Consider the following 70935-nt stretch of genomic DNA (forward strand, 5'->3'; position numbering starts at 1 on the left):
ACATTGTTGATCTCTGTCGGGATGTAAAGAGATTTTCTACAAATACAAAAAAAAAAGGCTTCTAGAAAAAGTTACCCGACCTAGCTGTAAAGTGACGTAAGCTGCTGTGACATGTTATTTGACACAAAGCACCAACGTAACGTAATAATACTGTACATTCAGTCAGACTCAATGTGTGTGGTTGTCAGTTCTCTGTGTTTCTAACGTAAAGACACCATGTGTCAAGCTTTGAGATTAGATTTGTTTTTTTGAATGAAACTGTAAAGTTTATGTCTCTTTCTCTCTGACTGTACAAATGGTACGGTCCACCCATGTTAGTGTTGGAACTAGTTATGTTGTGCTCAGTGTGAGGAAAGGTCCTGCATCTGGTCAGGTTTGGACTCAGCTTCAAGCCCATGCCAAGGTCTAATTGGCGAGTACAATCAAGTGACCAGATGTCGCTGTTTTCGGTGGCCTTTTCCAGCTGGAGCTGTCCCTGGAAGTAACCCTGTCCCTGTAACTATGTATTAAATACAGACCGCAAAGTGAAATAATATTTTATGTTGTAATAAATCAGCAGAGCAGGATTTTTGATTTGTTCGGCTGCTCCCTACAGCCGTTTCGTATCACTCTTCTTCTACTAACTCCCGCTAATTTTAGAGCTAACTTCCGCGGACAACCGGACCAGAAGCTAGCAGGAGTTACTTGAGTCACATCTTTTCAAGCCAGGTTAAGGAGATAGATGGGGAAAGGTAAAGAGATGATTACTGAGTCTTTCCATTTTTTTATTCCAAATGAGTTGAGCTTAAAAAATAATGAATCAATGGCAATGGCTGTTAACCAAAGTACTTTCCTTACAGTGTACAATATACTGTATGTTTAAAGATACGGGAGAAGGGAAAAATCACACAGTACTTTGTGCTATCTGTACAATTTCAGACATACAGTGATTTTCTACCACAGTGTGCCTGTATGTTAACTCTGGAATCTTTCTAACTACATTTAGTCAAGTGCTGCACTTTTTTTTACAAATTCAAGGTACGTTTACTTTACACAAGAATCTCCATTTAATACAACTTTATACTTCTGTTCTACTACGTGTATCTGACAGTTGTAGTTTTTAGCCAAGCCGCACTGATTTGCTTTTCCATCACCAGTTTCATCGGGCAGGCTGAGCCGCGCCTCGCCTCCAAGCAGGCTGAGGGGACGTCACGCGACTGCCGCCAACCCGTGACAAGCAGCTGTTTTGATACTGAACTCATGACTGTGAAGGAGACCTGAGAGAAAGACGTTTTTAAAAGTCGGTGTGTTCAGCTCTCAGTACTTTAGTAGCTTCTCACTGAGTCTCTTCAGTTTCTCTCATCCTTTTTGTTCTGTCACACATCTGCTGTGTTTACCGTTTCATCGTGTTCACTTTCAGCTGTTTCCGAAGACATGTTTAGTTACTGCGGCTGAAAACACTACTTTTTCTGTAATGCTGCTACATAATAAAAGCTTTTAAGCGACTAAGTAACGGGGGGCTTTTATCGCAAAGGAATTGTGGGAAATTTACACTTGTTTGTTACTGATTACGCAGAGCCACTTTGTTAACGGTGATTCATCAATACAACTGCGGGACAAGTGCATCATTGGTTTAATACACACCTTGAAGCAGGTAGTCCAGCTGTGATGGAAATGCAAAACCCTGGATGTGCCCAGTCAGGCCGAGTAGAGCCAGGCTGGCAGATGTGATGGAAAAACAGCATAAGAGTACAAGTCACTGGTGCTGATGCAGAAACTTTCTCTCTTCAAATCACTTCACAAGTCTGGCGATGGCCGAGCGACAGCAGCATATTTGGCTTAAAGATTTGCAGCTGAGTGTTTTTCACTCACATCCACAATGTGCTCTGTGTTCAACACTGTGCCTGGGAGAAAAGTTGATCTCTCATGCTGAACTGACCAGGTGAGCGGCCTCACGGTGAGCTCTCCGTCTCACCAAAAATATCACAATCGTGGCTGTTTCTTTTTGAATGTATTTAACCAATCACACTCGCTGCTGCTCTTGCTCATTACAGTATGTGTGCGGTTGATCTGTGTTGTCCATGATAATGCACAATGGGAGTGTTTGGTATTTGGGTCACTGCTATAGGCTCATTTACATAGATGTGGACGAGGCCATCTGTCCGTTCATTTTGTCCGTATTTCTGCATGTTTTCTGAAAGCTGACGGAAGATCAGTACCTCAGGTAGGTGTGTGGGGCTGTGTAGCACTGTAGATGATAGGGAAAGAGAGACACAACTACAACATGAGCGGGAAAAGTTTTCAAAATGGCAGAACTTTGTGAGGAGAGGTTTTACTAGTTGGTTAGAAGTTTTAAACATCTGTATGATGTCACAAGGTCCAAGCATGGAGACAAACAGTGACTACAGAACAGCTGGGATGAGACTGGACGGGAATAAATTGTGAGTTAGACAATGGGGAAGGAAAAGTGGAGGTTCGTGCAACATGGATTTGACTCTTAGCGGTGTCCACTAGTGGTTGAAGTACTTTGAAGTGCGTGGGCAGTGACGGTTAGCTCATTTAAAACAGAGGTACTTTTCAGTTAGGTAAAGGGAGCGTAAATGAGCCTCAAGGGAAAATAAAGTCAAAATATCACATGATATTATGAAAAGTATCAATTTTACAAGAAAAGTCCCAGAACTTGCAAAATTACAAAAGGTTTATTTAAGTACTCTGCGGCAATGAGCAGTCTTTAACTCCCTCATAATCACTTTATTCTTATAAAAACTATGACTTTGATCTAAAGAAAAGGATTGTTACTTGTAAAATTTGATTTTCTTTTGCTTGTATGAACCTGACATGCCAGACAGTGTGACACACACAACCATCTGGGAAGATGCCTTTAACACTGTATGTAAAAGAGCAGGTACTTTCTAGAAATACTTGGCAGGAGATTGGACGAACCCTCTTCAACCGATCAGATCAACAAACCATATGACTTACTTATTGAGAGAGGCCATCGCCAGTGGAGCAAGTTTGTAAATCTCTTGATGAATTGATGGATGAGAAGAGAAAAGCTTTCGGAGACATTATTTGTTCTCCTTTCAGTGAGGATATCTATGCTCACCTTCACATGTACCACGCCTGTAGCTGCAAGCAGTTCCTCATCAGATGGTCCAAACCACTGTGGTTTGGCCACAGGTGCGTACCAGTGTTCACATCTAAAACAACTTGTATGTATATGATTACATTTCATGTTAAGGTAACCTATGAGCACGGCCACACCTTCAGGTAATGAAAGACGGGGAGAAGAAGTGAAGCTAAAGGATGAGCAGGGCTCAGGGTCAGGACTGTTGCTTGTGAGTGATGGACACACCTTTACTTATTAACCACATTCATATACACTTCTAAAGCAGAAGCAGCACAATGTCTCTCTCTCTAGTAGTGAAATAATACAGGTAGATTTCAGTCTGTGGACTTCACACAGTCGTGACAAAGGCAGTTTGACATGCTCAGTGCTGATAGGAAATCAATTATTTACTGCATGTCTGTGATCATGACAAGCATAAGACAAATTCATTAACGCATGCAAATGACTTTAATTGCAATTATCTCCATATCTTGATAAGCAAAGAGGGGGGTCTCCCAATCTCCCTCCATGGTGTGAGTTCCATGCCACACTCAAAACCAATCAAGCCTCATCTGCATATCATTAATTAGCCTGACGAATTCAAGAACCAATTAGCAAGACTGCAAAGACACAAGATGAGGAGAATAAGTTTTCAGAGGGTATGACTTACAATTGGCCTCATATGTACATACATACACAACCCCATGATGTTTATGACAATATCTGTGAGCAAACTGTTTAAGTTTAATTTTGCAGGTCTAATTAACTACTAACTAAATAATTATCTATCTCTGTTATCTCAGTCTTACACGACAATTTCAGTTTTCCACAGTGTCATTTCATCATTTGATGGCTACAAATGAAGGAATGCTTTGTTTGAAAAGAGAAACCCTTAGGTATCAGGACATTAATCCAGACATGCACTTATTCTAAGAGCTGTATCATAGGCAACTGGACGTGTTTCAGTCTCTTGAAGACGTCTCACCTCTCATCCAAGAGGCTTCTTCAGTTCTAACTAACTGGAGGGGAGTTGCAGACTTTTAAACTCTGTGTGGGAGTGTCCTTACAGAGTCGTTAAGGACACGTGTGAGCTCTGAGTTTCAGAGTCTTTAGGGCCACTTGTGGGTCGTTGACCCAACCGGCCAACCTTACAATGACCTGGATGAATGAGAACCTTCATCAACAAGACATACACTAGTTTTGATAACTGTTTCATTTGAATGCTGAATAATATACAGTATATTGTACAGAAACAATGTTTTGAATCATAAAGTTCATAAAGGCTTTCTTTATTTCCCTTTTTCTGCAACTGCTCGATGATCTGAACTTTGTTGACAAATCTTGTTCTTCTTTGCTCGACAAGTTGTTGAACAGATGAAAATATAATAAGAATGAATGTGTAAAGCTGCAGTAATCAATATGTTTTCATGAACACTGGGTCCAATGACTATCTGTCATGTTAAAGGTGTCGCTCGTACTGTCAGACCCAGAGAGTGTCAGTACCTCGCTGCTCGAGTCAATTTTGTTTTCAGCTCTGACTACCAATAAACAGTAGAAAGACAAAGTTTTTCTCATGCCTCTTTTGACCTGCTACAACAGTAAAGTTGTAGCAGGTCATGTCTTCAGCATCTCATATGAACAGAAAAATACTGCATCCATATGTGTCTACCCTGTCCAATATTCATCACATTTCTTTCCAAAAAACAGTGTCCGTCCCTGGCAGCAGAGCCAGGTGGCTCCCCCTGTTAAATGGCGGTGATTGGTTGACGTGATTCAGAGCAAAGAAACTTTAATTCACCATGTCTTTGTCAGCTTCCACTACTGTGTTGTTGTAGTTACTGTCTCTGGAAACTTCTATTGAAAAAAAATTGCAATCGCAATGGGTGAGCCCTCCCTTCCGGGACTTCAGTGAACTTTCCCTCAGCATCCCTTCCAGCGAGCGAGAGTCAGACATGGTCCTCTATTTACTGATGATGATCATGTAATTATGTAATTTAGAGTGAAAAGAAAGTTAGTTTGTGATTTTCCAGGATGCATGGTGGGTCAGGATCTCAATCACAATAGCGTTTATATATTATTTATAACAAGAAGTGTAGTCGTTCAGTGCATCATCCTCTGAACACCAAGACGTAGTATTAATAAAAAGGGGGTAACCCGAGTGTCCACTGGCTGAACTGTCCATAATAAGTAATGGATTACTCATAAAAAGGTGAGTGAGTTAATAGGTGTGATTTATAAGCTGGTAAACTGACTGATCCTGTGTTCACTGCATCAAGAGATCCTCCAAAATGGATCATATACACGAAATTGAAAATATACACAAATGGTCTCAATATTTTTTTCTTTTACACATAACAGTGGTAAAGGCGGGATAATGCCCTTCAAGGTATCCATAGTGAGGAATTAATGGACTCTGCTGCACATTGGACGGTTCAGGCCTCCACATCCTCCATTAGTTCCTGATAACGGACGCCACGCTGGCTATTATCCCTCATATAGAATTGTTGGGATGGACAGACCCGGGAAACATTTGTGCCTGTTGTGTTGTTGCACTGATGTGAGCACACAGTTGAGAGTCATCATAGTTTCAGCTGATTTGGTGCAGCTGCACACACTTGTAATATTCATGGAAGAGGGGGAAATGACTCGAATACACAGGATAACCGAGTTGGGTTCAGGTTCTTCAGGCAAACATGATGCTCTTGAATTTGTTCAAGTGCCCTGATGGGATGACCTAACAGCGTAACGTTTTTTCTTGGCTGGTAAGGAAACAGCGTTTAATTCAAATAATTGGCTGTTTAGCTTGTAAAGGTAGCCTGTAGTTAATTGTATAACATTATTGACAGAGATAAAGAGTTAGATTATAATTCCAACAGTTTGCCAATTCTTACAGATGGCACATTTCGATGCCACGAGCCCTTTTCACACAGAGACTCTGCCCTATTGCTGTGACGAGGGCTCGCCATTTCTTTTGCAACACCGACATAGAGCCACTCCAGTGTGTCATTTCAAAAGAGGTGTGACGGTACACATCATGACGTTGAGATCTGTAATCTCAACATCCTTCATCTTCAAATCTAAACATGTAACGAGTGACTGTTCACATTCATATTCTGATTTGTCTTTTTATTCTGTGTATTCGAAGCGTTGTGTTGTATGCAGCCAGCTGAGGCAGATGCCGCTCAGTTTAGAAACAGGATATAGGGCATTCATTTAGAAAAGTAAACAGGCACTTTCACTGGAATGATTCTTTAAATTTGATTGATAAGATGTGTTGGAACATGTAATAAACACATCTAACAGCCATACAGGCTCTAATGAACGACACCTGGACGGAGCAAACATGGCGACCCCTTCCCTCAGATGTACTGAGGAGCACACAGGAGCTCTGAGCTGTATGCTAACATGCTAACTTTCACACTATGAGAATGCTGATTAGTTGATGTTTGCCAGTTGCCTATCATGGCCTTCAGCTTTGTTTAGTGTGTTAGCATGCCGACATTTGGTAACATGCAATGAAGTCTGTGTGAGGCTGACGAGGATGCCGTCACATGAAAAAACACTGCCCACTAGTGAAATGACTTTAAAACGGTGCCACCTTTTTATATTGTTTAACCGATGGAGTTATACTAAATGTAGGCTGTGTAGAGAACACACTGATGACTACTATTAAACTATACTGGATAACTGAAAGGTAAATAACTTCGGGGGTTGAACGAGCATGTGAACAGATGCCGCGGCTGAGTACCGACATCGTGGCTGCGCCGTCACGCAGCATTCAACTGTGAGTTGACGAATGGAACAAAATGCAGTCTGGTTATAAATGTACATGTGCTGTTTAGAGTGGTACAAGTAAAGAAAAGACACATCTTCTGTCTCCGCTTTTGCAAAGTGACCGCTGAAGGTCAGCCTCCAGCAACACACTCCAGAGACTGTCCACACACACTCTGACAGACTGCTGATTGTGGAGGTGCAGGTTGGTACAGTGGACCAAACCACTCTGAGGCACACGGAGGAGTGACCCAGTCTTCAATGCATATTATCATATCATTGAAAAATATATGTTCGCGATGATACAGACGATTGAGGGGGACAACTCTGTTCTTCTCAGGAAGGGGCATTTGAAGATACTGAACATAGAGAGAAACCTGCATCACTTGCAGTTTATATCCTCAGGGCACACATGTATGCACTTATGCAGGCTTTTTACCTGCCTTTATGAATCTTTAATTAAAATGATCGCAAAACATGGAATGTCATGAGTTTGGCAGCTGTTTGGTCATACAGTCACTAAAGTAGTGCACGGACAGAGTTACTGAGCAGGATGCTGGCACTCCCTGAGAAGTGAGGGGATTACCAAACCAGGACTATCTGCACAAGATTGCATGACAATTCATTTGTCGTGCAAAGTGGGGTAAAGACTGACATTTCCATTAGTAGAGCTGAATAATGCAACTTTTCCTCAGCCGAATAGCAGGCCCTGGTTTAATACAAAGTAAGAATGCTCCTGTTTGAAAGCAACTATTTCGTCACTAGAAATGTGCTACAATGGGAGCCTCTCACAGCACTTTCAACGTTTTAGAGGTCAGTGAGTTGATTTAATTGACCCTTTAATTGTGTTTAACACGAAGCTATCTGTGTTGGTAGGAGCTTTTTTCCTTTATCTCATCAATTATTTACTGCACAAGCTCTTCATCGGGATTTGAAGCCACCGTGGGGACAGACGAACACAAGCGCTGCAGTCGATTCAGAGGGAACTCGGTGTGACTCACACTTGGAGTCATGATTGAAAAACCAGAGGAATGTGTTCGCCCTCTGTCATTATGAGAGAGCACTTTGAAACACTAGCATTAAAAGCCCCATTGTTACCGTGAATGTGAAGCTAATTGGACTAACCCTGTGAGAGGAGCTGCTGAGTTATGTGGGCCCGTTAATTTGAAGAGTCACAGCTGGCTACTCATGTGTGCCTGCACCAGTCCTGCGTGCTTCACTTCAGCCTTTAATTCTGCGCTGCAGAAAGCCACACAAACAATATGGAAAAGGAACAGTCCTAAAATTAGTGTGGACAAGATGATCTTGTAGTTTCCATGCCAAATGTACATATAAAGAGACTCATTTAAACGTGTCTGACGTGCCAAAAAGCAATCATGACAAACCAGAGGAGAAACCCTGGAAAGATCAGAGACCAGCCAACATGTTAAAAATGTCAATTTAAAGGTTTTAATTTGAACAGACAGAGAATGAAGCAATATGAAACTTTCTAAGGTTTAAAACAATGTATATTCTGACTCTTCAGACGGTTAAAGAGAGCACAAACTGCTGGCTGCCTGGTGCCCACAGGAAAAAGCTCCCTCCCTTTTAATTAGACCAGCTCACCAGATTAGGCCTCATTAGGCTGCAACACTGGAGCGCAGCTAAAGCCCATGCAGGCCTCCAGCGCATCCCACTTTAATTGCTTCTGTAATGGCCTCAGCTCGGGCCTTTGAAATCCCATTCCTGGGGGTAATCAGCCATGTTTGTCTGAGAACCGCCAGCGTTTCTTACTTCTTCGTCAGTCTGAAGCAGCTAACTGTAACTTGCTGCTACACACTTATTGCAGCTGTAGCTGCTCAGAGGCTACAATATTATTAGTTCTTCTGAGAGGACTTAATTTCTTTTCATACACAGTTAAGAGCAACAAAACCCGAAGACCTGACTGAAAAAAAAAAACACAAAGTGCAACACAGAAAACATGACTCATACACTGTAGTACACATCACAACAGGATATTAGTGCACTTCCTAATCCTCCGACACTTGTTCATAAACTATAAACAGGTGAGCTCACACTGTAAAAACTTGACCATTACTGCAATAAACATTTAGAATGCACAGTATATGTCACTGCTGCTAAATGGCTTGTAGAATATTCTTTCCAACACAATTACAAACACTGTATGGACTCTAAAAGTGTCCATGATGTCTGATGACCATTAACGGCTGAAGAAGAGAAGGTACATCATGAGAAAGCGTAAAGAAAGGCCATTTATATGGAGGGTGCGCTGTGATCTGTAGTACTGTTGTTGCATTCCTACCAAAGTCAGGAATCATTGTATAAATCTCCTTAATGCTGTACGCAGAACAGCTTACTTACTGGAATCAGGTTTAGGCCTTTGGGGAATATAGGTGAAATACAGAGAAGAAGCCCCACTGTTCTACAAACAAACTTCTACAACCTTCTCTTTCTTCATATACATATGTAACAATTTAACAACAAAGGCTGAATCTATGGCGATGTTGCTTTTAAGGACTGCACAGGTTGTATTTGGATGGCTTGATGTTACGTATCATGTCACGTTATGTCATCATCACTGAAAGAATCAATGGCCAAAGCTACAGAAATAAGATCCATCTGTAATACACCATAGTTTTCTTTAACATGAAGACGTTAAAGGGGACATGTCACTAAAAACTCCCTTTTTTTCAGTCCTTGTGCCGATAAGTTTCAGCATCTGGAGTGCCTGATTACCTACAAACTGTGAAGTAAGAGAGAAAAATAAGATATACCCGTCAGTTTTTTTGTGGGCTGCCTCGGTCAGAAATAAAGTCATTTAAATATTCCCGTCCCAATCTGAGTAACCCCAGCATGACTTGAGAACTACCTCTGCAAAGGTCTGCTAACATTGTTCTTCTGGTAAGTGTCAGACTGCCGGATTAGCATTATGTTGAATGAAAGAGTTTAGCACAGCTGCTCTGTTGTCAGCTGCACAGACCAGTACATTTTAGACCAAGTGGGTGATAGGGGTCACATAAGTGAATGGCTTGTTTGTCAAATCACATAGCTGTAAATCACAGCGGTGGGGGCACGACCTCTGAGGCTTTGACAACATGCGAAAACATATCTGTGCTTGTTTGACACCTCCGCTGCCACAACTCAACCCAAGGTGAAACACTGTGTGTGTGTGTGTGTGTGTGTTGCTGCTGCTGTGAAACAAAAAAAAAAACAAAAAAACGATATGGCGCCATTTAAGATAAAACAAATGTTCAAACTGCAGGAATTCATTTGCTTGGCAACCGTGTGTAACTTTGATTAGCATCCAGCAGTTAGCTTGCTAACATCATACAAAGACCATTACAAAGCTGTAACATTAGTGGCCTGCTGGGTAGTGAGAATTAAGCTAATGAGGATCATAATCCGTCTATGACATGTGTAGTGGTGAAGTTTTTGTTTATTCAGGAAGCTATAAACACCAGTGGAGCTGACCCGAGACAAAACTTTTGGAAAGCATGAATCATTTACACACCAAAACATGGAAATCTGTGGCCCAGCTTGAACTGGATAACAGGGTTAATTAGAAATAAGGGCCTGACAAGTCTCTCTCTCTAAAAGGTAAATAAAGGCGCTTTATACACAATTTGTAGTTAATGGGCTAAAACATGACAAAACCTGGTTTGGTCCTGTATAAGTGCATTTTAGCTACCAGAAGATACCAGTTTTGTACAAAAGTTGGAGAACTCAAGCTCTTCTGTCTTTGGTAGGAATGCCATCACTTCCCCCGACACACTGTGTAAAAAAAAAACAAAAGAAAAACCCAGACACTAACATGTTTGTTGAATATTTCATAGGGCATCACACAGAGAACAAGTCTAAGTATCAATATAGGTGTTTTGTTGTTCAGCTGTCTCTTGAAGTGTGGAAGGAAACGTCCTGCAGCTGACATCACGACTCAGGAGATCCATACATGTTTCCTCAAACCAACATATGTTCACACTACAGGTGTGCTCTCACTGATTGTTTTGGAAATATACTTCATCTTCAGCAGGAATCACATTGCTGTCAGTGTTGCTTGTTTATTCAACACCAACACTGACTGGCTCGCTGGGTAAAGGTTACAGATGATTCCGCTGAAATCACACAAACGTGATACTTCCATTACAGTCTTCCATGTCAGTTCTTATCAGTAATATGGCCATAGTTCACAGCAGACAAGATTCTACTGTATCAACACTTTCCAACCATCCTCAGCATTCTTGAGCCTCCAACAAAACACTGGAGCTGTAGCAGTATGACCACACCCAGACTGTGGAGTGACAGTCCATCAGAATGAAGTCAGCCAATGGCGGGATTTACAGGAAGAGGAGGAGGGTAAAAGAGAAACAGAGGAGAGAAGTGGGGGAGAAGGCACACATCTGGTTTTCCATCTTCTTCCTCCTCAGCAGACCTGTAACAGCAGATACAAGAGGTAGTAAATGGCACTAGTAACACCTGTGCTTTCACACCATAAATGCATTTTCATCCAACAGTTCAGCAATTCCACAACAGAAAAGTGTCTGCATGCGGAGGAGGTCAGGGACAGATGGATGGGTCAAACAGTCATGTCATGTATATTTATGCACCTAAACTCGAGCAAGTAATGTAGGTACATTTTCTAACTTATGAAACATAGGTAAATGCGTTATTTTAAGCTGAACCATAATGTTTTCCTAAACCTAATGAAACTGAGAGTGTACAGCAAGGGTCTGGTATGCCTGTCACTGGTACACTGCAACAGTCATGTTGTCATGTCTCTATCACATTTTCTAGACAGATTTCCATCATTTGACAATAAACTGGTGCTTCTTTAATTATAATTTTTAAAATGAGCAAACCAAAAATGTTAATTTAAGAAGGGTAGGCAAAATAAGCTGATGCTTCAGCCTACACCTTTTCGGTCAAAGTGTATTGTATTGCTTGTTGTGTTTTTTTTTGTTTTGATTTGTTTTTGTTATTGATTTATTTTGTTTTTGTTTTGTTATGTTTTTGTTTTGTTTTGTATTTATACTTTTATATTTGTCTATTGTATTTGTCTTTTTTTCTTACAAGACCGAAATAAACACACTAAACTAAAACTAAACTAAACGTCATCTCTTTGTGCCATATCCCAAGCGGATTATTAGTGTCACCATCATTTAATCTCAATGTGTCCCATCTGCAATATTCACACAACAATAGTGGATAGAAATGCACATTCATTCAGGAAATTCGGTTACATTTTGGGCCTCATTTGGAGGGAAACTAAATATAGACTGCCCATTGTGTTCTCTTGATCTCTTTTCATACTGCGACTTTAACCCAGATTTATGTATGTATGAACAGTTTTCTGAATTCTGACTGACTGCCAAAGACAGTGTATAATACATAACATATACAGTGGTTGAGACAGACTCTCTACTTGGGTAAGAGCTTAAGCTTTTATTGTCTTCATTGTGTAGTGTCTATGTGTTGTAAAAAGGTTTATAAAAGAGTGCACATTTGAAAAATGTCAAATTAAAGGCGTTTCTTAAAGATGATGATAAGTGTCAATGTTTTGTTACTTGGTATCAGATATTGAATAGTTTATTCTGAAGTCTATAATGATCCGACTCACCTTCTGGTCAGACATCATGCTGCTGGTCTGCAGTGAGGTTGGGTGTCCACTGAGCAGACCTGCTCCCGGCCGGTCATGTTCACAGAAGATAGTCCCGTTGATGTAGTGAAAGCGGTCACCGGGGACCAGGCGGTTCCTGCAGGTTGCACAGGTAAAACACTGCGAAGAAATATGAAAGAAGAGATGCCGCTGTGACTCTCTTGTACCATCTCATAACCACAATGACCACACTGATAACAGCGTGACGATGTGCTAATGTAAATGTTTGAGTAATTACATAATGCCACTCACCTTGAGGTGGTAAACGTTGCCTTGTGCTCTCATCACCATCTCACTAGCTGGTATAGACTGTCCACACGCACTGCAGGCTCCACTGTGTCCAAACAGCCTGCAGATGAAACCATCTGTCACTATTAACAGCTACTGGACATGATGCACAACTCACACAGTATGTTTCCAAAAGCACAACTTTGGTGCCCAAAGTTGTTTTTTTTAAAGCTTTTCACTTTATCTTCACTCTGTCCATCCTTACTACCACCATCTTGGCCGTTTTCAAATTGACACACTTAGCACCTAAACCTGAAAGTCCTCCAAGTTCCTTTCATTTCAGTTATCTAAGGCTGAAATTAAGAAGACATTTTTGCCATAAAATATTTCCCAATAATTATAGCAGTGTAGTTCACTTCAGATGCAGGGTTATTATTGTTACCCTCAGCAGTCCTCTGCTATTTGACACTTTCAAACGAATTTTTGCTGAACACAGTTCAGACTCCAGTCGTTATATGTTTAGTTCACAAATGAGAGCGAAGTGTCCTGACTGAGTGTTGAGCAGATGTTCATCTGTTCATGTGAGCTGAGCTCTTCCTGTCATGTTTCAGAGATGAGGTCTGTCCAGCAGGTAGCTTTGTCACAACCCACTGTTCACTGAGCCCCACCCTCATGAAGTTCTTATCTTGTTTTGTCAAATTCTCCCTTTTCAACACAACACATACTGCATGCAGTTTGCGATGATGATTGGTGGCAGATCTACCACTCACAGCTCATAGTAATTTTTTAAACTTCCAGGCTCTGAAGTCACTTAATTAATTGTGCAGTCTTCATCCTGCAGAAGCAGACATGCTCCTGCAGCCGTGAGGCTGATGTCATCATACCTTTACAGAGGTCTGTCGTGTTGAATGGATGGATCCATGACTCAAACAAGCTTTTCTGGATCTGTCATTGTCTCACCTACACCTCAAACAGTGCACCAATGCGGACCTGTGTGCTGCTTTTGAATGAAACACAGAGCTTGTTTTGACATTCCCAGGCTTGTGATTACATTGGTGCAGTAATATAAATCCATCTCATGACTCAGCCTGCAGCACAAACTTACTGCTTCCTTGTTTGGTCGAGTGTGGCGAGGCTGCTTGGTTGTATTGAGTGTTGGAAAAGATCCTCATAGTCTGTGAGATTTGTCTCATACCTGCGCTGCTGTATGCTATGTTCATGTGTTGCCATAGCAACAACAGCCATGTGAATTTGCTGTTGTGTGGCACCTCCAGGTCATGTGCATTATTTACAAGCCATCTATATTTCATTTGCATCCGACAGAAACACCTCAACCATGCTGGCCTCTGGTGAGAATAATCTCAACTCACTCTGACTTGAGGAGTTTTTCTGTGAAGAACATCAAGATCTGCAGCATCAGCACATTTGGGAAAGGCACAACTTTTCAAGTCATTTTCCATTCACCCCAAAGCTGATGGAAAGTTGTGGACTTGTTTTAATATGTATATGTATGGCTCCATACAAGCCCCTTTTTTAAACACAAATGTTCACTATTATGCTAAGCTAAAGCATTAGCGTACGCAAGCTCCAACGCATGTTTAGAGTGTAAATAACATCTTCTTTAATCAGTTTGGGATCTTGGAGCATTTCAAAACAAGTTTCCAGCTACTTCAGCTGTTTAGGAGACACTGCAACACTGTTTTGCTGTGAAGATCTAGAAATGTTTTGTGGGCTACGAAAATTCACCTGACTTCCCATCTGCATGGAGGGGTTTAGGAGTAATGACACGGGTGAGTAATGCCTGAAGTTTATGTTGTTGGTGAACTTTTCCTTTAAGCAACATCCCTGGCAAAAAGAGCACATTCAACAAATGCTCACAGACATAAAGCAGTGAAGAAGAAGAGAAGAAGTCAGCTCTGTGCTCTCTGACTGTGGCAGCACTCAGCAACAGTCAGTCTTGCTGCGTCTACCAGAGGCTGGAGGCATGTCGGCTCCTGAGCTGCAGCAGGTTCAGGTCTCTGCCATCATTACAAGCTCTTGTGAGAGCGATGCCTTGTGACACCTACTTGACCACTTTGGGCTCACTCTCTCTCTCTCTCCCTCTCCCTCTCTCTCTCCCCGTCTCTCTCTCTCTCTCTCTCTCCTTCAGCGACTGCACAGAGTAATGAATTTTTTATCTTAATCCAAACAGTCATTTAATGAGAACGCCTGTGAGGATTCCTGTTCTTCTTAATTAAGCCACCCGCCCACCCACACACACACACACACACACACGCTTCTCCAAGCTCAGTTACAGCTCATCCTGCTTTACTGACATGAAGGGTGAAGATCTGAGGACCCGACCTGAACCAGGCCTCAGGTCAGCACTTTCTAGTGCACCTCAGCTCTCCAACTTAGCTATTGGTCTCGAGCCAGAGAGCCAGAGAGCAGTCTGCTAACATGACCAACAAAACTGAATAAATAACAGTCAAGTTTAAGCCAGACAATATTAAGTCCTAGCACAGCTGACAAATAGTACACAAGGATAAATGGCCACAACAAAAAATCATTCTACAGGTCAACACAGGACAGAAATTCACATGATGGACCCTGACATGCACCTTGATGAGTGGGACTTGAGTCGACCATGAACCAGTTCGGAGCACCAATTTTACACGTAGGTGTAACATGTTGATAGGTGTTTGGGAGTACTACTGTATGTGTAATAAAGTAGTATGAAGCCTTTTGTGACTCCAGAGGAACCTGCATGCAGTCTAACAGAATTCCTCCGATTGTTCCTTAGTGGCTACGTTGCATTGTGGGTAATATAGGCACCAGGTTTTAAAAATCAGTCCACTGGTCTAACATTACACTCCTCTAACACTTTTGGATTCATTATATACAGCAAATGATCAGAATCAATACAGAAGATAAGAGATGTCACCTGTTTTTCTCTGAAGCCACAAAACACTGTACACTACTTTGCTCACATATGCAGCAGTATTGGTGGTGTTACCTTTTAAGTCAGGGTTTGTCTCCCTGGTTTGGGGCTATTTAAGGAACAAAGAAAGCCTGCATGTGGGCTTCAGGTGAGTTGGAAGCATGCTATTTTTGTTTAACAAGCATATTGAAAACACATCTGCTGCTCCTTTGTGATCGATGTGGTAACAGATACTATGTGGCTGTACTTTTCTCAATGTTTTAATCGATATTTCCTAAACAGTGTAAACTTAGGATGTGATGGTATCACATTTTTACGATGCAATTATTATGGCCACAAAACAAACAAAACATACTATTAACGTAATGTTCATCAAACTTCCCTGAAATACAGTGAAACCACACCACTATGTTGTCTATGTCTTAGGATCGACCAAACTAACTGTAACCTAACAAACTTTAATCAAACTGCCAACGGTGAAACACCATAAAGAGAGGCAGACTGAGGCACCACGGCAGCTCAGCTGATGGAACATGCGCTGCATGTACAGAGGCTGTGTCCTGCAGTGACCGTGGGTTTGAATCTGACCTGTCACTCCCCTCTCTCACATCCCGTTTACTCTCAACTCTCCAAGCTTATATTAGACAGGAGTCTGATAAAGAAAGGTAGGCTGTCAAGAACTAGAATAACTAGAATTAAGTCTGAATGCAGCTCAGTGTCTGTGTTCCTTCAATTCATAATGGATGCTATCTATGTAAACATTTTTGAAAAGATTTAACAGAGGGGTCATGAACAAGGGCAGAGTTGTATTGAACTATTGGACCTGTGATGGCCACTAGCATCCAACAACACAATTATTTACAATGATTTATGTGTACTTATTTTCTCCAGCAGAAGAACAACATACTGTCCATCCTAATCACAGCTTCTTCCGTACCTGACTGGATCTTCTGCTCGGTACAAAGCAATGCACAGCGGTCACAGCAATACGCCTACACAGGCGGGTTCACACCGTTCATACACTCTGATTTTATGATTACAGAGTCTGCTTTCACCCCAACCCTAATCCTTTCAGTAAACATTTCCATGAACACAGTCATGTCAAGGTAACAAATGTGGTGGCACATTTGATCAGCAAAACTAAAAGCTGTAGTTGTAAAAAGCTGTGAAAAAAACAAAATAAACGTACATGCACTTGTATGTTAGTAACCCTTAGCGCCTAAATCATAGCACTTACGCACTTAAGGTATCCTTGATAAATAGCAGCTACGACGCTCAGATGAGGGCTTGAAAAGTGTTTCTATTTTTTCTTTTTTACTTTATCGACAGTGATATGTTGTGGTTTCTTTCTTGTAACACATGTACTTATTGTAAGTCGCTTTGGACAAAAGTGTCTGCTAAATGCCCTGAATAATGTAAATGGAGTTAAAGTCTCCAAAGGTATGAGTCAGGAGTTTTAATCAGTCAAAGAAGTCAATCAGCTGTTCATTGTGCACAAATGCGCATTAATGTAGAGATACACATGTGTTTTCTGCTGCTGGAGGATCGCTGCAGGTAATGTCATTTATATTTTCTTCAATAAAGATGTATTACTCCCCTCTAATCCCACCAGTTATTAATCAGGATGATACTTTCTATGATCGATCGCACCTGATCCATGGACTGAGGATCGTGCACACATGATTGGACAGATGATTGTGAAATGGCAGGACAGAGGGTCCAGCAGCCAAGGATCACATCTTTTCCCTCAGCAGTGACAAGCGCTCCTGGTAATTATGTGCCAGGCCATGGTGCACCTGGCTCTTAAAGGGAGTGCGAGACGACACTCAGATTGGTTTAATTTATGTTCCGCCAAAAACACACCCATGACTAAATACAACCTCTTTGCTCTGTACGCTACACTTTGCACCCAGATTATCAGCTGTTGATGTAGCAAAACTGACTTGGACACTGCCTAAATGCACTCACCTTTTATTGCCCACAATCAGTAACTCTGCAACCTAATAATAGGAACATATGTGTCTTTATTCTACTAACAATCTGACAGTGAACTAGGCAGGGACGTGCAGTATTAGACATAGCTGTTTACATGAAAACAATACAACAGGGCCATTACAGTCAGTATATGATGTTGACACATACAACTGATGAACCTGTAATTATTAGTGCTGACACAGAAACCATAGAAGCACAAATTCAACACATTCATACAACCTATATGCTAGAGTGCATGTAGGCTTTTCAAACACACAGGCTCACCCAGCCAATGTTCTGATCTCTCTAGTAACTTTACTCTATAGTAGTGATTATAACATCAAATAAGAAGATTTTCAAAACGCATGTCCAATAGTCGGCCCCTATACAAGGTGAGGACTTCCAAGACTAAAAAGTCTCTCCACAGGCACACTGGATGGAAGCAATTTTTTTCCAGTAGTGGATTATCTTTATGAAAAAGGAACTAAAGAACAGATTACTTTAATTGCTAATGTGTTAAATTACTCATTCCAATCCAAAACAAATCTGAGTTCTCTAACTAATTACTTTGTAACAACACTGCTAGTAGCAATACAATACAAAAAGGTGTTTGCTTTTGGCCATGGCTCACCATTAAGTTTTGGTTTTTGGTCCTCCAAGAGAAACGTTTGGCCACCCCATCTAGTTTCTATTAGCTACAGGAAAATCTTAGCGTTCATCTGCTTCACTGAGAAGTCACATAAAATACAGGAATAAATAGTTTTCTGTATGTATGTGATACTAAGTTAGTGTGAGTTCAGAGATGAAATGTGGTATTGGCTATCATTATCATGTAAATCTAAAGAAACACTGAACTGAGTCCAGCCCAAGTTTATAACCACATTGATTAAAACTGAGCCGGTCGAGTTAGCTTGACCTCAGTCTGGTCACAGCTACAACAAGAACCTCTCTACATCCAACTTCAGATATGGAAGAATACCACTGTCACAGCACATGAATATCAATCAGCTGTTTGATATGTACCTGAATAAACATGTGTATATCTGACATGTCTCAAATGTGGACTAAATGTGGATCTTCTTCAGGACACAGAGACCTCTCATGACTATGCAGTGTATCTTCTTGCACATGGTGGTGTAATTTGAGTGTACAGTATGAGCTCTATTTATTTCAGGAGAGGTCCTGAAAAGCCAATGTATTATTACTGGCCTGACATACAAAGTGTGCTGTGTCTCAGCTCCACCTCAGCAGGCCTTGAGCTGCGGCTTTCCACATCCAGCCTGTGTTTGCCCCGGAGACGTGGCCACCAACAGAATCCCCGTCTGTGTTACATCAGGCTGCCTCGCAGACACTAAATGGCTCACTGTCTACAGAGAACACAACACAGACACAAGCTGGCTCTCTCCTGTTTTACTATCACCAGTTTAACATGTACTTTGTGTGCTGTCCATCCTGCTCAAGCAGTAGCGCCTTCTTCCCTTAGGTCTGCCCTTTCACCTGCCTTCTTCTCTGTATCTGCATTAGCTTCTCTCTCAAGCAGCAGGCTGACGTTCTGATTGAAGTCAACATGTCAAACGACTGGTGTAGACTCCATGTGCTGAAACTAGGCATCAGTGAAGTGTATTTTATGCATATGCATCCTCCATTCACTATTCAGTGCATATAATCCTGGTAGATGATGAGTGAGGGTGGTTGATCATCAGACCTGTCAACCTCAAGACATCACAGCCTGAACCAGAACACAAACTTAATCAGGGTGTCTGGGGATGTGATGCATTTTTCTTAATAACCACTTATGGTAAATCGCAAGAAAGTTTCAGAGATGAACAGTGTCCCTGTATCCATAGTAACGCACTGTCTCTCCTGCCTGCCTACAGTGTAGAGCAGATGAGACGGAGAGAAGCTGCTGACTCTTCTGCCGTCAGCAGTTACATCAGTTATACGGCTTGGCGTGGGAGCATGTGAGAAGTGTTCACTGGGTGAGTCTCACAGTCAGTGCGTGACAGCTGGCAGCCCTGATCAAAGTATAATCCTGATAACAATCCACATTGTAAGAAAATGTATTGGTAATCTGATGACATCTTTTGTACTTTCTTCTGTTACTGACATACAATACAGTTTTGTTACAGTTTTTGTATCCTAATTAAATGACACTGCTCCACTTATTCTGTTTCTCCACATGCCTGCCTTTTTACAGTGTGTAATTTAGTGATAGTGAAATGTGTGCTTTTAGAGCCTTCTGGGCAATGAGCGTTTACAAAGAATAGGCTGTAGGAGGAACGGGCTTTTGTTCCAATGGGACGTTTTTCAAAACTAATGGGGTAATCGACCTGCTGAAAATTGGAATTGCAACAATGAAGCTGCAGCTCATTATTTGACAAAGCCAAAGTACACTGAATTGCAGGCAACACGCGTAACTGGCTAAGCATGCTAACGTTGAACAGACAATATGGATCATTACATGGTGTTCTTTTGGCTCACATTTTATTTTTTTTAATTATTTTTTTGTCCTTTGTATGGCTTTATTGATAGGACAGCTTTAGAGATGACATGGAGCAAAGGGCCTCAGGCCAGGACTCAAACCTGGGGCCGCTGCAGCGAGGACAAGGCCTCTATACATGTGACGCCTGCTCTACCAACTGAGCTAACTTTCTGTTTGACATCAAAACTACAAAGTTTTAGCAGGTCTCAACGTGTCATAATTTTTTTGACTAACTGGTTTGCAAAATTGGTTTCATATGACTTTTCCACCTCTGCCAAATGTTAAAGCCTTTTGATAAAATGTGAAGTATCATGTAGATGAAGCATGTTTGTCTATGCATTTTAAATCCAAATGAGTTGTCTTCGAGCCTTTAGTACATCGGTTAACATAACAAGTTTAATTACCTGCAACCACGTAATTTGAGAAATGATCATTTATGTAATTTTTTTTTCAAAACAAGAGGAGCTAAAATAACCAGGTTACAGCGGCTCAACTGTAAAGACCTGCTGCCTGTCTTTGCCGTATGTGACAGTCACGTCATGTCTCACCTGATGTAGTCGTTCTTGCAGAGGATCATGCCTCCTTTACTGTAGCAGGTGCTGCTGTACTCGCCCAGCTGGGCGTGGCAGCACGAGCACTTGAGGCATCGCGTGTGCCAATACCGCTCCATAGAGAAGAGCAGGAAGCGGTCTGCAATACGACCTCCACATCCTGCACACGACCTTCCCGGTGCACCCCCGCCACCGCCCATCACTGCCACCGTGGGTGTCTCCACCCTGCTGTTCACCATAGCAACCTGAAGACAGGACAGGGGACAAACAATTGAAGCAGTGGAAATGTAAAGAAACATTTTGTGGTAATAGCGCAGGTTTTTCAAAAGTACTGATACTTAAAGGGTAACTCCACCAGTTTGACACACTAAACTGTGTGAACAAGTGTCGGGAAGTACTACTTTCTATGTAAAAAGGTAGTATAAAGTCACTGGAGGCAGTCTAAGTTGCACTGTGGGTAATGTAGGCACCAGGTTTAGAACAGGAAGAAGACCGCATGGAATAAAAGGTGATGTCTCTGTTCTGCTCTATTAGTTTTCATCATTTGTTTTAAAACTCTCCACATGCCTACTCTCCAAAGTAGGCTATTGCGGAAGTAACCAGGGGGGTGCTAAATTCAGGCATAGCTAAAAAAAAAAAATGTCATGCTCTCTATGAATTAATTGAATTGAAATCCAGACGGGACAACACACACAGCAACAAGTGTTCAAAGTTGAAACAAAGCACACACACTCTGATCTGGACCTCAATCAGTATAAGTCTTGTTCTAACTTGATAACACGTCCCGTAAGGACGCTCTCTGAAGCAGAGCAGCGTTTCCTCCTCTAACAGATGTTGTGGCCCGCACTTTCTGGAAATGTAGTTTCATTTGATTCAGCTGCTCAGTTCTTCATCATCGCTTTCAGCAAAAGCCAAACTTATTATAGAACTGTTTCATAATTGAAAAGCGAGCTCTAGCTGCTGATGGACAGTGTTAGACATATGCCATCAGGCAGCATTTACTGTATTTCTGCTTTCTTCATTTTTCCATTACAAACTGATTTCATGCACAGCTGGGAATAATATTGCTTTTGAACCACACCGAGTACAGCCATAGCAGTGTGCTACCCAGCAATGAGTCAGCAACACTGCCTCTTCAGCCGCTTCCATGATTTATAATTAGCGCCAACAACAACATAAAATAATTGCAGGGCTAGATTTCATTTTCCAAATGAGCAACAGCAGCACAATTTGTCCTCTGAGCATCTAATTTCAGCAAGGGCATGTTTAGCTTTACGACTAGCCTTCCCACAAGATTATTTGAGATTGCAGCAGCTGGTCCTGTGCAGTGAAGCAGGCTGCCCTCAATACCCTCATTTCCTAGAGTAGACACCTGGCTCTAATCAGCCACAGGAACATCATGTTAAGAAGCCCAAGGCTGCATTCAAACCACAAACAGCCTCATGCACCCAGACCAAACCTTCCCATTAGTGGAGGCTTGTTCATTAATGTGCTCATCTTTTGAAATCTGTCAATTTAATTCCCAAATTCAACTTTAAAATGAACCCACTTGAATCTTGATGTCACCATTCTTAGCATTACATTCTGGCTTCGAGTATAGACAGGACATGATGTTTACTTAGAACATCATATATCTGGTTATTCATATTTATAGGATGGTATCCAGGACTGCATCACTGTATAAACTGAGAAGAGTTACCTCAGCCTTTCAGGATCAACCCAGCTTTGTTCATTTACTAAAGAATTTCCTGTTGAACTTGATTAGCCTTGGTTATGTGCTCAGCAGTAATGGGAGACCTGTACGATATGGGAGACCAGCTCTACTGCTGTCCACTTTCATAATAGTTTTGTTGTCCTGATTAACCACTGACATGCCATAGTATCTGGTTTTTACTCTACAGATTACAGTATTTGGCTTTTAACATGGGGATAATCCTAAATTTTGTGACACATTCAAGAAAAAATACTAATTGCATCGACAAACTCAAGGCTAACATCAGTCAAAAAACAGGATGCAAGGAGTGCTGCTTTGTTGTGGAAAATGGTGTCCCTCTGGTTCTCATCAGTGTAGGGATCTCGTTCTTTCAGAATTGCAAAAAAAAGTCTGAGGCACTGAAGAGGGTGATGAGTTCAAAAGCCTTTAATAAGTCATGGCTGTTGAATCAAAACAACAGTAAAAAAAAAAATGCCAATGCGTTTCATCAGGGCAGTACAAAATAACTACCTTTGGGCTCTTACATTTATAGGTTAGCAGACACATGATCAAGGTCAGGTCAGCAGTTACATGACTGGTGTAGATAACCACATGACAGACAATGCAGGTAGTTGTCACATGATCAGTTTGAGCAGGTTGGTAGTCAGATAATTAGCAAGTTAAAGTCAAAAGTTAAGTTAAGTTAAAATCACAAAATGTGGTCAAGATTATAGGAAAATAAACATACACAAAAAAAAAAAAACCTCTCAGATGCCTTCATAGGAAAAAGTCAAGTTCCCTGTTCAAACCTGGACATTGCGTAGCTTACAGTGTATAGATGTTGTAAGAGCCTTTTTAATCTGTCTCCTCTCCTTACTGAGTTATCTGTATATTCTATCCCTGATATCTTGAGTGCGATGCCGCGGTTAGCCTCTTTTACACCTTTTCCACTGGTCAAAAGTCCCACTTACACCCACTAAGATGGGACTTTTGCGTGCAATGGGAATGTGTATACTCTGCATTTACACCCAAATCAATTGACTCTACAGTAGACCTCACCTCAGCCCGGCTGGGCTTTGATCTAAATGAAAGACCCGGGTGAACACGCTAAATTCTCCCGATTGAGGTGATGACACGTTGTAATATCCAGTGCTGGCGCGTGAATAAGGAAGGAATTTGGGATGCATCTATCCAAGGAAGTTTTATTACTGGACACAGTGTTGGAAGTGGAACTCCATTAATGGGTGTAGCATTAATGCTAGCCTCTCCAACAGTTATGTTTTATGTAGTATTTCTGTTATAATATTTTGATGCTCATGTTGTCACCCATTGTTCCCCACACTATTTTGAATTTAGGACGAGGTCTATGCCAAACACACTTAAGTTTCCTAACTTGGAAAATTCTTCTGTTAGGACGGTTAGCTCGATTTTCTATCAATATACCAACAACTGTAATCCCACCTAAACTAAGTTGAGACTGGAATTTAGACTTATTTCTGTAAAAAGGCCCAAGAACATGATGTTTGCATGCACAATCGTGTAACTGAAAAATCAATCATAACCAGGATCCTCATGTCCATGTCCATTTTTCCAAGTTAAAGAGTTGACGTGAACTATGTAAACACTAAAAACAATGCAGCAGAGCACAGAAATGTATTTGACAAGATTCTGCAGTGTGGTCTTCTAAACCCCTGTTTGTCTGTGGTGTGTGTGTGTGTGTGAGAGAGGCCATGGCAGCTTGTAATGTGAAAAGGAAGGAGCTGTGACATGAGGCCTTCCTGAGGATAACAACTAAAGCCTTGAGGAGGGAAGCTCAGACAATACAAGCTACGGCCAACACTCCCATGTCAGTGAAACCTTCACAACAGATGCAAACCTCCTCATTATAATGAACAAATACACATAGAGGACAGGTAAAACTTTTACCATTCTACAGCTAGCATCAACTGTGCTTTACTATACATGTTCACATGTATATTTATATCATATTCACTGCAGCGCACCGTGTGTGTTTTAGTTTTTTTTTCTCTTTAACATACGATATGTTGAGAGGTCCCCCTGCAACCAAGAGCACAGGCATTGGCTATCTCTTGCCTGAGACCATAACAACTAAAAAATAACTACTGCAAAAGATGAAAAAGAGAGAAAGCGTGAATTAACGTTTAGAAGGCATCAGAGGGGTGCATTTCAAATAATGTTTTGCCAGTGACGGGAACATTAATGTCTTTTCAAGGGCAAAAAATAATCATTTGTTTATATTATATAGATTTATATGTTTTTTATATATATTCTTTTGTATTTTAAATGTTATTTGGCCGTTATATCTGAATGTTTGACTGCCTTATATCTATATCAGCTTTAAAAAAAATGTTAAGCATTCATCTTCATCAATGTGAACATTGACCTCTTTCCTTTGTTGGTCAAAAGAAGCAGTGTTCAAGACGTCACTTTGGGCTCTGAGGAAACTGTTTTTTTTACATTTTCTGACATTTTACAGAATTACCAATAAATCATGGGAAAAAAGTATTATCAATTACAACAATAAATGTCAGTAGCAGCCTGAGCTAGAACATACACATAGCAGGACCACAGCACTGCACCACAGCTGCTCAATGCATCTGAATTAGTGGTTTGATCATAATTTCTGAATTTATCATAAAGCTCAGCCTCTGACTAAACTCTGCCATGTGACAACTGAATTATAAGCAATAAATGTGAAGTGGTTGTTACGTCACATGAATATAATACTTTACTAGATTTACAGTGAGAACACAGGATGTCTTATGTCACCCTGTGCTTCGATGGTCTTGCTGTTTTTCCCCCCATCTATTTCCTGTCTTCGGTGCCAGATTCCTTTGGGCGGCACATCACCAGCCGTGAAATCAATTAGCAGGCCGAGTCTGCATAATACAACAGCTTCCACCCCTGTGAAATAAAGTCAGCGCAATTTGTGGATGGATCAAACAGCTCACGCACCGACAGGATAACTTCTTCGACCTTTTGTCTCTTCTATTATCATTCACTTGCAGTTATCCCTAGAATCTCTTTTGGATAGTTTGCAGCTAGTGGAAGCAGTTCAGATAATAAGTCCTTAAATTCTTCAGAGGTTACCACACGACATACTCTCAATCTGAGCTTAATATTCCTGGTCACACGTGGAACTAATTGCAGAGGAGCAGCCACTGTAATCATCACACCAACACCTGTGTTAATTCAGGACGTTCCAATCTGCCAAATAGCTCCCTGAAACAATTCTTATCCAATTAAGATGTAAATCCTGCATACAATAATCTTCTGCATCACATCGCCTTGAATGTGCCGTCAGTCTCAGGAAGTGGACGCATTAATAATGATATTTCCTATTTTGTTAACCAAGATTGCAAAATCAAGGCCGTCCACAGGTCAGGACGTTTCAAAAACATGTCATCCGTGACCTTATTCTGTTCAATCTGACGGTGTTGACTAGGAACAAATTGTTTATTTTCATGACTTTATTTATTTATTTATTTAATTTATTGGCTCATTCATATTATGAGTCCCATATGAATACATCTTGCATTTTGTAGTAGAATGATAGATAATCATGAATCATAAATGAACCATGTGCCTTGTCCACTGAATATGAAGAAATGATCTCCACCTGGACATGCTGCTTAAGAAGGACTATGTTAAGACTATTTAAAGAAAAGAGTGATTGTATACTTCTGTCACTGTTGAGGCATTCGTCTCTTATGGAAACTATGCATATAGACACATACAGATGCATGTATAGCCGTCTGTTAACAGTATTGTTCACTCTGTTATCTGTATCCAAGCAGCTGGTAGATGCTCAGGTTTGTACTAATGCTCCAGTGTGGAATTCATCCTCTTCATCCTCTGTCCAAATGTTAAAAAAACCTCCATATATGGCTCGATCATGGTCAGAATCACTGAGATGAATTAATTCCCTGTGATCCTTCCTTTGACGTAGCTTCACATAACATGGCTGAGCAACACCTTCATTTAACTTGCGACTTACACTTGATTTTATATCTGTTGATCAAATGCTCCAGGTATTATCTGCCTACGTACGACTCAATCGGCCTATTTATTACACCTTCAAGTATGTCATTACCAGCAGGCTGTTCATACATAAAGTTAACTGGTCAAAACATCTCCTCCATACAGCCATGTGCCAGCTACTGTTGAATAAAAACTGCTTATCACAAATGTAAAATCCAACATTCTGTCTACAACTTTACTACACATGCAAAGTAAAGAAAAAAAAGTAAAGAGACGTAGTTTAAAGAATAAAGAATGACAGGTAAAATCAGTTCATAGATGGACACAGCGCCGTTAGTAGCTGCTGAGCTGAGGAGGACACTGCATTTTAAACACACCACACAATCAAAGTGACATCACGGTGAGTATGAACAGCACGTTAGTATAGTATGTGATTCCAAACACAGCCTTACACATGTGACAGTAACCCTAACCCAAAAGCTCAGGTGTAAATAATGAAAAGAATGATTCTCTGCCACACTGTCATGACTTAGTGCTACACAAGAATAAAACAGAGCTATCCTTAACGTTATAATTAACACCTGTGCTTTAATGACAAGTCAGTGGTGTTGATTTTTTTTTTTGGTATTTGTACTTTATTCGAGAATTTCCCCTTCATACATTTACTCCACTACATTAGGAATCAAATACTGCTCTTTTTTCAAATGTACAAGCAGTGTTGGGGGTAACGTGTTACATTTCTTTTAACGTAAGGAAATAATAGCGCATTCTTAATAATATATCTGCAATGTGATAAAGTTATGCCATGTAATGCGTTACAATCTGCGTTACCATTTATTGTTGAATCCATCCACACGAACATGACCATATTGATATCAGCTCTGTTTGTGTTTAATATAGTTGAGCCAATAAATTCTTTGTTCAGTCTCTGTGTGACTGAACTGAGCTGTTTTTTGTCGGTGATGAAGCCTGATCCTCTGTGCACGCTTCAATTTACATTCCTGAATCAAACATGTCCATGCATTCCTTGCTCTGTGGACTAAAATAAAAAAACATAGAAAAAGAGATGTTTGTCCTATCATGTCATCATAGGCAACAATATTTAAGGTACAGGTCTTTTGTGTTTCATATGACTAAGCCTACAATTAAAAGCATTTAATCCTATCTCATAATATACCAGACGATAATCCCTTGTCTGCCTGCTTATCCCTGTGTCCAAGGCCTTTCCTTTATTTAAAAACACCAAGGCTATAGGTAGCTTCATGACAACTTTAAAATGCTGCTTACTCATCAGGAGATCATCAATAACAAAACTACAATAAGAAGGGTTTGAGGACATTCAAAGCAAACAATATGAACTTTTATGAACTTGCAATTTCAGGGTTTTACCTCTGATTGATTTGATGACATAAATAACTCGTGATTTTAAGAAAGTAATCAAATCTAAATTTGTTATCACAAGAAAAAAAGTGGGGAAATACCTGTGACTGTCTGGGGCTTCCGTACTTCAGATACTTTGGGAATTTGCAAATAAAACTGCCAGCTGTCTTTCTTTCTTCAATTTATTTACTTACATCTGACAATAAAAGTTTTTGTCGATTGTCTAGCGGTGTTTCCCCGATACACACCGCCACTGATTAAATTTGATTGCCGCTGCTTAGGAGAGGAGAGAAGGAGAAGGAGATTCAACTGCAGATGGCAAAGGACAAGGAGAAGGAGAAGGAGAAGAAGGAGTAGAGAGGGGAGAAGTTACATTATTTTGCACTATGGATGCTTCATATCTAGGTCAATTAACACACCTGAGAGTGTGGCTCCTGCCTGCCATGTCCGTTTACATGGAGTTTGACTTTGATAATTATCAATAAATACAGTATGATGATGTGATTTTCCTCTCCCCCACCGAAAGAGCGAGAGATCCAGAGCGGGAAGAGCGGGAGGGAGGGAAGAAGAGAATGTGAAATAAAAGTGGGAGTTAAAAAAGAAACTGCCTCTCACCTGTTGTGCGTATTCTCTTCATGTCTGTGACATGTTTTACACATACAGACACTAAACATGTAAAATGAGAAATGTGAAATGCTGGTATGATTTTGAAATGACTTTCTGCAGGTAGTTTTCAGGTCTATTTTTGCTGAGAACCATCTCAGGCATCCTGTGTAAACAGTCTTCCTGTGAACAAGGACGAGAGGTAACGCCACGCAGCAGCTCTGCAAACACATCCCACTGTGTCCAGCCTGTAATGTTGCCTCGCGTGAGCATTGCACAGTAATGTTACAGCAAATGCTGTCATTCATTATAACACTAGCATTAGCAATACTTGAGTAAACACTAACCTGCTAAATAACCAGTCACCCAGTGGATTTAAACAGTCACCCAGTTGATTTAAACAGTCACCCAGTGGGTGATAGGGGTCATACAAAATAACAGCTCGTTTGGCAAATCACATAGGTTTAGGGTTAGAGGTTAGGGCACACTTTGCAAACATACAAGAAAATGTGTGTGACAGCTCCGCTGCTACAACTTCCTCCAAGGGGAAACACTGTCTTGACTGATTGAGTGAGCAAGATTCTCTCTCAAGCGCTCTTCATTTCATTCTTCACACTAGGGGGTCCAACAATATGTTTTTTCCGGGCCTATTCTGACACTGCTTATGAGATATCAAGGAGGGTGCAGCAAACATTAAAATCTTCAGGTCAAAATTCAGAATAATCAGTGACAGCCCCACCACTTTTATTAGATAACTTTATCTAACAAGATAGATTTCTAGCGACGTTACACATTAAGATTATTCAGTTAATTAACCAATCAGATCACAGACCACAGACCACAGAGATTTGACTGCATCAGAGCCAAAGTCGTATATTTTAAAATCAATGCATTTTCATCTGCAACCGGACACAGAAAAAAAACTGATAGGTCGTAATCATCCAGGCTGAGAATCCGTCTGTCCCTACTTCACACAGCTTCTTCTGTCACTTCTCGTCCGTACAAACAGTCTAAAAACACTGTGAACGCTTTTGAGGGAAGGCCGTCTGAAAGAGCAACCGCTCTTTGTACAATTCAGCCCGCCTTTGAGTTCAACCATTCAGGGCACATTTTGCAACGGATTACTAAGTAAAAGCTGGATACATGAATAAATACCATGTTAATCAGGAGACGCAATAAATACATATGTGACTTCAGCACAGCGTGGTTATAAAAGCTGCTGAATTGACTGACTTTTAGTCACTCCCCTGAGATACACATCTCAAACAAGTTGACCTTTTCTCTTCATTGTTCAGCTGACAGACACTTGTAAACTCTGCATGCAACACAAAAGCCAGTAAATCAGCAGCTACTCTTGTTCTGACAAACGCACTGATGAAGCAGTCAATAAAAACAGGAGCTAATGGAGAGAAACACAGCTGCACTGCAGTCTGGACACTCTGATGAATTACATGCAGTTTTCAGGTTGACAGAGCCAATAATGACTCATTTCGCTCAAACTAAATGCAACAGGCTGATACCACACGCACTGTAAAATCTCCCAAAGGATTCATTTTGTCTTCATTAAGTCCATGACAAGAGGAATATCCTATTAGCATAAAGAGTTTAAGGTTATAACGATATGTTATCTGCTTCCATTAAAAAGCCTCCGTCTCGAGAAAACCTCGTGGATTAAAGCTGCTATCACATTCTGCGCTGGTTAACACTCTGATCTTGTAGCTGCTCTAATAACTCTTAATAATCAGCTTTAGGCATGCAGGGGTTGTTATTCATGATCCACGATGATGACTAGTAACTGAGGTTCTGTACATGTATTAGGATAAGAAAGGAGTCAAATAAAGGGCAGATTATTCAACTAGCCAATAGAAATGTAATGTGCCACAACTTCAATAAAATATTAAAGTTATTGATCAAGCTAAAAAGATTCTGTGGTCCCGCATACTGCAATGAGATCATCTACTGGCCGGACAAAAATCAATTTTTATGAATTGATCATTGCGATACAATCTTCATGGATCTGGATCAAAAATCCCATTCTGATATATTTCTGCTTATCATCTTGTGGAGCCCATCGTCTTGCAGGTGAGAGGAGGTCGTGTGGCTCGGGCACCACGTGGTGACGCCTCAACCTGCTCAGTTTGACAGTCACTAACTACAGGTTCAAAAATGTATCCAGTAACATAATCAAATCACAAATTAACGTGATTTTTCTGTTACTTTTGAATGACCTCAATGCCAAACACGTGCAAATAAAGGTGATAGAAGATGAATATCATTAAGATGTCATGTATGCGCTTGTGTGCATAGTTACAGATGAGTACAGTGTTATTTAATTTAAGATTTGATGTCATCAGAAAACAGTTCCCTTTTTTCGGTATCCTAATTACCTAATCCCATTACATATATGCCATTGCTCTCCCAGCCTGTCTATAATCTACATGTTTGAGACATTTTGTCATTGTAGTCTGTCAACTCCGTCACTTTGTTGTTCTGTTCTGCTTCCTCCTCTGTGAGCCCTTCTGAGCTGTCTTCCTTTTTTTCTGGTAGAAAGTTTTTTTTTTTCCCCTCCCTCCAATCGAGGGACTAAGGCCAGAGGGCGTTGTTCGCTGTACAGATTGTAAAGCCCCTGAAGCAATGTGATTTGCGACTTTGGTCTATACTGAAAAACTGAAGTCTTCGTCTAGGTCTCTGGGAAAATACCGACTGGCATTCATTTTCACTTGTTTCTTTTCAATTGCTTGCCGTGTTCACCTGGACACAGAGGCAGGGAAAAAAGAGCATCAGATTTTCTTTCAAAGGTTCGACCGATCAGCCGTCAGACGCGGGTCCACATTGTTTTCCTGACATTTCGGCTGGAAATTGGGGACGATTAAGCGGCAGTTTACGACCTAATTTACAGCCCAATAGATCTTACATGTGAAATAACACCACTTTGTTGGGACAGTCATTCTATCCAGGAGTTATTACCTCTTTCTGTCTTTTTGTATAAATGCAATCATTGAATCATGGCTCCACCACCAAGCTCACAGTCACTCTGCATCTGAGATATCATTAACAAATAACCTCAGCTCACACAGATCAGGGAAAAGCTACCCAGTGATCTTTCTCCTCCTCCTAATACAACCACTCCTCCTTACTTTTATTATTATTTCTAGCGTCGTCATCATCATTACAGAGTAAGACTTAATAACAACCATAACTGATAAATGGTAAAGTTGTAGCTAATTAAACTTGTGTAATAGTAATTCACTGTTAATAAACAATGAAATGTTTATAAACCATATCGTTGTAAAGACTCAGAATCATCAGTTACAACAAAAAAACAATGGCTCAAAAACTGGTTTATTACGTATCAAACTGTCCCTTAAAAGTCAATTAACTTTTACTTTAGGTTGAATTAACTCTACATCTACCATTCGTTATAATGGTTATTATAAAGTGTCACCCATCACGTTATTTTAATAAGACAAAAATCTCCAATAGAATTGATCCAAACCTTAAAGGGGCACTACGTAGTTTTGGAGGATCTCAGCATTTCAATATTTACAGTATTAACTAGTATTCAGTTTATTCAGTCATGAAAACAAAGAGAGTTTGTTTAGGCAGAGAAAAACTCATTTAAACTACTGACTGCTCCTTTAAACTACAAGCTGTTCCTTTAAACTACAGACTGTTCCTTTAAGCGTCTAACCTGAACAGACGGATCTTCTGGCGGCAGGTTCCTGATCACTCGTGAGTTATTAGTCGTACTATTACCAAAAAAAAATACGGCCGTCAGTCTCCATGGAGGCGATAATGGTAAGACGTGAACATGTGTGATTTTCCAGCGCTGCAGAAGGAGAGTGAAGCTACACTAACATGTCGGACAGAAGGTCCCCTGCTCACCTGGCTGCAGCTGGAGGCGGTCGGGCTGACGAGGTGATTTAGCAGCAGCCTCAGCTCGAGCGGGAACGAGCCGGATGGAAACTTTTCAGCAGCTGTGCTCTCCGTACTCTCCTGTGCTCACCGCCCGGGTACTGTCAGCAAACTCCCCTGCTCTGGTCCCACTCACGATACGAAGGTTTCTGGCCGAAGACAGACGACAACAGCTCAGAAACAGCCGTCCGGTTCCCTTCAGTGTTCTGTCCTTGTTCTTGTCCTTGTCCCGGTCCGTGTCCCTGAGAGGAGGTGAGCCGGTCGCTCCGGTTTAACACGTTTATAAGGCACTCCTCTGATGACGTACGGGGGGGGCGTGGCTCCCGCTGCCTGTCTACACGGGACTGCTCGCTCTCTCTGTTGACTGACTGTATTCGGCTCAGCTCAGCAGGAAACACACATAGTCCAAGTCTCAATAAAGTCCAGAGTCATTTGTTTTGGTCCTGTCTAGTTATGATATTATTGGCCAATTTATCTAACCCGTTCAAAAAGTATGACAATGAATGGAAAACATTAAACGAACACAGACAAGTTACTTGAGTAGTCATGTCTCAAGTTAGGTCTAGTCTCAAGTTTTTAACTTCCAAGTCGAGCCTCAAGTCATTTATTTCCTGTCAAGTCAAACTGCCAGTCATCAAAACAGCGGCTCGGGTCAACTGTATAGTGACCCTTCATTTCTGTATGGATTATGGATGATTTATTTAATGTTTTGACCTCTGATTGGTGTGTGCCCACATACACGATTAATTATTGAATGTAACTATACTAGACCTCATCATTTCCACAATATTCAACCTCATGTTTGTTATAGAAATGTAAAAACACTATTACACATGTGTATTAAACAATTTATTTGATGTGTGATTGATTATTTGTTGGCGCCGGGGGCAGCAAAGTCTCACCATGCTCGGGTCTCCATGTCATTACCAAAGTAAGATGTTCCTGAAACATATTCAACAAATTGTAATATGTTCATTCTTTTATTGTGACCTCAATTCATTTATAAAGAAAAACAAAAACAAAGATAAAAGCAGTGGGCTCTCAGGCGGCACCTGACTCCTGTGGTTCAGTGCAGGAAGCAGGTTCATACAACCAGCTCGTCCACCACTGACACATCAACACTCCTGCTGCTGCTGCTGCTGCTGCTGCTGGAAGACTGTTTTTCCTGCTTTAAAATGTTCAAATTGAGCCATAATCACTCACCTTGTACCGAGGCTGCAACAACTTTTAACTCTTAATTTGTGAACTCTTATCAGTATCAGTGGTGGTGGAGGAAGTATTCAGATGCTCTGAAATTCTACTTCAGTAAAAGTATCACCTGCTAAAAGTACTTGAAATGTAAAAATACACATCATGCAGAATGTCTCCTTTGTATTAAACATCTGGAGCCACCGAGATCCAAAAAGATAATGGTGATATCGCTAAAAAAAATGAATAGATAAAAATGTATCATTCTTTTATAAGACATGACAATAACAATACGTCATTTAGCAATGCCCTTTTTGGAGGGATACATGAACTGTAAGTGCAGAAGACCAACTAAATTCCTAAAATCGGCAACTTTAACAGCGACTGAGCTGATGCAGAAGACACAAAACAATAGACAGAAAACAACAGACAGAATATGACACATAACCAAATAGAAAGATCTAATAGACTGTGATGAGACAAATTGTTGTTGAGTTTGTTTGTTTTTTACATTTAAACCTGGAAGTAAAAACAAATGTCCTATTAAGGAATAAAAATGCATATTAAATCATGTAATTTAAGTATTTCAGGTACACAAATACAAGTTTTCAAAGTGTTTCATTACAAATACGTCTTATTGAGTGAGTGGGAGGGATACACTCGTGGCTTTGGGTTGCAGAGCTGTGAGACTTTTGTTAACCAAACAGGGATCAGGGGAGCACTGCTCTAACCACAGCGTCAGTTCCCTCTCAACACCTTTAATTATGTTTTTTTCTCCTTTTTTTTTTTGTGGTCTGACCCCCCGTTCTGTTTTGTGGTCTAACGAAGCCTAGAGCCTGAACCCCAGTCACACATCACACCTGCAGAGGACTGTAATAAGCACGGCAGAGTTTGAGTGTGTGGGATTGTGCTGCTGAGGGATCCTGAGTCTTACAGGTTATCTGGTTGTGTCCATAGTCTTATTAACCAGTGCAGACGTATATGAGAACACGTTAGGGAACCAAAATGTTTACTAAGTAGACAAGAATGATAAAGTGCAGGTGAAACTGTATTTATTCTGGCTGCAAACAGCTGGTTTAAAACCTCATACAAACACATTTACCTGTATTGGTTCATTTACAAGCATGGAGGCCACACACACACACACACACACACACACTCAACCTAATTTGACACATTGGAACTCAGTCCAATCTTCACCACATTGGGCGATATGTTATTTTTCCTGCCTTTGTACTGCTACTGCCTTTCATTTGAGTTTCACTGCCCTTGTATGATTCTTTTGCGACTCTACTATTATTCTTATATACTTATTATTACCTTTTTGGTGAGTTTATCTATGTATTTCTGTCTTTGCACTGCTGTTATACACAAAAAAATGCATAAAACAGCGACTTATTTACTGTAATAACGTGTTATTTTTCAATTTAATGAATTATACAAGTTCAATTTCACATTTAACGTAAATTGTTTCTGTCATGAGTCAATGTGTATACATTAAACATGTGATTTATTGCAGGAGAGAGTATGACAAAGTTATCATTTGAGTGCACTCAGCCCTCTGGTGGATCAATAAAGCATTAAATCTTATCTTATCTTATCTTATTTTACACTTTGTCTTTAAACAAAAATATGTGGAGTGTGACCTCTGGTGGATAAACCGGTAAATTGCAAGGTTGAATGTCAAAAGCAAGCGAGTGGAATAGAACATGTGCGTCACATCCACCTTGATGCCTTACACAGTGTTGTTATCACTAAACAAGTATTTTTTCCAGGAAGCAACAATGAACCACAAAGTCAATGTGCCGTTCAAATGAGAGAATCTTATTTTTTCAGTCTTTGAACAAATTGAGAGAGGAGCGCATTGAGACTATCTGAATTACAATAACCAGTTATATGCTGATGAAACCCCCCCAAAGTTCAGTCCATTTTGTGTGTTTTTGGCTACTTGGAATTATGATTGATAAATTCACCCAAAACTAAAAATTCAGTGCTCACTTATCACCATGATGGAGAGTGAGGTGAAGTTTCATAATCCACAAAACATGTCTGGAGCTTCACAGTACATTCTGGTAAACAACTTTCAAATGTAAAAGAACAAACACCAAAAATGTTTCCTGGCTTCTGTGTTTACTTCCTGGTTATTCGGCCCATTGAATACTGGCTGCTCAGTGGAGTTTTGCCCTCTGTCCTTTTTTTTCTTTGTTTCTTTTTTTCTTTAATATGTTTCAAAACAAGTCTCCAGCTAGTTCAGTTGTTGGAACGCTGCGATGCTGTTTTGGTGTGGAGCTCCAGTATGTTGTTGTGCTCTACGAAACTTGACCCAACATTCCATCAGCACGGCTGTGAGGAGATAATGGCTGGTGTGTTGGTTGAGTTTGGTTTAGTTTTGCTCATTTGGATCATTTTCCAACCTATAAACATGAAAACACACTGGTAGATAGACAATAAATTAACTTAATGCTTTCCAGCTTCAGAAAAACAAATCAAGCAGAAAACAAACAAATAAAAAGCAAATAAATAAAAAAAAAAAAAACATCAGCATGGTCGTGAGGAGATAATGGATGAATTTTCATTTCTGGGTGAATTCATCCTTTAACAATGTTCACGTGCCCTTTACATGGTGTTTACAGCTCCCCTCTGGGCGTAACTGCAGGTACTTGTAGTGAATGCAAAACAAATTCCAAATTCATTATAACCACTGTGAAATCACATAGTGTTTTCTACCTACTCATTTACATTTACGTAGCCTACCAGAATATACGGCAGGCTACGTAAAGAGGAGAATGATAGCCGTTTAGAGTTACGTTTTATTCATACACCAAACAATGTGTGAATGTGGCCAGACTGATTCACCTCTACTGCCGCCTGGAGGACGTGACACTGCACACTCCATCCTGCAGGGGGCGGTATGCATCGGTTGCAGTCAGGTCGCACTCTGCTTCCAACTAAAGGAAGAAGACTGGTATTTGTTATGATTTCATTTAGCAGGATTCGTAGAGGAGGATGAATCAGCTGCTCAGGGTTTACACGGTGAAAACCAAGAATACTGCTGGATTTATCTTGTTGTATGAAGCACAGGAGTATAATAGAATATAGTTTCGACTTCAGTTCTTGTGTTGACCACTGACCTGGCCTATTACTAAGCCTACCTATCGTCAAGTGCCCAGCCAACATCGGAAGTCGCCCCCTGTATTTCCCAGCTGCACGGCATTGGAGAGCCGCGTGTGAAGCCTGTCAGCCTGTGAGTATGAAACCCAGCGTTCATCTGACTTCCCCGCGTTGCTCGAGATAATTGTCTACATGCTAGCTTCGTTAGCTCGACCGGCAAGTTGTCATGGGGGGGCTTACCATCGTAAGCCTTCCACAGCGTTGCTAGGAAGCACTGCTACATACAGCGAGCTAATACTCACAGTGTTAATACTGGGGTTAGCATAGGGAGCTGTGTGGTGGTTGTTATAAGGTGCGAGGTTGATAACCATTTGGCATTATTTGTGCTAGCTCCCCTGTGTGGCCGTGTGACGTTAGCTACAGCCAGCCCTCCTCTCACCCACACCCACAGGCCCGTGTTAAAAACAAGCTTCCGCCTTACTGTCATTAAGACAGGACTGCACAGTGAGATGCGTCTCATACCGCAGTGAACTATGAACAAACCGACAGTGTGTGAGGGGGTCACAGTAGCTGCTAATGTCACTGAAAAAGGTGAATGAGTAATCGTGTATATTTCATCCTCCTCTCGACCTCACAGAATAAACCTTTCCACTCCATATTTCCTGCTCCTGGATGTGTCACTGCTTCTCTGGATCCCACTTCACTCACCCTAATAGTGCTACATTTTCTAATTTTTATAGCAGCATCACTTTCTGACCTTAAACTAACAGCTTCAGATTCATGCTGAGGGTACAGCGTCTTGTAACAGGGTGCCAGATCACACAAACTGACAAGTTCTACATAAAGTTGCTTTAAAAAGATTGCGGGAGGAAAGTGTAGTGCTCACCACTGTAACATGTACACAGTCACTTTTGCTAAATCCACATAAGCTGATGGTCTACGGTTGGCAGACCCCTCTAAGACACTACATCTAGGTGCTGAGATGGGACAAACACATGGCTCATGACAGTGCGAGGCTGACTGCTGTCAATCAAGGCGGATGACACATTTTGATGCTCTTATATCTCCACACTTTAGTCACGCACAGATCGAGTGGGAGATTTAATGGATGTCTGTTTTCTACTTGTCAGCATCAAGATGATACACAGAAGCAGCTCTTTCTGAAACGTGTTTTCTGCAGTTCATGCGAGCAGCCAGTTCTGCATCAACAAACCACTTAGTAGTCTCACAAGGCCAAACCTCAAGGCACCGCAACTTTGTATGTTTCATCTTTAGGATTTGTTGCCACGCCGCAGTCCAGCACTAACAGTTTGGCTGGCTGCACTTGCTGTCTGAGATGTATTAGCTGTAACAGTAGTAGAACAGTTAAGTAGATCACCTCACCACACAGTTTGTGTCACTTCGGCAGTCCCTTTTGTTTTGTCTGCTCTCCTTTTTTTTTTTAAATGACTGGAGAAATGCAGATGTTGTATTACCGACCCTGTCTAGGAGGTTTGTTGCTGTGTACAGATGAAGCTAACTCATCCTCTCCCTGTACATCAGAATGAAATGGAAACATGCTGCTGGGATTTTACCATGTAGCAACTGCAGGCAGCCTTGATTCATAGTATCTGTCTAGCATAGCCACTCTTTACTCAGCAAAGCTGGACTATCTGTAGTTATGTATATTTTTTGCCACTCTAGTTTTTTTTTTTTTAGAACAGGTTGAATGTTGATCAAAAGAATCAGAAAGCTGTGCAGGTACATGGTGGTGACATCTTGTACCCCGATCATTCATTAAATACAGTATATTTAATTTGCAGCATGAAAAAGCCCCTTTGCTGTTTTGTTTCTAGGTGTTAACGCTTTATTTAATGTAAAATTTGCAGTGTTTTTCCCTGGTTTGAGAAAGACTTTAGGTGGATGGATGTATTTGACGTGTTGTTAGATGGTTTGGGGGTCCTCCACAAAGACAATTTATACATTTTTCAATGAAAATCTTGCATTTTTACATACATTACCATCAGCATCAGTGTTTCCTCTAGGATTTTTTTCAGCAGCGGGGGCAGCGTAAACAAATGACACTTGACTGCAGATTTGACTTTTATGCCCAGCATAATCCCCCTTTTTATTGAATGGCTGGCATGAAAAATGGCTTTTTAAAGGCTGAATGTAAAAAATAATAACAAAAATACAGCAATAATATAGAAAAAAATAAAACAAAAATTAATTATTTCTTGATGGGGCTGTAGAATCAGTGGCAAAGTTTGCATCTTTCTCTCCTGCTCCTTCACTCGGCTCTCCCCCTGCTGTACTCTGCTCTCCTTCACTTTGTTCCACTGCTCCTCCCTGTCTGTTACTTGTCTTATACGAGTTAGATCATTTACACTCACATCACATCTGATTACAAGTGTGAACACAATTTTTTACCTAACCATCATCATTCGAGTCAGTAAAAGGCTAATGATACCTGACTAGCATCATCTTCATCAAGTGTCTTTCTCTTCTTTGAGAAATATTTGAACAAGCTCATCTGAAAATGCAGTCAGCAGTCACATCATGGCGTGTATATATTCGCTTAATGCTATCAATTAGTTTACTCAGGTTAGCGACACTGAGTTGAGTTGGCACCGGGCCCAATTAATTAAGCTACCGATATGTTAGATAGATAGAATTACTTTAATGATCCCATATGTTACGTAACCTTAGCTGGCCATCAATATTTTGCGAATGTCTATTGAACTTATGAAATCTATTATAAGTTTTCTTAAGCTAATAAGTCTACCTTTTCTCCGGTGAGTCGTTGCCCTATTTTCAAGATGACACTCCTTTGACTCTCCGACCTGGTGCCTGGGTGCTTGACGTGATGTCACTTTCAAGGCCGCGCTCTCGCGAGTAATTAACTTCGATAGCACCAGTAAGTTCTTGGGAGGGGAATCTACTCCAAAGAGTAGATACTGAGCAAGATAGTTATCTAGTTTACCTCAGCACTCGCGACACCCGACCCAGTGCAGGACTCTGCTGTGAAGGTGGAGATATGATGATGCGGCGGTGGTGTATTTGCGACAATTTAAAAAAAAAAAATAAATAAAAAAGCAATTTGAAGGAGCGGCGGCTAGGATTTAAGAGTGGCGGGCCGCCACTCCTAAATGAATGTAGAGGAAACGCTGAGCATTATCACCACTTTTGTGTTAAAAAAAAAAAGTTGTAAAAGCTAAATCAGATGACAAATAAGAACACACTGAAAGTCCACTGGGGACCAGCTGCAACTGTTCGATCAAGGGATACTCATTTAGTGATTTCTGATGCTCTCCACATGGATTTCCCACCCAGATGAGTTAGGTTGTGCCCAAAACAGCATGGGTGCTACACCTAATGCCTTATAATGGCAGAGAAAACCTTGATGTATGTGTGTCCGTGTTCATGATGATACCAGAGGTGCCTCACTACCACCATTAAACACTGTAAGAAACCAGTGACACGATAGAATAGAGAAACTTGTTGAAAAATTAAAGACAGAAACAGTTAAACATCTTTAATGTACTGTATTCAATCTGCCTTGGAATGAATGGGAATAACTAGCTTTGACACATTGAGTAATGTAAAGCTGCACTTCTTAATATTATTACATTAAGAAGGGATTAAATGACCGTGTGAACTGTGGTACTTACAGTAATGAGAAAGGCATCACTTATCGTAACATGCCCACATACATTATCAGGAGACTCTGCCTGAGCTGTGCGCTGTGTAGTTATATATCAGACATTTCTATTGTTTCATATTAGCATCTATGGTTTATTATGTTGTGCTGCATGTCTCATTTTGAAGGCAATATCTTCCATCATTTGGACCATGTAGGACGCTGTGCGCTGCTGAAAGAGGGCAGTTAGGGCTTGCAGTTTCCTCTCTAACAGGCTGGCCACACTAGCTGTGTGATCGCTGCGTGGAGTGGCATCTTGCTCTTAATTTCTATGCCATATGAACAGGTGAGAGCAGACACACTGGCTGCATGGGCTGCGCTGCACGGCTGCAGCATTGCGTCTTCTAGAGATTTGGAGTGTTGCCTGTTTTTACCCCAACAAGTACGGTTCTCAGCATAAATAGGCATGGAGACAACCTGTAGATTATGCTGCCTGTGTGGTCACACACACACACACACACACACACACACACACACACACAGGAGTAAGCAGCAGCAGCAGCTCAGCAACGCAGCCGCCACGCAGCACACAAGGATCCAGTGTGGCCAACCTGTAAGAGACCAGCTGGTCAACAAAGTGGAGCATTTAGCAGCTAAATGCCATACATGTTTCTCATGGGTTGGTGGAGACCAAAACTAGAGCAACAGGAGAGTGAATATTGGACTTTCGTGGACCTTCAACACGTGGAAACAAAATGACTTCAAACAAATGCTAAAGTCACCCACCATGCTGATTAGGGCATGAATAGGCAACTGGAGGATAAAACTTTCCCACTGTCAACATTTGATGTTGGTATTATGTCAGTATTGTGTGTTTTTAGCTATTTCTGCTGCCCCAAAGTTGCCAAATAATTCATTAAACTTTCCCCTCTACATAATTTCCACCTTTGATTGATTATAGTTATTGCATGTTATGGAAGTTCAAAAGTTTCAGTGCAGAATGACTTTAAGTGACATTACCTCATCTGATTAGCCCATAATATCACCCTGTTCTTCATTTTTTAGTGTGCAGGCGGTGACGCGAGTGTTTTCCAACCGGTCCATCAGCTCTTGTTGTAGTGGAGGAACAGGAGGGAAACCCAGCAGACAGACAGACAGAGAGGGAGACAGGCCGGACTCAGGATGCCTCTGTTCTTCAGAAAGAAGAAGCTCAGCGAGGACTCCCAGAAGAGACTGGAATATCAACTGTGCCGGGTAAGAATAGCATGTTGATGTCACAGTGTTTTCCCAGCTGACCGCACAGCTTTAGAACACCCCGGTGCTGGTGCCGAGAGCCGCGTCAATAACCGATTATGGCTGCCCCGCGTTTATGAGACAGGTTATTCATCAATAACCTGTCTCATTTCTGGTGTGGAAGTTTGTGAACATAACATTATGTTTCCTCGCCATCTTAAAGACGGAATATCTGTTTAAAAAAAGACCCAATAACTGTTCCTCGTTCTTAGTCTAAGGAGGCGGGTGCTGATGACATCCTGGACATCTCAGCCTGTGAGCTCTCAGAGGTGAGTATGTCAACAGTCATTATATTATTAGTATAATGAATGTTTCTTGTCAAACCTTTGAAGGTGTGGGTGCGTGTCTGTGTGAATGTGATCAGGGTGTGCCTGAAAAAGAGCATTGCTCTCAGCGAACCCCCTCGAATAAACAGGTTTTAAAAAACACCAAATCAGTTACGTTGTAGAACAAGTTTCGTTGAACCAAACACTGTTTTAAAGGTTTGTTTGGTGTTTATTAAATGGGGTTGTGTGGGGTACATAGTCAGGGTAGTGCCTACAGTAGCTGGCCCACAGTTTGTAACAGCGGTAACCGATGTAGGTAGCTAAGCATTGTACTGCTGTGTGTGGTGTATGGGGTCAGCAGCAAAACGTATTTCAGCTACCTAAGAAACGAATATCAGTTTGAGTGTTTGCTATATTTAGAATATGTCCACTGCTTTACCTTGCCTTTCCTTTGGCACTATGCTTATTCATTATTTATCCAAATCCATGGTTTGTTCTGTTACAGGCCCCCTCAAGTGCCTTTTCCATTTGCAAGGTGCTACAGAAGAAGGTAAGGGTGCAACGTGGAGACATTTCCAGGAAGATGCCTGTTTGTGTCAATTCCATATTTCGATGTGCTTTCAGTATTCTTCAATCAGGGTTCGTACGGGTGCTTAAAATCCTTGAAAGTGCTTGAATTTCAATGTTGTGTTTTCAAGGTCTGAAAAGTGCTTGGATTTTGGTTTAAGCGCTTTTGAAAGTGCTTGACATTATAACTCTGTGTCTTTTACAAAATTGGGATCAGACTGGATAATTAATTTCTGAAGTTTTTGCTATTATATAATATAATTTTAGATGTTTACAGCATAATACAGTGTACAGAATTGTGATAAAAAGTGAAGAAACAATCACAAGTGTATATATTCCTTTAGATATGTATTTTACCCCAGCAGTAAAGTGCTGGAAAATCTTAAAAATGACCCTTAAAAGTGCTTGAAAAGTGCTTGAATTTGACCTTGAAAAATGTGTACGAACCCTGTTCAATGTTACTGTATCACCAGTGATTATACAATAATTACTGGTGATACATTACCATATACATTAATACACACACAGTGACACAGACACCCACACCGAGTCTGTGTGTGTGTGTTTGTGTATATGTGTGTGTGTGTGTGTGTGTGTGTCTGGTTGTACAGTCAGCAGTCAGACATGTCCTCTGTTACTCTCCTTCAGGTCTTTATCCTCCATAACAATGAGCTGAGGTCATTGCTGCCCAAAGGATGTGACATCAGCACTCTTGCCACTTTAAAGGTGATGTAAGCTAGACACAAGCAATGATGGGACATTTAAGTGGCTGTTATTGCAGTAAACATTACGCACCACTTGTTCATTTGGGACGTTTGTGAAGATAATGCTGCTGCATCACTGAGACAGAAAAGCTTGACAGAATCTGTTGGCCTTTAAAGGTTTTGGATCTGCATGACAACAAGCTCAGCTGTCTTCCAGAGGACATTGGGAAGCTGGCGTCACTGCAGGTAATGCTATTCCGGCCTCGAGTCACGATACAGAGGAAATTAGTGAGTGAATGCTGCTCACCATCCGTGTGTGTGTGTTGTGTGTCTGTCAGATTCTAAATGTGGAGAAGAACCGGTTAAAGACCCTTCCAGACTCCATCGGGGATCTGCGGCTTCTGCAGACGCTCAATTTGAAAGGTATCATGCTCACAGCTTCCTGTTGACTCCATGAGTGAGAGGACATGTACAAGTCACATGACATGGATTCATGTATTTTGCCCGTCACCGTGTGTCTGTCTGTACAGGTAACTCTCTCAGTGAGCTGCCGTCAGTAGTTGGATCACTGAGCAGCCTTCGCACTCTAGATGTGAGCGACAACAACATCGTCCAGCTGCCCAAAACTCTGGCCTACATCCGCACCCTCGAGGTGTGTGTCTTGGGAAACAAACTTGAACGCAGGAATGCTAAACACTGATATATGGCTGTACACAAACCTTGTGTGTGTGTGTGTGTGTGTGTGTCTGTGTGTGCTGTGACAGAGCTTTGCACTTGACGCTGCCATGATGACCTACCCACCCGTGTCTGTGTGTACAGAGGGCACAGAGAGCATCCAACGCTTCCTTTGCTCTGGTGAGGTTTACTCCATTATTAAATTGGCTTTTGGATTATTGCAGAAAAAAATCTCTTTGTCAAACACAAGTTTCTGAGTCTCTGTGTTTGCTGTAATGACGTTTAATGTCCCCGACAACTTCTGTATTCTCATTTAGACACCTGTTAGGACTCATTCCTGCAGCACTCTTTTGAACTGTATTTGATAAATCTGAAGGTGCGTCTACGCAGGAGGCCTTTGAGCATTTTTCAGCCCTTCATCTCAATAGATCTCAACAACACATATATTTCAGGCTATAATAATAATCAGTAAAATATATATACAAAAATAAATCTATGAGTATAACTGGTGAATGTAATGTAACTCCACTCACTCCTAAGTTACCACGCGCTGATAAAGGAGTGTACTGCAGTTTTTTTTTTTTTGCACATGAGCATCTCACATCCAGAAACTCATGTTGTAAACTCTACCACTCGCTGCCCTGGTAAAGAACTGTCCACATTGTAGCACTTGGCCCGACACAGTCCAGCCTTGCACTAGGTTTTGACCTAGTCTTAACATTTATTCATGAAAACATTTTCTAGTAGACGCCCCAAATTAAAGCATTGAACGGTAAAGTAATCATAATGAATAATGAATGATAAAATGATAAAGGTTTGGGTATTTGTAGTTACATCCTATACAACTTTATAGTGCTGAAGCACAAAGTTGAGCTCTGATGATATGCCCTTTTCCGTATACATTGCCTCTGTAGGTCACAGCTGTGCAAACAATGAACCGTATGCCTCAGTTGTATTGAAGCAACACAGTGGCAGTGTCAGCCAATGCAGTGGTACAACTCTTATGTATTTCTTATGGTTCTTATGATAGTGTGATAGTTTGAATGACAGTGGAGTCCTGCAGCATTATGAGTAAAGCTGCATCTGTTGCAGCATCTCACAGCCTTCACAATACGTCCAGCAGGTGTAAAACCCGAGCCACATGAATCCACGTTAGTGCAGCACACTGAAGGAGTTGTGGAAAGAGGGGAAATAAAGGTTACTGGTCTATGTGATGGGTATGGTGCTCTGAAAAGGAAATTTACCCTTGGGATAGTAAAGTGCAAGTCTTAATATTCTCGTGTAACTGTATTTGACTGTGCTGTTTTCAGAGCTGGGAGAAGAGTACTGCCCCCCATCCCAGTATCTCCTGCCGGTGCTGGAGAGTGACTGTGGCAAACCAACAGACTGTCTGGACAGCTTGGAGGTCGCCTGGCAGGTACAATATGTGACAATAACGTTCAGAAGTAGAATGTAGTGCTCTTTACTTGGAACTTGTTATTTGCTGTTTATACTGAATAAACTGGACGTCTGATTTAGTCTTTCTTCACTCTCTGTTGCAGAGCAAGTTCAGTGACTATGAGAAGAGAAAGGTGCGGAACTCCAGCAACACACTCACTAACCTCATTCACACTGCCCTTTCAATGCAGGAATCATGTGCCGTTACTCCTCCTTGCTATCTGTGTGAAAGCTGCAGATGCGGAAAGGGGGGAGAGTTTTATTCCAGCTCTGATCTGCAAGTAGTATCAGAGGCGGGACGGCGTCTGTGTGAATGGAAAAGCCTGATCAGGAGTATGTCAGTCTGACAGCTAAACAGATCCTTCTCTCATCAAATAAAAGAGAAATGATCCACAAAGCAACGTTACAGAACCAAACAACAGTAATGTGGTAGCAGGACGTGTCTACAGCATCTTATATGAGAAACAAAATACTGCATCCATACGTGGAAAAGTGTCTGTCCTACCAACTCACATTACTGCTCTAAACACAGTGCCTGTTTGATGGCGGTGATCATGTGACACGATTTAGAACTCTGTCTTTGTCACCTTCCACAACTGTTTTGTTGTAGTAACTGTCTCTGACAATTTGTATTGAAAAAAAAAAATCATTGCGACGGTCATCCCTCCAGACTGAGACCTCAGTGAACTTTCCACCAGGTAACATCCTCCCTCTCCGCGAGTGAGAGTCAGACAGACAGGGTCCTCTATTTACTGATGGTCATTATGTTATCATGTAATTTAGAGCGAAAAACTTACCTTTGTCACTTTCAACAATGCATGGTGGGTCAGGATCTCAATCACAAACATTATAACAGTATTAATATGATTATAAGCAGTCGATTGATACATGTTTAGATTAACAGATGGACACGGGGAAACAAGTACCAGAAAAAGACACGGATCTCAACATCATGATGTGTACTGTCACGGCTCTTTGGTTCCTCAACGCTGGCATGTCGCTTTAAGCCGGCGCTGCTTGGCTCAGTGTGAACAAAGAAAGGCGGCATAAAGACGAGCCTTCTTTTCTTGGATTCACTTTCATCAGCATTGTTTTCCAGAAAGACAGATTCATTTTCTCCACTCACAGTGATCTGGCCGTGTGAATGTGAAGCTTGGATGTGAAGCCATGAATGTAATCTTGTTATAATGTAATCTTTTTATTGGTTAGCCTTTATTTATATATTTAGCTGGTTTGTAGTAAAGCGTATACGTTGCCATGCACATGCCGCGTACACATATCGTATAGTTTAAGTACCTGACCTGTTTCTCTGTCCCTCAGGAAGAGAAGAATCAGCAGAAGCTGGCCTTCGAGCGGCACCTGGAGGAGAAGCAGAAGGAGCACACCCAGCTTATGCTCATGAACAACTCCCGCAAGGCGAACATTCTCAACTCGGTCCGACAGGTACACAGCATGCTCACTAGATACCGTATGTCCTCATACAGTGTACAATACAGGACCTTTATTTACCCCAACTGCAGAATTTAAAGGTGAGCCAGCCAAGATGGACAACATTTATTAGCCAAATGATTTTAATCAGCTGCTGGCGTAGCACCACCTCTCTGCTCAACCCACTCTTGTGATGGCAGAAAGTGTCATCAGGTCCCCCAGAAAGAATCTATGGGAGAAGGGCGCTTGTATCCTGTCAGTTTATTATTCTGTGGCCCGTAGGAATTTCAACCCAGCCTCAGACTGGTCTGCATGCCTATTTGTAATTAGACACACATTGTAGGCTAGATATTGTCATACTGGCTACAATGACTTTTGTCACCAGCAGCTCAGTTTTTAAGAGGTTTCTTGTTTGTTTGTTTTTCAAAAAAAATTCTGCCATTTACTGTTTAAACTTCACCTGATATGTATTTGCTGACACTAACAACAAGCAGAGATGGACAGAGTACTCGACCCCAGTACTTGAGTAAGAGTACAAATACTACTGGTCAAAATGTACTCCGTTACAAGTAAAAGTAGCTCAGTCGACATGTTACTCGCGTAAGAGTAAAAAAGTACTTGCTTTTAAAGGTACTTAAGTACCCAAAAGTACATGCTTTTAAATTTACTTTAAGTAAAAGTAAGTGTAAGAGTAAATTTCTTATTTTTCACATCAATGAATTTCTATAATTTTTTCTAAATGAATTTAAGGACCTTTTAACTCTTGTTTCTGAGAATTAACTCTTTGAAACCACCTGCACTGATGTGCTTGCTTTTGTAACCAAATGAACCTGCACCGTCCAACCCACTCTCTATCATTTAGCTAAGTTGGGAACTGGAACCCCCTCAAAGACCAATGTTGTCCCCAGACCACTGGTTGAGAATCACTGCTTTACAAAAAACTACATCTGATGCAGCCATTGTCGCAGTTTTGTGTCGACAAACACAGTCGAGAGCGTGGCTACTTTGGTGGCGTCCTTATGGGGAGGGATGACGTATTTCCGCTTTTACGTAGATCCCAGTGGAGAGCGTGCACTGTGATAGGTTTCCTTTTTTGACAAACACAGCTTGTGTCCAATAGTATTTTAGAGAAAAAAAAAAAAAAAAGAGCAGCCCTGAAAGTAACGAGTACTTTTCAGCCTTCCTAGAAATTAACTAGAGTAAAAGTAAAAATATTTGTCTTGGAAATGTATTCAAGTAAGAGTAATAAGTACCACAGAAATCTAATACTCAAGTAAAGTACAAATCCTCTGGATATGTACTTAAGTACAGTACTCAAGTAAATTTACTCCGTTACTGTCCACCACTGACAACAAGAAAGCAACCCAGTGACGCTACGACCAATCGGGGAGTGTTTCTCCTGTGTGTTTGAAAGCTGTTGTGTTTGTTTTGTGTTGATTTCCGCTGCATTAGTGTGTTTATCTGTTGGATGTGTAGGAGCAGGAGCGAGTGGAGCTGGGGGTCAACCTGCAGCAGAGGGCTCAGGAGGCCGAGAGGCTGCTGGTGCTGGAGAAAGTCCGACAAGCTGAAGATGGCATCAGCAGCCGCGTCAGCAACATGCTGATGGACAAAAGCAGGTAGGACCTGAGGGAAGTGGCGACATCGTGCACTCAGTCGGTGTCTATCTCCGAGGCAGGAGATTATTTTCTCGAGTAAACAACTAGATGTTCTGTCAATAAAATGTCAGAACAAGGTGAAAAATGTTGACCAGTGTTTCCAGAGCCAAAGATGACGTCCTCAGATGTCTTGTTTTGTCCACAAGACAAATCTATTCAGTTCAGTGTCACAGGGGAGGAAGGAAACCAGAACATTGGGCTGGAGAATGATGAAATGTTATTTCAAACAAACAGTGTTAGTCCAGCACACACAAACATATAAACACACAGAGTTTTGAGGGGTTTTTTTCTTTAAAGAAAGACTCAGTTAGCAATTAATTTAATAGGTTAATAGCTGCAGCTCTGTGTCACATTATAGATGTTGTATTATTTCACTCTCTCTAGGCAGAAGAAAAGTGCAGAGTTTCTTCAAGCCATGGAAGAAGATCGGTGAGTGGACAGACTACTGATCCATAATATCCAGATCTATTACAGCCAGAGTATATGAGTCACTCCAACACACAGCAGCACTCGTCCAATTGTTTTCCACTTACCCGGCTGAGCCTATTTATAGAGCACTTTCCAAGTAAGATACACAAAGTGCAGCATTACACGACACAGGAGGCCTTCTGGAACAGCAGCATACAGGAGTGGAAACATACATGGAAAAAAAAAAATGAATTAATTAGTTGTTAGAAGGTTAGTTCTGTAAAAGGCTGGCTGTAATGTGATTGGTTCACAGTCAGTAGTGTAGTGGCATCTTGATTGGTGGTTAACCCAACGACCCTGCTGATGTAACATTATCATGCCCGTCCCATAGTGTCCTTCTGGAGATAATTCTTCCTCTTTAATCTAAACTGTCGTTGGTGAAATTGTCCAAAGAATTTTGCTGATTGACAGAGTTTAAAAACGGACAACGTTTTTGTATTTGGCTGAGCTGTGAAGCTGGCAGGTTTCGCTCTCTTTCCCCCCAGTTGACAGTTAAAAGTCAGGAGAGCTTTACTGTAAACATGTTGTTGACGTCCTCCGCAGGATCCGTATGGAGCATCTGGCTGCAATCACACAGGAAGAAGCCAACTCACTAAGGAAGAGGGAAGTGGCAGGTAAGCAGCTTGGCTGATGTACTTTACCTATAAAGTGCTCTGTATGTAAAGTCATGTCTGTTGAACAAACCATGGACCCGAAAACTTTACTTAATTCTGACGGTGACCTGCCGTCATTTTAAGCTCTAATTCAAATATTTACATTCATTTACCTACATTTAGCAGTTTTCAGTTTACATTCAAGCTCGCCAGAGGTTGGACCCCATCTTTTCTGGCACCACCCTCAGGACTTAATATAAACATTGCACACGAGATATCTCATAAGCACATCGGCATGACAGTAGCTGGGCTCATTCATTCTCCTGAGGGGATAGACCTGACAGGTTTTAATTCAGGCTTGACAATATGGCCTCAAAATAATACTGTGATGTTTTAGGCTTAGTCACGATACACAATACTTTGAAATCTCTAGACACTTTAGGTGACTAAAAATTAACACAATGAGATGTCATGAGCCTTTCAAATCAGGAAAAGAAAACGCTTACGACATATTTCGGTTCGTTTTTTCGTTCGTTTTCTTTTCCGCTTTTCCGTCAGGGTTGTGGGATGTTGCCGCTTTTGATTAAACAGAATCCAAGACCTCGTATAGTCTGCCTCACAACAGATGGTCTTGTCCTCTTTGTGTGTTGTAGCGGCCATGCAGAAGATGCTGTCAGACAGCTTTGCTATGAACCTCCTGCAGGAGGCCAGTGATGTTCGCCGCCAGAGCCTGGTGTCTGAGGCCTGCAGAAGGTCAAACATGCACACACAAATACACACATAGACACACAGACACCAGGTCTGAGCAGATGGATGCTGACGTAACAAACCAGTGTGGTTTCTCTTCCCTCGTCTTGTAACAGTTTGGAGACTTTGGACAAGAAGTTTGATAAGATGCTGTCCCTCCAGGTGTTGGACAAATCTAAAGCCATTGCCCAGATCTTACAGGAGGTATGTGGTCTGCTGTAGATAACACCAGGATCATCACAGCTTGCTGAGACAGAGTGAATCAGCACTGCCATGTCCTCTTAATTGTTCCCTGCAGGAGGAGATGCAGAAAGCAGCGTTCCAGGCTCTGCAGCTGCAGAAAGACGCTGTACACGGCTACATTCGCAACCAGGTCTGTGTGGGCGGGGGCGGAGATGGTTAGGGTCAAACCTGTCAGTGGGGTCTGTTTTTTATGGTACTGATAGAATGGAGCCCACCATAACATAATCAACCGTATGTAGATTCATGTTTCTGTTCAGTCAGTAAAGAAGCACACTCATCTCTTATCACTCGTTACAGGAATAGGTTCTGTGTTTCATTCCTCAGGTTAACATTCTGTGTCGCCCTTTACGCCTCACTTTTTAAATTGTGACAGAGGCCAGTGACACTGAAGGCTGAGGCTAGTAGTTGTAGCTCGCTAATGTCAGCACTACACTGCTTTTGAGCATGTTGCTTCAATACCGGCTGAGTCATAACCCGCTGTAAATAACCCAGATCTGTGTGTCAAATCTTATTGGATTAGGCCTGGAAAGTCCTTGAAAAGTTCTTGAATTTGATGTTAAAGAATGTGTGGGAGCTTTACAGTACGTCAAAGCTTGTTTAATTTCATCGTTTCAAGATAATGAAGCCTGGATTTAAATGCTGATGCTGCTCTGTGTCTGTTGGATGTTTGAATGGGCCACTGTTTGCCATATCAACTTAAAACTTAGCCAGTGTCATGTTTGCAGCTTGTTATCTTGCCCCCGGGTGGCCAAAAATTCAATTAATGCAGGAGTGAGAAAGCTGTAAGGTTTAGAGATACAGTTCCTCTGTTCAAGATGAAGGTGAAGTTATATGCTGCTGACTCTGGGCATTATTGACATTTCTTCTTTCGTTTAGTTTTTTTTTCACTAGCAGCCAGTCCATTACTAATTCATTTTAACTCATCCTCTTGAAGTAAATGCTTTTGACTTTTTCTCACCAGCCAGGTTCCCAGGCCCGCAGACAGAAAATCATTTCATTAGTGTTTCACTTTTTGCATTCAGTAGCATGTCCCTTCTCCTGCTAGCTTCATGTTTGCTCCTCCACTGTCCCCAGATCAAGCTCATAGAGGGTGAATTAAAGCAGCTGACTAAATTGGAGATTAAAAGACGCAATCTGGATGCTGAGAACCTGCAGGTAGGTGTCAGCGCCTTCTTTCTTTGCCTTCCCGCATTTACCTGATTTCTTTTTTTTTTTTTACGATTACAATATCATATCATGTCATTGCTCCATGGCAACAACTGTTTATCACTGCACACACTGAGGGTGAAGAAAATAATCAGGAGCGAAGGGTATTAGATATACTCATACTCATAGTATTTATTATTTCAGAGCCTGATTCATTTTGTAGTCTTTCAACAGGATTTACTGATGAGTGTGTGTCGTCACTCTCCCTGACTGCGTGTGTGTGTGTGTGTAGGAGGTTCTGGTGGAGCAGCGCACAGCTCTCAGTGACTTGTTGCAGCAGCTGCTCAAGCAGAGAGACCAGAGAGAGCAGGAGCTGCGACAGGTTCTGGTGAGGAAACTTTTCCTTTCAGTATCAAATAGCACCCCCGTTCCCACTGCCCTTTCAGCGCGGGGATCACGCGCCGATTCTCTGCATCGTCGTCTGTGTGAAGTTATAGACGTGGAGAGGGGGGGACAGTTTCGCTGCGGCTCTGATGCACCTCCAGAGGAAGTATCGGAGGCGAGTCGGCGTCTGTGTGAATGGAAAAAGCCAGAGGTGCAGAGCCGGGGCCTGTCCATCTGATGGTGTTCACAGTCTAAACAGATCCTTCACTCAGCAAATAAAAGAGAAAAGACCCACAATGCAATTTTACAGGACCGAACAATGTGTTAACTGGTAGTGTCTTTTGGCATATTGTACGAAAAAAAAAAATGCAGTTATATGTGGAGTGGAGTGAAGTGTCTGTCAACCTCTCTGTCCTACTTGGCCTTTGTCACATTTCCGCCCGAAAAAACAGCGTCTCCCGCAGTTGAATGGCGGTGATTATATGAAGTGATTCAAAACAAAACACTTAAACCCACCATGCGTTTGTCTCCTTCCACTATTGTGTTGTAAGTACTATCTTGAAAGAAATCAACGCAACAGCGGGGCGCCATTTAGCTCAGTGGGTAGAGCGGGCGTCCCATGTGCAGAGGCTTTGTCCTCGCTGCAGCGGCCCCGGGTTTGAGTCCCGGCCTGGGTGCCCTTTGCCGCGTGTCACTCCCCCTCTCTCTCATCCCGTTTCCTATCATATCTTCAGCTGTTCTATCAATAAAGCCGATAAAAGGCCAAAAAAATAAAAAAATAAATCACAGCAACAGTGAGCCCTTCCAATGACCGAGACTTCAGTGAACTTTCACACGAATCAGTTAGTGGCCATTTGCACTGAAACGTTCAGCCCGTTCTCCCCTGTTGTCAAGTGGTAACATGAGATCAACAATCACTGTGTGTTTTCCAGGCGGAGATGGAGCGGAAGTCGGAGTCCAACCAGCAGAACTACTGGATGATCCAGTACCAGAGACTGTTGGATGCCAAGCCTCTGTCACTGCGCATGCAGGTACAGTAAAGAGCAGACGAGGACACGCATAACATGTGGAAACCAAACTGTGCTGCTCCTAAACTCTAACCTGGTTGCAGGAAGCCGGCGTGGAGAAAGAGCTGGTCAACCTGTTGTGCAAACTGTCAGCTCAGCACTACCTGCCCATCCTGGCTCATCACCGAGTGACCACTGAGGCCCTCCGCCACATGAACTCCTCCGACCTCAAGAAGGTCTAGCCGCGGCTTCATTAATAACACGTTTCTGTCAGCTGTCACCTGACTACATACTGTAACCAGCTCAAAAACATGTCATCTCATGTCATGTCCTTCATGAAAGCTACGATATCAGCTTAAAAGTTGATAAGATGTCGGTCTGGTGTTTACAGTTTGTAAATGTTAATGTAGGTGTAACTGTCCCTGATGCGCAGAATAATCAGCTTTGTCCATTTCTCTTTTGTCAGCTTGGCATCAGTGAAGTAGGAATCCAGAAAGCTCTTCTGAAATGGGCTCGGGACTACCTTCCTGAAGGTACATCACACACATCCAATATCTCTTTATTTTATACATTGATACTGTCCATACAACAAGATACCAAGTGGAGTCTGATGTGTGAGTGCAAACAAATGATCTGTGGCCACACCGGTCACAACACAACATGTGATGTGTGAAGTCTCAACAATCATCAGTCATCTAGTAATGTACAGTTTGTGTTGTCAAACAGGTGTAAATCCAATTTTTTGTTTTAATATTGAGGTCACTGTTAAATCAGCTGTTGTACAGAACTACATTATATGTTTGGGCTGATATTCATGATTTAGTCTTTATCATTTCTATTTTCAAGTTTTAATTATGACCCCAAAATACCTACTAGAAAATGATCAGTTTTCTTCTGACAGAGATTTTCGAGGTCAATTAAATGATGTATTTTCTTTATGGATAAACTCATCCTTGATATAGACCATAGAACGACATATTGGCAAATTTTACAAATGGAGTAGAGTTTAAATAGTCCATTTCAAGGAAGAAGGATGATGGTCAAGGCATTGAAACTTCATGAAGTCGATGAAAAACTGACCTGTTTGATTTTCTCCTCTACCAGGAGCTTGCAAGGCTCCCCAGGAGGATGAGGAGGCCGAAGCCGCCCCCACGGCTCCAACACCTTCCCCTCCATTTCTTCCCAACAACTCAGCCTTTCAGATGCCCAGCACACCGACCACCCCAGGGACCCCCGTCACCCCGTCAGCCCCCAGCCCTGTGGAGGGACCAGGAGGCTCTGAGTGTGTGGTCTGCATGGAGACCGGAGTAAGAAAAACACTCACTCGACATTTGTTACTGTTGCTTCTTCAGTGTGGTACCTGGACTTTACACCAGCAGCACGGCATCAATGATTCATAACACAGCTACATTCAAGGGCTTTGTCCTGGGTCCTGTTTTGTTTGTAAAACCAAATTAAATCTCAGCTGCACAGATGGCAGCAGCAACAAACTGATACCACACATACAGCTTAAACTCACCTGTTCAGTGGGAATAATAGTTTTCAAGAAGGCTACATTAAAAGTAGACAGAAAGAATACAGCCGTTGTCTTTAAGTGAAGTATTCATTTTTTATGTTTTCTTTCCATTCGAGGTAACCCAGTGAAAGTTGTTTCTACAATCACTCGTAAACTGCGAGCAGGAAGTGCTGATAGTTAGCATTCAGCATGTTTAATGGCGCCAGTTTCCCAAAAGGTCAACGTTGGCGATAGAAAAAGGGAGTCTAGTTACAGCCCACAGCTGACTCACCAGCTTTGTCTGAAAGCACTCTATATTTACTGTCCACCTTTTTATACGAGTGTCTAAATTCTGAGTGTGCACACAGTTTTGTTCTCTCAAAACTCAACAATGTGTTCATGGCATGTACACCACTTTCTGCCAACAATCCCACAATGCAATGCTTCACACTGTACAGATAGAAAGTTCCCGTGGAGACGCTCTAACACAAAGTGATGCTGTCGAATAATAACAAGAAGTTTAATGAGACTCAATTTACGCTTCACCATAGAGCTTCAGTACCCGGTCTGTTCCAGTCAAAGGTTCAGCAAGCGTGCCTCTTCACAGTTACTCGTGACATGAATGAATGACTGATTATGAAATAATCCTCCTCAAAGGGAATCTTTCAAATCAAGACAACAAAAATGTTTTGTAATAATTGCAGATTTAACACTTCACCATTACGTAATAGAGAATTCATCACTTATAAACGTGAGTGGACCTACTCTCTAACAGTAACTGTGTCTTGTTGCTTTTGGCTTAAAAATCGACAAGATCCAAACTCTTTACATGCAGATGATCACTCTTCAGCAACTCTAGAAAGAGGAAATATAAAACCTTTGTACACACATACTCGCACTCATCCAGAGGACTGACCCGTGTCTTGTCTCTGTGTGTCTCCAGGCTCAGGTCATCTTCCTGCCCTGCGGTCATGTATGCTGTTGTCACGTCTGCAGCGACGCTCTGCAGAACTGCCCTCTGTGTCGTAGCAGCATATCCCAGCGGATACGCCTCTACCACAGCTAGAGCCCCCCTGCTGCACCGCTGTGCTGCTCCCTCGCCCACTACAGCGTACTTCATATCTGCATGATCATAAGTTAACCTTGTCATGTATAGAAAAGCTTTTAGAAGGTTTTCAATGAGCTGAGCCACTTTCCTGTATTAACCAAACAGTACTTTATGTATATGCAGAAACGAGTTGAAATAGACCTGTTTTGTTTTTTTGTTTTTTTTTATGTGTTTTTGGTTGTCGCTGGCATCCAGGCATGTTGTAATTTGTTCTTTTAAATTCTTTTGTTTTTTTAAAATATGTATTTTACACCACTCACTGGTTGAAGACTGACTCTTGGCCTTATTATCTTCTCAACTGATACGTGCCTTTTTCTGGAAATCTTTGTTTTTTGAAGCAATACTCATGTGTTGTCAACCAAAGTAACACCTGTCCAACATTTATCCAAGTTAACTAAGACATAGTGTTTTAATCATTGTCGCTTTTGGCTCTCATTGCTTGTTGTTCTTCCAGTCCGTCACACAACCTTTCCTGCCCTCACCGTCTGCGGCTGTCCGCTCACCTGGATGTCGATCCAGCCTCTGACCTCACTGTACATTCCTCTCCACTTGTCTCTCACGTGTCTTTTAATGCCACATACGGTGCACATGTGTGAACTCGCAACACGCATCACCTGTCGGTTGCCATCACTAATGTTACTCTACTCTTTCAAGTGCTCTTAACTTTAACATCTCAGCATGTTTCAGGAAATATCTTTACTGTGTGTGAGTCTGTTAAACGTCGTGTGTTCTATATCAATCACATATTTCAATCAACAGAATATATATATATATGTGTGTCATTTTCCCGCACCCACCTCGTGGTCAATGTAAAAGCTTTGTGTCTGCGACTACACAAGCAGCCACATCTGGAAATGTACTGAAATACAGTATACAAGCCGAGTGATGTTGTCAAGTCTCCATAATGTATCAAACTGTTTTAAATACTTTGTCGGTAGAGATCTCTGGGAGAGAGTCAGCATGTGTGACTCTTTTCATATTCTGATTTAGTTCTCATAGGATTCTGACTTCCTCGCTGATATCTGATATCTATTCATTTTCCTATTATGACCTCTATAAACCTCAGAAAACTTTAAAAAAAAAAATTCACTGCCCAGCATTATTTCATCTTGGCATCATTTTGATAAGGTTATGCAATGTCACATTTATTTATGTCCAGAGTTGCATTCATTTTTCACCAAGATCTTGTTTTGATGATGGGAGAGTCGGGCTGCTGCGTAAAGTCTTCTCCAGCACATCCCAGAGATTCTCAGTGGGGTTCAGGTCTGGACTCTGTGGTGGCCATCGATGTGTGAACATGATGTGTCACCCTCCCTGAACCGCTCTTTCACAGTTTGAGCCTGATGAATCCTGGCATTGTCATCATGGAATAATTGAAAAAGAAAAAAAATTCCATTGATGAAAAAACCTGGTCATTCACTATATTCAGGTAGTCAGTTGACCTTGTGTTTTTGGGGCAGATATCATTGTTGAACCGAGACCTGACCAACTGAATCAACCCCAGATCATAACACCTCCCCCACAGGCTTGTACGGTAACCACTAGGCATGATGGGTACATCACTTCATCCACCTTTCTTCTTACCCTGATGGGCCCATCACTCTGTTACAGTGTAAATCTGGATTCATCCGACAACGTGACCTTCTTCCACTCTTTATGCTCCCTAGCAAAGTGAATTCTTCTTTCAGATTAGCCTCACTGATAAGTGGTGTTCTTAAGGCCACACAGCTGTTCAGTCCCAAGCCCTGGACTTCTCTTCACATTGTAAGTGTGGAAATGTTCCTGCTGTTACTATTAATCACAGCGTTGAGTTCCACTGTCAATGTTATTCCATTTGATTTCACCAAACATTTATGGTGATATTTTTGTATTTCATTTAATTTATCATCACTGATTTGAATTTGAGGTTTTAATAGTGCGTTGGACAGTTGTTAACACACTTTTAGGTCACCCGCTCCACTCAGTGTATCTGTTTGGCAGGCGCAATGCGCACTTTATCAATCGTAACTCTGAATTCAAAACTGATTTTCACGCGGGGTTTTTTTTTTTTGCTGCAAACGTCATACATGTAGCTATGCAGTCCTTCCAGAAAAACAAGGAGTGTTTTTGATTGTTGCGGGCAAAAATCCTTGATTATGCGGCACGTTTTCTTAAAAAATGCGATGGAATATGCAGGATATTTATGCAATTTTATGCGATGAAATTGCGGGAACTTGAACTTGAAAAACTGCGGTTTGATGAAAAAGAGAAAAAAAAGTCATTCCCCCAACACCCTGTTCTCACTATGCTACCACCTTAATGTAAAGAGTCATTTCTTACTACCTCCTATGATAAGCAAGCATACTACATCACAGTAAGTGCTGGGAATATTTAAGTTATCGGCTTGTTTTATTTCAGACCTTGATAAACGTTTCAAATAAATTTGAAAACACAACAGACATAAAGAAACTCCCATATTTACTGGGGGAAATGCCCAAATGTGGGAGCATTGCAGCTAAATTCATCACCTCATGTCATGACCTGAGGGCTGCCAGTGGAACCTGAGAAACACGACTCAGTACTTACTTCTTTTAATAGTTTCGTTTTTAATTATTTATTTATTTCTCATATCAACATCAACACACACATTATATTGCACATGTTTTTCTGGTGGCATCCAACGTGAGTGCAACACATCCATGTTTAGCCTGGTCTTCCTGGCACCTTCTCTCCAGCATATCCAGCATCATCTTGTTCAGGCCAGGCTTGTCATCCACCGAACGCAGCCATCTGTAAAAAAAAAAAAAAAAAAAGATAAGTAGCCATTTATTTATTTATTTATTTATAATGTGTTTGCATCAGTAATTTCCAAAAATTCAAGCGGACAACATTAACACTACCTTTGTAATGTATGTGGATGTGGGAGGGGCAAACGCTGAGACTCTCTAAGGTAGTTGTACGCCTTTGGACCGTGTAGATGGAGTGTGAGCGCTAACTCTCTATAGTCCTTTGTGTACTCATGACCCTGTTTTTCCGTGGATTCTACCTGAAGATCTGAAATTTTATGAGCAAAAATTAGTTAACAAACACATGAGTCTGATACAGATAATAACTAAGGAAGTTTAATGAAGACTGTAAGAATAACATGTACATACATTTCAAAGTGCTAATTTTGTCTTACCTGAGTAGAATTCAAGCCTCTCTTTGAGCTCCTCATTAATGAGGTTCTTTTCCCTCAAATCTCCCAAAAGACTCTTCACCGTGGTCTTTGCCCTCTGTTCTCTGGCCACGGCATTCTTCCTCTCTCGCTCCAGACTTTCCACTCTTGCCAAGGCTTCATTGAGTCTAGTCTTAAGAGCGGCAGGAGAAGCGGGCAAGGCGTAGCCATGATCCTAGTAGAAAGAGGGATGAACATGGTTTGGGTAATGTTTCACTTCACACACACACACCACTTTGACACCACTAGTGTATGGCCCACATTCTTTCTTATAGTCACCACCTGTCAAAACCACTGTCAGCACTGTGTGTGTGTGTGTGTGTCTATACGTTCCTCCCATCTCCTGTTTCCAGGTGCCTGTCTGAACATGACTTACCGTACATTAGACGGGGCAGCAGTGTGTGTGTGTGTGTGTGGGTTTATTTGTGAGTGTGTTTAATATGAGTGGCAGCAAACAAGTGAGTTTTTAATATGTCCAGGACCATTGTGATAGAAATACTCACATCGTTAGGCTGAGGCTGAGGTTGTGGGTGTGAGGTTGCCACTTGTGGGGCATCCTGAAAGGCCATGGACGGGCTCTCTTCAGCTCTTCTGGAGGTAGATGTAGTCCTGCGCTTTTCCGGCTAAAATGATAATAACAATACTGTAATGTAATGGAATAATACATCATACTTGTAATAAAAAAGTATTATGTATTACAAGTATTATCATTTCTAAATAATTTTAGCAGCTTCTGGTGTACATTATACTTGAAAAGAATATACAGGGACAAGTATCTCACCCTGCCCTGTGATTGATAATAGAATATTGACGTTTATGAATGCTAACAGCGTTATGGTGATACACCTACTATTTGGAGGTGAACCGGGAAGCTGAAGATGGATGGAAAAACACCATCTCTGAGCCGGACAATCTGACCTGTCCTATCAAAGTCGCCCTGCTTGAAGTGCTCAGAGCAAAGCACGGAGGAATCACTTGCAGTGAATCCTTTCCTCCTCAAAGCCGCTTCCCACTGCTTCCTCACACCTTTGTCTTTGGGAAACCTTCAAAATAAAAACGGGAGATTTGGGAGAGTCTGCACAAAAACATTTTACAAAAGGAGGTCAAGCTTATTTTCTTCCTTCAAATTTCTTAAAACCTTTCTGCAACAAAACTCCTACTTTGATGCATACCTGTTGATAATGAACCAAAGCTGCTTAAATTGTGTGTGTGTGTACATAATACAGCCCAATGTTATTTAGTTATATATGCTAGTTTTAGCAAGTTCCGGCAATTTTTGCAAATTCACGCAATTTCATAGCATAATATTGCATTAATATCCTGCATATTCCATCGCATTTTTCAAGAAAACGTGCAGCATAATCAAGGATTTTTGCCTGCAATAATAAAAAAAACCCCTCAATATTAATGTTCAACCCTACTTGTGAAAAGTAATCCCTCGAGCCCTGTTTTCGATCGTCCGTCTATTAGAGCAGGAATATGCTGCACAATGCTCTGGCATCTTGTTGCTTCCGCTGCTCAACTATGAGTAGAGTGACCGGTTCAAGATGGCGGCCGCATTTCTTGCGCCCCAGCAGCCAATGTGGCGTCTACTCTTATATGTCTGTGGATGTAACCAAAGTCCTTCTAGGCGGATAACAATAGTAGAACGTCTCTGATGTAACCGAGGGAAACCCGACCGGTAGCTCCTCACTCTCAACATCAATGTCACACTTTACGGCAAGCCCGTTTCACGCTGTGATTGGCTCGTTCGTTTGTGCTACATTCAACACAGGAAACAACAGAGATTTACAGTTGAAAGACATTTAGCAACAACCTACAGAAGAAAACAGAAATACAGCAGATCATCAGACATTCAACGATTTTTATAAAAAAAAAAAAGAGCACTGCAGCCCCGGAGTCATTCTGAGGGTGTAAAAGGAGTTAATACTGAACGGTTCCTTTGTGTTGATCACTTATGTTGTGTGATATCTGTCTAGTTCTATAGCTCCACAATCTCTCTCCCATATTACAGTTTTTATTGATTGCTTTGAAGCAGCAGTCAACTCAAACTCCACATTTTCAAAACAGTTAACACACAGGCCAAAACAGTGGCACTCATGGTCAAAATGACTCATTTTGTTTGCAAAAGGCTCTAACCGTGCCAAAACATTTAAAATAGCACAACAAAAGCTAATTTTGCCTTCAAACAACACAACTTGCAAACAAGTGTATGAGCTCTTCCAATCAACCATTACACAGTGGACAACAAAATACAAAATACAGCACTCAGTGCTTATCGGTGCACCATTGCTTGTCATTGTAGCCTATTACTGTCGCAGCTTTCATGCCAGTGCCATTTTTTGTCAAGTTTGCCTTCTTGCAAAGAATTGAATCCAGAATCAGAAATGCTTTGATGCATTTTTTGATTCCACTGATTCTTTTTTTCGAACTGTGGCTGAAAACTGAAATACTGTAAATATTACACAAAACACAAAATAAAATCTATTAGAGTATAAGAAAATAAGAAAGCTGGTAGTCTCATAGTTCACAAAACATTTCTGCAGCTTCACAGCAAGCTTTTTCCTGAACAACTGACCTGTTTTAAAACATAGGAAAGAAGTTAAAGATATAAAATATTACAACAAAGTATAACAATCTATTACTGTAGAGTATAAGAAATAGCCACTATTGATACTCAGTCTCTTCTGTCTTGAAGATGGGGCCACATGGCCTCATCCACATCACATTCATTATCCTCTCTTGCAATGAACCAAGGGAAAAATCTTCTTGCATGCCATCCAACCTTGACATTCCTCTGCACCTATTTCTCACTCTCATCTGCCTTAGACCTCTTCAAACCATGTCAGCAAAGAACAACACAGCCGCTGCACTTTTTAAGGCTTGCAGACTGATTGCTCATTGAAGATTTGTGTTTAGGAGTGTCAAACAGGTGCTTTAGTGATTTCATACTGATGTAGGTAGTTTCTAATAGTTAGGAACAGATGGTTTCTGTTTGGTTACCATAGCTAAAACAATGGAGTTTGGACTGCTTGAATGACATCCGTGTTAACTGTTCTGCAAAAGGGTGGAGAAAATGTGTCAATCCAATGAGAAAGGGTTAACACATTTGCAAGAGGTGTATTGTGCTCTGCTGAGACAGTGATGATGAAAACCAAGTGGATCCCAGTTTGTTTAAGCAGGTCAAAGCAATCAATAAAAACTGTAATGTGCTCACACATTCACTCTCATTACACCACCTGCAGTCTGTCAGTGCTGTAATCTTCTGGCCAAAAAAAGTCCCAACTGTATTTAGATAACGATGCTGCAGTCACAGCTATTTGTTGGGATTTTCCAGTCCACTTAAAAAGTGGCATAACGCCTCTAGACAGGGGTTTTCTGTCATTTTCAGGCTGGCCACACCAATCCTTTTATAAAATCCTGAAGAACCAGCTGTCTCCCTGCTGAAGAGGCTGTGCTTAATTTTTTTTTTTTATATGTGGGCAATCCATTCATTATTTTTCACTTTTTCATTGCCAGTTAATCAGATATTCAAGATTTGATAATGTCTTTCTGCCTTTGGTTTTCCTCCCTGAGCTCATTACACTCCCTTTGTAATCTTTCAAGCTTCTCTTTGCACTGTCTCTTGTCACACTGTTGATCATCCTCAGCTTCAGGCATTGATGACAACTTCTTCTTCTAATCCACTTTAATTTTAACTCTTTACAGCTTCAATTCCCAAAAGTTGGGATGCTGTGAAAAACGTAAATTAAAACAGAATGGATCAAGTTAGTATATTCTGTGTGTGTGTGTGTGTGTGTATATATATATATATATATATGTATATATATATATATATATATATATATATATATATATATATATATATATATATATATATATATATATATATATATATATATATATATATTATATAAGAATAAGAATAGTACAATATGAACGATATTTTACATTCACATTTATGCTATGCTAATATATATTTAGATAATAATATTAAGAAGTGCAAAACAAAGAGAAATTGTGCAAAACTTAAACTTAAACTTGTACATTAAAATGTGTAAACAAGCAGAGATGCCACGGACATGCCACAGGTTGCCACAGACTGCCACTGCGCTGCCACTTTTCAACTCTGAATCTCAGATTTTTCCTGTGCGGCTTTGAATGTAGCACAAACGCACGGGCCAATCACAACGTGAAACGGGCTTGCCGTAAAGTGTGACGTTGATGTTGAGAGTGAGGAGCTGCTATTTGGTCTCACACAGTCGGATCAGTTGCTAGCTTTATGTAAGGTAGGTTGCAGTGGCAGGTAGCAACATCTGCAGGTAGCAACATCTGCAGGCAGCAGCAGGTATCAGCAGCAGGTAGTAAGTGTCCTTGGTGTGGGCAACATGTGGGATTTAGATATCTGACTATTTTATTAACAGCTAACTAGCCTGCTGACTGCTTACAGGAGCCAGGCACAGTGTTCAGAGTCAGTCTTGGTAATGTAGGTGTAACGTTAACTGTATGTCAAGGTGTCACTTGTATTTTCCGCGGTAAGAAGAACACCTTTTGGTTAACATTGAACTGTAAAAAGACAAACACGACGCCATACGTGTTGACGTCACTGAAGATATGACAGCTCTCTGAGACGTCAGGAAGTGAACACACAGCACGGCAATAACATGAAGCTACTAGAACAATACAAAAAACACAGTCGGACATAATGCTGTTATTAACCCACCGTCACATGCGCACTGACAGCATTTCTTTGAGCTGCTCTGTATGTGTTTGTTTCCAGTCGAAGTCCTTCCAAAGTAACGGAGTACTTTGTAACGTTGTCAGCCAGTCATCATGTCGGAGCCCACCCTGCGGGTCCTGTATGGGAGCCAGACCGGCACGGCCCAGGACACGGCCCAGAGGATAGCTCGGCAGGGCCGGAGGAGGCAGCTGCAGGTTCAGGTGCTGCCTCTGGATTCTTACAATGTGGTGAGTAGTGGTGCTGTTTCAAAGCCTGCACGAGCAACACGGCAGTGCTGTGCCCCTCATGTGTGTTTCCTCTCATCCAACAGGCCAACTTGATCTCAGAGTCCCTGGTTATTATTGTATGCTCCACCACTGGCCAAGGAGACCCTCCGGACAACATGAAGGTAATGAGACAGATGTCAAGTACACAAATGGCAAGAGGAGTGATGATTTAGTGTTTGGACCTGTCCTTTAATTAAGGCCCCAGGAACTCCTGACAAAGCTGTGTGGTTTCTTTCTTGAGTCAGTAAAATGTTGCATCCATGATTGATCAAACAACTCCAGAAACAATTAAAGGTCAGAACTCAGATTATTTCTACAGTAGCCCTAATTTGTGTGTCTTTCTGTCTACTTCCTTCAAAGAACTTCTGGAGGTTTATCTTTAAGAAGTCTCTGCCTGTTGGCTCTCTGAGTCGGCTGGACTGTGCCGTTCTGGGCCTGGGGGACTCATCCTATCCAAAGTCAGTCCTTCTCAGCTTTACACACTTCTCACAGTACACATACAGAGTGACTCATGGTCTGTTGAATAAAAGCATCAACCGCTTTCTTCCTTAGGTTTAATTTTGTGGCTAAGAAGCTTCATAAGCGCCTCATGCAGCTGGGTGCCAGCACGCTGCTGCCTGTCGGGCTGGCAGACGACCAACATGACCTGGGGTAAGAAAACACCTCGTCTGAGGGAAGTGGTGGATCATGGGATACTTGATTCGCTGGGAGGAGCAATTTGACAATAAATCAGCAACAATCATAACTAAAAGTGTCTGGACATGTTGCACAGTAAAGGACAATAATTTACCTTTTAGCTGTTAAAGGGCTTTTAATGTGAAAAACCCTAGCGAGAAGTGTTCATCGTGGCAGATGTGGAGAACCATGAGTGAATTAAGAGTGGGAGTTTGGCATGACTGTTTCACTGATCGAGTTTATCTCATAGAGAGTGTGGGGATAGAGAGGGAATGATGTAATAGTTGTTTCCAGCCGGCAGTGTGTGTTTGCTCACCTCAACATGTGTGTGTGTGTGTGTGTGTGTGTGTGTGTGTGAACCAGGGCAGACGCTGTGATCGACCCGTGGCTCACATCATTGTGGGCGAACCTGTTTGCTCTGTACCCGTCTCTGGCTGAGGTGATTCCACTGAGGGAAGATGAAGCGTGAGTATCCCATGACCTGACACTGCATGTCATTCTGTGCTTGCATATTTTGAGTATCAGCTGGTTGTGTGTTTTGGTGCTGAGTGGAATCGCAGTCAGTCGTTTGTGTTTTTTGCTCGTTTCCTCGGGCAGGCTCCCTCCGACGTACACTTTCCACTTCCTGGATGATGTGAAGGACGAGAGGGAGGACAGGTTGAGGATTCCCACGGAGCAAACCGCCCCCTCCCAGCTCCATCCCTTCCCCTCCAGACTGCTGTCTAACAGGAGAGTGACAGACACGTCGCACTTTCAGGACGTCAGGCACATTGAGTTCGACATCACCGGATCCAACATTGAGTGAGTAATGTGCAACCACCTCAGACGTGCTATTCTGACAACGGTTTAACACGTCCGTCTCATGTCTCAGTTACTGGTTACATCCATGTGAAAGTCATGACAGTAATCTCAGGAGGTTGGACCTGTTTGTTTCTGTAACACTTTGAATACAACACAAATCTGAAGCGAACGAGAGAGACGGCTGTGTGTCCTGTACTGAGACCACTGTGATACATGTATTAACTCAAATAAAATGAAAGTGGTGTGCCTTGTTGGATTCGACCCGTCATTAGCTGTGTGCTGTTGCTGTGTAGGTTTGCTGCAGGTGACGTGGTCATGATGTTTCCTCGTAACGCACCGGAGGACGTACAGCAGTTCTGTCAGCTGCTGAGGATAGATCCTGAGGCCAGGTTCACTCTCAGGGCCACGGACAACACTGCAGGTAGGTGTGTGTGTGTGTGTGTGTGTGTAGGGTTTGAGTAAAGAACTCTGTTAACTAATAAGCACACGATTTTGCCTGGAATCGCCAGACTAATGTGCAAATGTGAGTTAGTCTGGTGTCTCTCAGTTCATTTTTGATTTCAAAGGGGAGTTACACAATTGGATGGACCTACAACCAATCAGAGCACAGGACGTGACTTGTGGGAACAGCAACACCATGCCAGGTTATGGTTCTTGGTCTGTTTTCAAGCAGGAAAGAAATGGCGGCCTTGTGACAGATGTTATCAGATTACAGCTAAACAGCTGATATGATTCTGAGAACCTTTGAGGAGGGAAATAGTCAGATTTGCTAGATTAGTCTGGTTCCAAGTTTACCTGTGATTGCTTTAGTCCACTTCCATACGTGATGAAATAACACCCTGGTAACATTCGTCGACTGTCATGAGCTTTCACCAAATGAAGCCCTGATGTTCAGTATGAAATGAAAGGATAAATAAGACCTTATCAAACAGTCATATCAATTCATAAATGTAAAATGCATCAGTGAATGTGAAATCAGCCTCATTACTGTCATTATTACTTTAACACTTAACACTTTTAAAATGTTTATTCGTTTCTTATTTTTTTGATGGATATGATTTCTTTTGATGACTTGGACTCTCTGCCTGTTGGCCAGTCATCATGTTTCCCAGCAGGCTCATTAACTGGCACATAGCTTGTAGTTCCAGCATTCTCTCTGCTTTTTGGCTCCACCAACTCCACAGAACAATATCTGCCTCTTCTAAATGCTCCACTGTGTTCACCAGCTAGTTCAACTGTGTCTGCTGTTTAGTGTTAGACAGGAAGTGTCCGTTTGGTTATTTTAATGGATTTAATGTTTATCATGGTGCTTTGATCTACTGTTACTGTTAAGTGCTGATTAGTGCAGCGTTGCAGCAGAGTTGTGCAGCCTCAGTGGACGGCAAAATGACTGTTTTCTTTATGAATGAACCTCTCAGTTCCAGCCAGGCTTCCTCAGCCCTGCACGGTGCGCCACCTGATGGAGAGGTACCTGGACATCGCTGCCGTGCCTCGCCGTTCCTTCTTTGAGCTGCTGTCCACCTTCGCCACCGACGAGCTGGAGCACGAGAAGCTGGTGGAGTTCAGCTCGGCGGCAGGCCAGGAGGAGCTGCACATCTACTGCAACCGGCCCAGACGCACAGCGCTGGAGGTGAAGGCTCGGGGTTAGAGTCAGGGCTGGGCTGTGAGCTCCGTAGAGTGGTCTCGTCAGTGATTCCAACTGACAATTTGAATGAGCTTCTTAATGATTTTGAAGCCCACGTGTGGGACAGCACCTTTTTAAAATGTTTTAATGGTATACATTTTAACAGTCATGTGAGTCAGATCAGTTCTGTCCGCCTCAGTCTCTTTCTGTCACTACAAGTCGGGATCAAAGATGTTTAAATCCTACACGTAGAAGCTCGAAACATACACACCTGTTCTTTGACCTGCTCACTGAGTTCACTGTACTCTTGCTGCTGCAGGTCTTGGCAGATTTCCCCCACACTACAGCAGAACTGAAAGTAGACTATCTCCTGGATCTGTTCCCTGAGATCCAGCCTCGCTCGTTCTCCATCGCCTCCTCTCTCCAGGTAGCTCATCATGCGTCACAAGTATTTAATTAGTCACATGCATTTGTTTTCCTGTTATTCGTCAGTCTTTTGTTTAAAAAAAAAAGCTCTCCTTTCACACAGGCTCACCCAAACAGGCTTCAGATCCTGGTAGCTGTGGTTCGTTATAAAACCAAGATGCACAAACAACGTGAAGGCCTCTGCTCCACCTGGTTAGCCTCCCTGAACCCTGAACAAGGTCTGTCACCTCAGAAGAAAGGAGGTGTCCTCAATTAGGCCTCATGCAGAAGCCACTCCTATGAGCCTGTTCATTGTTAGGTGGCCCAATCATTCTGTGGCCAACAGTGGCACAGATTTGTCTCATGAGTCATGGGCACAGATGGATGAGTATCACAGTGCTTGGAGTTTGAATATGATAATGAAAAATATAATAATAACTATAAAGCAATAATAGTTTAGTCTAAAGCTAAAGTGTGTAGGATTTGGAGGACTGTGTTTGTGTTTTTACCTCAGAATGAGACGTTTATGTCTACAGAAGGAGCAGCTCCTCTTCCAAACAGTCCGCTATGTTTCTACAGTAGCCAAGGATGAAACCAAACACTGTCTATTAGGGCTGGGTATCACCAGGTACCTCGCGATACGATACTATCACGACATTTTGCCCACGATAACGATAATATCACGATACAGCGATTCTGCGATAATCGATATATTGCAAGGAATTTCATCCACGATACATCACGATATCTGTGTCACTGAAGAAATTCAGAATTTATTGACTGCACTGAATCCATTTCACAGGAATTACAAAACATTGTCAATCAATTTCACATGAATGACAGCCAAGTAAACAAAGAGTATATTGCACAGTGACTGTTCTTAACACACACACTGACTACAACTATCATTAAATATCTATATGTGTGGGTTTCAGAGCTACTTAAACCATTTTTTTCAAATTTTATTTGGTTGTATACCTATGTTTGAATAAAGATAAAAGCTGTCCTCCGAAGAGGGGTGGTGGTGGTGGGCCAAAAAAAAAAAAAAAAACTTTTTTTTTTTTTTTTTTACATTTTTAAATATCGATATTTGGCACCAGTGTATCGATAACGTACCTCAAGACAAAATATCGCGATATATCGTAGTATCGATATTTTGGCACACACCTTCTGTCTATAGAGAAGGGCTGTCACATTTTTACCTTACTTGAAGGTGATCGTAGGCTCTCCTACATGCTTGGAAAGGGAGAGGAGGGGTATTCAGTTGGCTGCAGTCTGCAACTTCACTGTTAGATGCCACTAAATCCCACACACCAGACATTTAATTAATAAACAAACACATGAAGGCCGACTGCTGACTACACAGTCACTTTAACACAATAACACACACTCACTTATTTGTGCACTTAAATCAGCAAAACTCAGGAAGATTCCTTTTGAGATTCAAACGATTAAATCTGATCAGGTTTTATTAGTATTCCCGATTGTCTGACTTTCCAAATCAACTCAATTTGAGCAGCTCCAGGCGGAAGAGCAGCAAGAGTCTGTGGTCCAACACAGACGGCAGCTGGTGTGGGAACATCCCCACACACTGCAGCAGCAATTCCAAATCAGAACACATCAGGAGTTCCCACACATTCAGACCGCACGGAATAAACCAAATCACTCAACTGGCAGCGACAAATATTGCCGCCACTGACTTATTAACACCAAGTGCCCCTCGCCTGTGCTGCTCAAAACTTCCTGTAGATGTTTCATGTTTGTAACATATCAGGAACAGCAAGGGTTTGTCCTTTTCTAGCAGCAGGAAGGCTTTTAATCTGAAAGATCTACGAAGGAAGTGTTGAGATACACTGCCGATAGCTTAGTCAGAAAAAGTGAGTGCTGACATGACCATGGTTCTGATTACATAAGTGCTCTGTAAATGACATGTCGCCAACAGCCATGACATATCTACATTCTGTAAACCTCCTACATTTGTAAAAAAACAAACACGTAACTGAGAGAAAAATACTCTTGATGCAATAATGATTAATTGTGTTGGGCTGGACGCTGTTGCAGGCGACGTGTCTGTGCCTCTGTGGGTGAAGAAGGGAAGTCTGAGGTTCCCTAAAGAGAAGGACACCCCCGTCATAATGGTCGGACCCGGAACAGGAGTGGCACCCTTCAGGTCGGCTCTACAGGAGAGAATCGCCGAGGGAAAAAACGGTGAGTTCTTTACCTCTCTGAAGTAGTCGCTCACTTCACCTCACAGCTCTGACATCACACCCCTCCTCGTCCTTGTCCTCCTGCTCTGCAGCCAACGTCCTGTTCTTCGGCTGTCGCTCTGAGTCCAAAGACTTCTACTTCGGGTCAGAGTGGGAGGAGATGATGAAGGCTGGACACCTGAGCCTCTTCACTGCCTTCTCACGAGACCAGGTCTCACACACGCACACACACACACACTCAAGGTTAGCTTAACAGCGACACACCAAAAACCAAAGAACTACACATGATGCGACTGTAGAATTAGTTTGTGGAAGAATGAAACAATCGTCTATTCACCAGGCACATTTTATCACATTCTTGATAAGCAAGAATTTAATAATCTTCTGTATCACACCAACATTTTGATTATCACCAGTCTAGAGTCTTCGGTTTCCGGTTTTGAATGACAAATCCAGACTACCGCCACCTGGTGGTATGAGGAGATATTTCCTCTCACACAGGTGCAGAATGTTTGAGCTGGTTGGTCGCCGGCTGTAATCATTGTGGTGTGTTCAAGAGCAGCTCTTTGGGTGAGATGCAGCAGATGTAAGGCGACACAACCAACTGCATTCATTGCAGCAAATTCTATGATGTCAGTTCCGTGTGTGTGGCCCTTTAAATGTCTCCAGGCGTAAAAAGAAAGTTTGCAAACTCCTGCTCTAGAAATCAAATGAAAAAAAGACATTTTTCAGCTCAGAGTTAACTGTGTCAGAACTGCGCTGTGTCTCCGTGTCTGTGTCTGTCTCCTGTATATTCGTGGTGGCTCATCATGACATAAATGTGTGTGTCTCAGGAGGAGAAAGTGTATGTGCAGCAGCGAGTGAGAGAGAACGCTGAGCTCCTGTGGGACCTGATAGCCAACAAAGGTGCCTGCTTTTACATCGCTGGGTGAGTCCACAGAGAAAACTTCTCCTTTGTTCACATCTGGCTGTTTAGGATAGGTTCATATTTTTGGGTCATCTTCAGCAACAGCATGGTGCAGGGAAGTCTGCACTATTCACGAAGAGCTTCCCATGGAAGAGACAGACGGCAAAATCCACTGCCGTCACTCTGAAGCTGCAGCAGTCTCACTCAGACGAATCAAATCCCGCAGCATTTAGAAGATGACACTGCGCCTGCTCACATTTTACTTTACAAAACCAAATCAAATCCACCTCTTCTTCTGTGTAATGTTGGCATGTAACATGCATTTCCTACTTGCTGTGTTAAACAGCAGACAGTACAAACGCTGAGTGTCTCTCTGTGCAGCAACGCCAAACAGATGCCAGCCAGCGTGTGCGACGCTCTGAAGGAGGTGTTCCAGCAGGAGGGGGGCGTCTCCGCCGAGGAAGCTGAGCAGATGCTGACAGCCATGGAGAGGACGGGCCGACTGCAGAGCGAGACCTGGTCCTGATCACGCCACCCCAGCCGTCTCCCCCTCACAGTTTACGTGAACCTGCTGCTGTCATGTTAACTGTGACACGACCCTGCTGTGGGAAGATCAGTCGGCATCAATCAGTCAACATCAGTGTGACAAAATGAACTCAAAGCTCCCTCACAACCTCACTGGAGCTTTCAAGCACAGCTCACAGTCTTTGTGCAGCGAC

The 70935-nt window shown here is 41.8% G+C and overlaps 4 protein-coding genes across 11 annotated transcripts in view; 2 read left to right on the forward strand and 2 right to left on the reverse strand.

The window, feature by feature from the left end:
• Window positions 1–8285: 8285 nt before the first annotated feature.
• On the reverse strand, window positions 8286–32537 carry lmo4a (LIM domain only 4a). The gene is made up of 5 exons (XM_030436564.1): window positions 32231–32537; window positions 20665–20912; window positions 12765–12861; window positions 12474–12632; window positions 8286–11288 (listed from the first exon to the last, which is right to left on the reverse strand). The coding sequence occupies exons 2-5, from the start codon at window positions 20904–20906 to the stop codon at window positions 11280–11282; spliced, it is 507 nt and encodes a 168-aa protein (XP_030292424.1). The 5' UTR covers window positions 20907–20912; window positions 32231–32537; the 3' UTR covers window positions 8286–11279.
• A 3829-nt stretch (window positions 32538–36366) lies between these two features.
• Window positions 36367–56277, forward strand: lrsam1 (leucine rich repeat and sterile alpha motif containing 1). 3 transcript variants are annotated; one of them, XM_030436546.1, is made up of 25 exons: window positions 36368–36692; window positions 41244–41432; window positions 41684–41740; window positions 42243–42287; window positions 42953–43030; window positions 43186–43254; window positions 43347–43431; window positions 43539–43660; window positions 43773–43863; window positions 44994–45100; window positions 45225–45254; window positions 46441–46563; window positions 48025–48164; window positions 48588–48632; window positions 49215–49285; window positions 49918–50017; window positions 50098–50215; window positions 50310–50384; window positions 51329–51409; window positions 51693–51788; window positions 52717–52815; window positions 52896–53027; window positions 53258–53324; window positions 53896–54098; window positions 55230–56277. In XM_030436546.1, the coding sequence occupies exons 2-25, from the start codon at window positions 41361–41363 to the stop codon at window positions 55350–55352; spliced, it is 2229 nt and encodes a 742-aa protein (XP_030292406.1). In that variant the 5' UTR covers window positions 36368–36692; window positions 41244–41360; the 3' UTR covers window positions 55353–56277. The 3 variants fall into 3 exon arrangements, with proteins under 3 accessions (XP_030292408.1, XP_030292406.1, XP_030292407.1); XM_030436547.1 differs by having other exon boundaries at window positions 50128–50215; XM_030436548.1 differs by lacking the exon at window positions 48588–48632 and having other exon boundaries at window positions 36367–36692.
• A 1671-nt stretch (window positions 56278–57948) lies between these two features.
• Window positions 57949–60304, reverse strand: LOC115592314 (THAP domain-containing protein 6-like). The gene is made up of 6 exons (XM_030434920.1): window positions 60012–60304; window positions 59441–59633; window positions 59094–59213; window positions 58555–58765; window positions 58274–58427; window positions 57949–58163 (listed from the first exon to the last, which is right to left on the reverse strand). Exons 1-6 carry the CDS (start codon window positions 60089–60091, stop codon window positions 58022–58024), a joined length of 900 nt encoding a protein of 299 aa, XP_030290780.1. The 5' UTR covers window positions 60092–60304; the 3' UTR covers window positions 57949–58021.
• A 2484-nt stretch (window positions 60305–62788) lies between these two features.
• The window catches only part of ndor1 (NADPH dependent diflavin oxidoreductase 1), an 8853-nt gene continuing 706 nt past the window's right edge, over window positions 62789–70935 (forward strand). The window contains exons 1-15 of one of the 6 annotated variants that reach the window (XM_030436603.1): window positions 62789–62879; window positions 63371–63558; window positions 63642–63719; window positions 63958–64055; window positions 64150–64248; window positions 64636–64737; window positions 64870–65073; window positions 65367–65494; window positions 66492–66703; window positions 67017–67124; window positions 67227–67341; window positions 69164–69310; window positions 69402–69520; window positions 70143–70237; window positions 70598–70935. The exon at window positions 70598–70935 is cut by the window's right edge and continues 706 nt beyond it. In XM_030436603.1, the coding sequence (XP_030292463.1) occupies window positions 63424–63558; window positions 63642–63719; window positions 63958–64055; window positions 64150–64248; window positions 64636–64737; window positions 64870–65073; window positions 65367–65494; window positions 66492–66703; window positions 67017–67124; window positions 67227–67341; window positions 69164–69310; window positions 69402–69520; window positions 70143–70237; window positions 70598–70742 (1785 nt within the window). In that variant the 5' untranslated portion in view covers window positions 62789–62879; window positions 63371–63423 and the 3' untranslated portion in view covers window positions 70743–70935. Of the gene's footprint in view, window positions 62955–63370; window positions 63559–63641; window positions 63720–63957; window positions 64056–64149; window positions 64249–64635; window positions 64738–64869; window positions 65074–65366; window positions 65495–66491; window positions 66704–67016; window positions 67125–67226; window positions 67342–69163; window positions 69311–69401; window positions 69521–70142; window positions 70238–70597 lie in introns of all 6 variants that reach the window. The other 5 variants (XM_030436608.1, XM_030436604.1, XM_030436607.1 and 2 more) reach the window with 5 other exon arrangements.

This window comes from Sparus aurata, chromosome 12, assembly GCF_900880675.1.
Source record: "Sparus aurata chromosome 12, fSpaAur1.1, whole genome shotgun sequence".
Classification (NCBI taxonomy): Eukaryota; Metazoa; Chordata; class Actinopteri; order Spariformes; family Sparidae; genus Sparus; species Sparus aurata.

What these genes read in the sequence shown, in the direction of transcription:
- lrsam1 (XM_030436546.1), top strand. Translation starts at nt 41,361, where the DNA reads ATGCCTCTGTTCTTCAGAAAGAAGAAGCTCAGCGAGGACTCCCAGAAG. An exon ending in GTGACTATGAGAAGAGAAAG is followed by an intron (nt 45,255 to 46,440) that starts GTGCGGAACTCC and finishes TCTGTCCCTCAG; the next exon opens with GAAGAGAAGAATCAGCAGAA. An exon ending in CAAGCCATGGAAGAAGATCG is followed by an intron (nt 48,633 to 49,214) that starts GTGAGTGGACAG and finishes CGTCCTCCGCAG; the next exon opens with GATCCGTATGGAGCATCTGG.
- lmo4a (XM_030436564.1), bottom strand. Translation starts at nt 20,906, where the DNA reads ATGGTGAACAGCAGGGTGGAGACACCCACGGTGGCAGTGATGGGCGGT. An exon ending in TGCAAGAACGACTACATCAG is followed by an intron (nt 12,862 to 20,664) that starts GTGAGACATGAC and finishes TTTCATCTGCAG; the next exon opens with GCTGTTTGGACACAGTGGAG. An exon ending in GCAACGTTTACCACCTCAAG is followed by an intron (nt 12,633 to 12,764) that starts GTGAGTGGCATT and finishes ATTTCTTCGCAG; the next exon opens with TGTTTTACCTGTGCAACCTG.
- LOC115592314 (XM_030434920.1), bottom strand. Translation starts at nt 60,091, where the DNA reads ATGCCAGAGCATTGTGCAGCATATTCCTGCTCTAATAGACGGACGATC. An exon ending in TCCCGGTTCACCTCCAAATA is followed by an intron (nt 59,214 to 59,440) that starts GTAGGTGTATCA and finishes TTATCATTTTAG; the next exon opens with CCGGAAAAGCGCAGGACTAC. An exon ending in CATCCACATACATTACAAAG is followed by an intron (nt 58,164 to 58,273) that starts GTAGTGTTAATG and finishes TTTTTTTTACAG; the next exon opens with ATGGCTGCGTTCGGTGGATG.